The 72,089-nt window shown below is 42.0% G+C and overlaps 2 protein-coding genes across 4 annotated transcripts; both read right to left on the reverse strand.

Annotated features, from left to right (window-relative positions):
• Window positions 1–1,129: 1,129 nt before the first annotated feature.
• Window positions 1,130–59,321, reverse strand: LOC120409262 (pulmonary surfactant-associated protein D-like). 3 transcript variants are annotated; one of them, XM_039547014.1, is made up of 5 exons: window positions 59,241–59,321; window positions 5,026–5,233; window positions 3,514–3,612; window positions 2,830–2,913; window positions 1,130–1,778 (listed from the first exon to the last, which is right to left on the reverse strand). In XM_039547014.1, exons 2-5 carry the CDS (start codon window positions 5,216–5,218, stop codon window positions 1,402–1,404), a joined length of 753 nt encoding a protein of 250 aa, XP_039402948.1. In that variant the 5' UTR covers window positions 5,219–5,233; window positions 59,241–59,321; the 3' UTR covers window positions 1,130–1,401. The 3 variants fall into 3 exon arrangements, with proteins under 3 accessions (XP_039402948.1, XP_039402947.1, XP_039402949.1); XM_039547013.1 differs by lacking the exon at window positions 59,241–59,321 and adding an exon at window positions 6,041–6,077 and having other exon boundaries at window positions 1,139–1,778; XM_039547015.1 differs by lacking the exons at window positions 1,130–1,778; window positions 59,241–59,321 and adding exons at window positions 1,809–2,003; window positions 6,041–6,077.
• On the reverse strand, window positions 20,385–26,568 carry LOC120409263 (pulmonary surfactant-associated protein D-like). Its single transcript, XM_039547016.1, has 5 exons — window positions 26,556–26,568; window positions 25,385–25,592; window positions 22,839–22,937; window positions 21,943–22,026; window positions 20,385–20,900 (listed from the first exon to the last, which is right to left on the reverse strand). The coding sequence occupies exons 2-5, from the start codon at window positions 25,575–25,577 to the stop codon at window positions 20,524–20,526; spliced, it is 753 nt and encodes a 250-aa protein (XP_039402950.1). The 5' UTR covers window positions 25,578–25,592; window positions 26,556–26,568; the 3' UTR covers window positions 20,385–20,523.
• Window positions 59,322–72,089: the final 12,768 nt, after the last annotated feature.

Genomic DNA, 72,089 nt, shown 5'->3' on the forward strand with positions numbered 1-72,089 from the left:
TGCTGGCAGCTCCAGCTCCTGATCCACCTCAGGTTCCGCCAGTTCCTCTGGGTACTCGGCGGCGGGCAGCCCTGGCAGCCACTGTCCTTCCTCCCGGTCAGGTTTCTCCTGGGCCAGGGCCTCCACTGGACATGATATTTTACCCTTTTTAAGGCTCAGCCTAATCTCCAAAGCCTCATAAAGGCTAGTCGGCAGAAAAAGGAAGGATTTAAGTGAGTGGCCAGCGATGCTATTCTGGGTGACAATGAAAAGAGCCATGAAGGCTATTTCTCCCGGTTCAAAGATGGAGAATCAGATGGACCTGCCTGTGCTATGGATAGAGAGATTAAGCTAGATAAGGACTCTTTGTTTAATAAAGTTGCTATTGAATAAATGAGATGATATAACTAAAATGAGGAAGGAAATATCCTCACTTCATGGAACCATAGTAGCTATGTAACCAGAGTAACATAGTTGAGTCCATGGATATCTTGACCCCTCTATAATCAGTGGTGTTATCATACCAGGGTCCCTATGAGCACTGCATCTTACCCTTGACACTGAATGATCAACATTAGGTGTTAGCCTAAGCAAAAGTTAATTAATACATGAAACAAAAAGCATTAATCCATCAAAAGTGTGTCAAACCCCCAAGCACTGTGTTATCTTGTATTACTGGCCTTTGTCCCCTCTTCCATTGCCCTTATCTCCCCATCCAATTTTGTCTTCTCTGTCTTGTCTCTATTTAGATTGTAAAATCTTTGAGGCAGGGATTTTTTCTGCCTGTAAAGTGCCATGGTATTTGTGAGTGCTGAATAATGGGACTTAAATCCACAACGTGCCCAAACTCCAGTGGGCTATCAAGGGACACATGACCAAAAGCTTCTAGAATCCCTCCCCCCACCATTTTAGTAACCTGAAAACAAGCCTGTAAACAAGCAGACTGTTGACTTGTAAACAGCTTTAAACAGAGATTAATGGAAATCCATACACTTCACTTTAAGACAAGTATATACTCATAAAACTAAGGCATTCTCTGCTGGAACTACGTGGAGAAGAATGGTCATCTTTTCGCCTTTTACATAAGAGACAACCCTGATCTGTGTTCTCGGTCAGTTCTTCATGATCATCACTTTTGTTCAAGTCTGAAATTGTGTACGTATCGATTTCTCACAGCACTTAAGTATCTCCTGTTTTAACCACCTATGAACACAGTTCAAGGTTGCATGATGGCTTTATTGCAATTCAATTTATCATAATAGAAATTTCAGCAAGATTCAGCATATCTATATCTTTACATCACTGATGCAGCACAGTATTCAAAATGTGAGGCTATTGTAAATCAACAAGGTTATATAAATATTAAAGCTGTAAGCCAACTTGCACTAACTGATTTTAATGTAAACCACAAGGACAGGGAGATTAAAATTCACAGATTATTAACTGTTTATAATTGCAGGGTTTGTCATTCCATCTGCCATCTGGATACATTTCTACACAGTCTTCAATTCCACCAAGATTATTTGGTTCTCCTGCAGCCCAGTTTGAGTATTCTATTGCTTCACCACTTAGATACTTAAATGAACCTTCTGTTTGTATATTGTTTATTCCAATATATGCTGCTTTGTTATGACGAACTACTATTTGTTGTATGGCGCTGTTCTCTGCAGAATTCCTTGGAGAAGCAATCAGGCCACCAGCTTGGGAACATGTGGCTTTTGAGGTCTCAAAGTCACCTTCAGAGCCATTGGCTTGAAATGTTTTTTCACTGGCACTACTGACATTTAAGAAAATCCAAGCTAGAAAAAACACAGAAGTACAGTACATCTAAGTTACATTTTTTTCCCATGCAATATTCTTCAGATTAGAGTAACAAGTTCTTGGAGCCTGGAGCAAGAGGCAGTTATTTTTGTCGATTCATTCTGTCATTCCAGCTGCACACCGACCCAGAAGTTTGAAAGGGGAAGAATATTTTACTGGTGCAGAGAAAACTATGGACAGAGGCAAAAAGTCTCAGGAAGACCCTAAAACAACCAGGAAAAATCTTAGGTTGAGGTTTATACTTTATTATTATTATTTTAGTTAGCTATGAAGGCATAGCTGAGGAAGTTTTTATTGTCCTAGAGAGCAGAGTTGGAATTGTACACAATACCAGAGTTTAATACTATTTTGGCAGCCTAAAATATCGCCATGTCACTATTGTAAGGTGCAGTGTTTGGGAACATTACTGCAGTATTTTTTTTATGAGGCCAGGCCCATTGTCCTTGATATGAGAATTTCTGTTATCATTCCATTATATCAATTAGCATTTGGAGCTCTCTTTACAGGTAAGACTCAAGGGTCTATTCCTGTTCCAGAGGAAGTAAATGGGAAATCAAGGGGCAGAATGAGGCCACATGTGCTGTTGATGTCAGAGAGTGGTCATCTCCCACTATTCTTTTTGGTCACAGGACAAATCAAATAACATTTCAGACACAAAGTAGACCCTACGCAAGCCACAGTATTTCATCTTAAGTATATTTTGGATGGGATTTTTTTAGCACTTGATCCCACAACTGTTCTTGGGTGGACTTTCCTATTTACATCAAAGTGGAGACCTGCCGAGGCTAACAATACATGTGACAAGGTTAGACCAGTACTGCCCATATTGTAGAATTGAGTTACTTTACTAAAACATCCAACAAGCACATAGAAGTTTGAAGTATGAGCGAATAGCAGAAAGCCCAGATCCGACACCACATATGAATCCTTTTTAACTCTGAAGAAGTAGGGATCTAGATCTGCATCCAAATTACTCCATTTGGGCGCATCTCTCAGTGACTGGAGTGAACAGCACTTTATTTGTCTTACCTTTTTGGATGTTGCTGACAGTAGCTTTCAGGGTCTTCAGTTGTTCTTGCAAATCACTTATTTCAGTTTTTAAAAGCTCACATTCTGAAGGAGAAAATAATAGCATTGTTCTTATTGTGTCACATTAAAATATGCAAGGTTTTCTAAAAGCTTAAAAAAGCCAGAGAAGTCACCTCCAGAACTAGTAATGAATCACAAGTGTAACACCAAAGATACTGTTTTTGATTTCTTGGTTGCTCAAGAAGATACAACAAGTTTAAAACTGAGGTTCTGAGGCCACAAGTCCACTGAAAATGAAACTACTTGTTGAGTGAAATTCTCAGTAGCACCTGCAGCAATGTTAGCTTTTCAATTTCATTAAAAATTAGAAGCACATCCTTCATCCCATGAACCCAGGGATCAGGTACCCATCACTGTGGTGTTTCTCTCCTATAGGATTGTTTGAGTTCATCAGACCAACTTCTGGTAACCCTGCAGGCTCACTCACTTCTCTCCCTTGAAAACCAGACTGCCTGGTTTCCCCAGTGCCCACCTCTGAATATTTCTCCCTCGCTCAGAAAGAAGCAGCAAAGCCCTACTGGAACATTTATGAAATGAAAACCATTCAAACATCCATAAAGGCCTTTCTGTCTGCCCTGTTGGGCTTCTTCTTTATCACCCCCTCAAAAGGGGGGTACTGCTTACCTCTGCCTCCACAGTCTCCCTTTGGTCCTTCTGCACCTCTATCTCCTTTTGGTCCAGGGGATCCATCCTTTCCTGGAAGACCTGGTAACCCTCTTAATCCTTGCAATGCAATGTGTTTATTCAGGGAAAAGGAAGAGACAAAAATAAAAGCAAGTAAACAGTAGAATTTGTAGGTGTTATAAGAGTTTGTGATGTCATAATTAAAGATGGACAAAGATTAGATCATCAAAAAGAACAATGAATTTTTGAGGAACAATGAACTTTGATCCAGATCCAAGCTTTATAGCTTGGTTCTATTGCTACAATTTAAATATCAAATTCAAATATCTGAAAAGTGTTCATAAGTTTGGTGGTTTCACTTCTACATGGAAATATTGGTATGTGAGTATAGCTGGAATTCCTAAAATATTTCTCAGCATGTACAGATTTAAAGCCATATTTTCCACAGACCTTGGAACCAGATTTTGAAGTGCCCAGAATGCACTACTGGGACCAGATTTTGAAGTGCCCAGCATCCAGAATTGGGTTAAGATCTTCAAAAGCTTAAACACTCTCATTGTGACACTTGCAACTGAATATTTAAAATAACTCCGCACTCAGTGCACTGTTTTGAAAATATGGTGCTTAAATGGGAGCTATGCTCTTTTGAAAATTTAGTGACTCTAGTCTATAATCCCTTGTGCCTCTATTGCCCATTTCTAAAATGGAGATACTACTCCCGTCTTTCTTTCTTTCTTTCTCATCTATTTAGTTTGTAAGTTTTTCAGGGCAGAATTTTTCTCTTAGCATGTTTTATATAGACTGCCTAACAAGATGGTTTTCAGATATCTGTTAGGGACTAAGTGATATTGTAATACAAATAAATACTAAGTACAGTGTGATGAGAATAACTTCTTATAGTAACTTCTAGAGAGTAGGCTGAATGCCCCTTCATCCTTTGCCTCTATCTGCAGCAGTGAGACCTATTCAATTTTTCCAGGGTCTGTCTCTTCAGTGCCAATTCAACTTAGTTTGAGGCTTGACAATACCCGAATGTATATCACCCTGATGTTGGCCATCTGCTGACACTGCCAAGAGTGCTATTAGTCTTATTTATTATGTATGTGTGTTTGTGTGTATCTTAACCACCAAGAAATGCACTGTAACAAGCAAGTTATTTCACATAGATCACAGGACAGGCATTGGCTGGTAACAAGTTTCAGACACTGCCAGTGTGGATCAGATTCAAAACTGGTGGCCTGGAAGTGAAAGGGTCTAGAGCACATAATCTCAGAAGCATCTGGTTCCAAATTGTAACATAGCTTTTATTTTACTTTGAACAATACTGTTAGTTTCATCCTAGTGTTTTAGTAATTCACAATAAATTAAGAATCTCTGGATTGTTCATGCTTGACAAAACTTTTTGCTCAGGTTCCATCTAGCTACATGATTTGAATTATGCATTCTTTTTATTAGCTTTTAAAAAAATACCAATCTGACCAACAGGTGAACAGTAAATCAATATTTCTATACCTTGATCTCCCTTTTCACCTTTAGGGCCATCTTTTCCATCTCTTCCTGGTAGTCCGTTTTGAGCAGGTCCGCACACAACTAGTGTACATGCATTCTGATCCCATTTTTGGACACGCTGAGCAGGATTTGAGTTGGAAGTCGTCACCAGAGTTAACGCCAAGACAAAAGTGTTGAATATTGGAAGGAGCAGCATTGTTTGATTCCTAGCCTGTGGAAAAAAATCATTAAAAGAATTACCCATAAGGAATTTTGAGTACAAGTAAACTCTTTATGTTGCAATATTACACATTGGCTCTATAAATGTATGCTAAATGTCTACTTTCTAAGACATTTGTATTAGTTTGTTATATTTTTAGTCAGAGCTTCAGTGGGCATGAAAAAAACTTTTAAATTATTCTTTATTCAAATCTTAATGAAGTACCCTTAATTTTGGAATTTGTCCTGCTCCAAAAACCCCACAACTTGAAACAAAAAAAGCAGCAAATTTCAATTAAGTCCCATCAGGTTGGGACATAATCCTTAAAGTTTTAGTAGATCACTGCTTTTAAAAAAGTGAATTATGTTTGGACCTGCACAAGTGCACTGAGGATAGAGTGGAAGTGAGTACCAGGGCTGGACCACAATTGCAATACTTGCACTTGGGAATATAGCTGTATGCTTTCATTTCAAAGCTAATGTATGGCGTAGACTCCCCAACTTATCTGGTAATGATTTCTAAAATTGCATATACTTCCTAAATGAATAGCATAAAGAAATAGACAAGATGTATTTTATTATACTCTGAATAAAATAGGAACATAAAACCATGACTGTTATTTTCTAAATTAAAACACAAACTATAATATACTGTAACCTTAAACCTTGAATGATGTGGAAAACCATCATACACATGTTTAGTAGACATAAATAAAAGATTTTAAGGAAATTTCTATCATAAACTTCTTACAAACTATGCACAACTTTATAATTAAAGAACAGACTTAAACGAGAGCAACAATACCATCCAACCACTTACTTTGCAATTCCTGATTTTCTAGAAAAAGCATTCACAGGAATAATTTACTATGAGTTTGACCCTGTATTTATATGCTACAGATTAAGTAACATGAGCTCTGGTTTCTAAGATATGCCCATTTACAGTAAAATACTCATTTAAAAATAGTTTAAATTTACAGTAAACAGCTTTAGTGATATCTTGAAACCATGATAAGAAAGATAAAGCACAAAGAACTAATTTTTTCCTGTTGGCAAAACACTAAGGAGGAACTGAATCGACTGCAACTCAGACTTCCCCAGAACATCTCTTAAAGCAATGCATGTTTTATATGCAGCTGACAATTTAACCATATGTAAATTGTACATTAATAATTAATAATCCTGGATTTCACTGACCTTGTCAATAAATTAAGATACAAATTTACCTAAAATAGAGATGTTTCTGAATTTTTTTTCTATACAATGGGCTCAAAGAGATTTGTTTGTACTACCTAAACAAGAGCTCTGTGTATCTCAAAAGCTCATCTCTTTTATCAACAGAAGTTGGTGTCACTGTGCCTCCGTGGGTCACAACCGAGAATACCAAATTCAGGACAAACTGCTGAGAAATAGGGCAGACAGCCCCCAAAACTGGTAGTTATTCTCCCATAAAATATATCAAACCAGCAATAAAAGTTAACTTCTGTTTCATCACACTGGCTAATAAAAAGTCAGAAAAGCAGTTTCCTGAGGCATTCCAGTCCTGGATTCAACATCCAGATGCTAGACTTAAAGATAAGTGGTTCTTTAAAATCAGTTTAATTAAACAAAGGTATCTTCTGCTCCCAAAGGACCAGCAACACACCCAGGTCAATATACAATTCAGATCTTACTGAAAAATCACACTGTTGCCAATCCTTCAGTATCTAAAATCTAAAGGTTTGTTGAAAGAAAGAAAGAAAGAAAGAAAGAAAAGTTAAAATTGATTAAAGGAATCAAATACATACAATAATTGCAAAGTTCTTGGTTCAGGCTTATAGCAGTGATGGAATAAACTGCTGACTTAAGTCAAGTCTCTGGTTGCTTCCAAATCATTGGAAGGTCCTTAGTCCAATAGTTACAATGCTCCCATTAGTATAAGTCCATAGTTCAGAGGTTTGAGCAGGACAGAGCAAAATGGAGATGTTTCCAGCACCTTTTATAGCTTCTGCCATGTGGAGGGAAGCCCATTGTTTCAAACAAAGCCCTCAACACAGTAGTGGAAGACTACAGGTAAAAGATGGAGTTCGGAGTCACATGAGCAAGTCACATGTCCATGCATGACTTCTCTTAGTCATAGCATGAAATTCCATTAAGAGTAGATAGGTGTCTTCCATTGTGAGTTAAGTGTTCTCTAATGGTTCATTCTATTTGAATAATTCCTTTACAACGTGCTGGCTAAACACCTTGTTGGTACTACTCAGAAGCAAACACCTTAGAAATACAGGCATATAGTTAATTTCATGTACAAAAATGATAGATGCATACAAATAGCATAATCATATTCAGCAAATCATATCCTTTCTATAGATATCTTATCTGCCACATTTTGTACAAAGAATGAGGAGTCCTTGTAGCACCTTAGAGACTAACAAATTTATTTGGGCATAAGCTTTTGTGGGATATAAACCACTTCATCAGATGTATGGAGTGGAAAATACAGTAAGAGGAATATATATTATAGCACATTAAAAGATGGGAGTTGCCTTACCAAGTGGGGGGGTCAGTGCTAACGAGGCCAATTCAGTCAAAATGGATGTGGCCCATTCATGACAAGAAGGTATAAATATCAACAGAGGGAAAATTATTTTTTGTAGTGACGCAGCCACTCCCAGTCTTTATTCAGGCCTAATTTCATAGTGTCAAGTTTTGTGCAAGATTTGTTGCAATTATATAACAGTGTTAGCAACAATGATCTACCTGGTTATAGTTTAATCAGTTAACATCACACCCCCAATGCAAAATCAATGCAGGAAGGGGTGTCCCAGACAATGCTGAATGCATCACAGGAACTTCCCATTCGTGGTTCTGTATTACTACAGCTTCTAACCCAATGTTAGAAGTGTCAGCGTATAACAGAAATGGTTTATCAAAATCATGTTTGTCTAAAACAGGCTTTTTCTTTGTATGGTTCGTTATGAAAGTAATAATATTATTCAATCCCTTTAAAAACCCAAGGTAAAACTTGCTCAAACCAATAGTGGATTGGATCTGCTCTTGTAGAGTAATTCTTGTATGTCTTGTGATCTTGCCCAGAGCTAATGAAAATACCTAATTTATTCATACAAGCTCTGGGAAATGTTTGGAACCCAATTAACATCAAGTTAATGTAGATATTAATGTTCTCCATAGTGTAGGAATCTTAGCATTTAGACATGAAAACAATATGGTATAGTGCCTCAGTTTTCCTTTTTATGCAGCGCATTAGGTGTGTAATGTCTTTTCTCCTGTGTACAGTTTCAAGACTGGTTACAGGCACTAACTTTGAAATATCAGTATTACATGGCCTTAGACATAAAGTGTGTTGTCATGTAATGAAACAGTATAACCATAAAGGCTTTTAGGACACAGTGAGGTCTTATGTATCACTCCCAATATGGTCAAGGTTTTTTTCAAAAGATCTTGCACATTGTACATGTTTACAGTTTTTTACCCACGAAAGCTTATGCTCAAATAAATTTGTTAGTCTTTAAGGTGCCCCAGACTCCTTGTTGTTTTTGTGGATACAGACTAACACAGCTACCCCCGATACATAAGCAATGCATTAGTTATAAGAGCTAACTCCAGCAATAATATTAATATCAAATCTATCACAAGTGTACATTCACAAGCATTTTTGTCATGTCACACCTTTGGCACAATACCCTTGGGCTTTTGGCATTCTAGGGTTAACCTGTGGCTTCCATTTGTAAGATTAATTTTTCCCTTACTCCCTGTCAGTACCATCAAAATCTGAGCTCTTTTGTGTAACAGAATTAATTGGCTGGCTAGGTGTGTCCTCTTTGCTAACAGTTATGGGCAAGTCTTCCTCCCCCGTCAGTCAGGTAATTTGCATCAACAGAGACACTGTACCAGGGGTCTCAAACACGTGGCCTGCGGGGCTATTTCCTGCAGCTCGCCAAGCGCCCCGTGCCCGCCCACCGGCCTACCTCCAGGCCAGGCGTGGGCAAACTACAGCCACAGGATTGCCCTCATCGAGCCCTGCACCACTCCCTGTGGCTGGGGGGTGGGGAGAAGCAGAGGGCTCAGTCTGTGTGTTGCCCTGTCAGGCACCCTCCCCCCGCAGCTCCCATTGGCCGGGAACAGGGAACCACGGCCAATGGGAGCTTCCGGGGAGGTACCTGGAGGCACGGCAAGCAGCGTGTGGAGCCCTGCGTCCCTCTCCCCCAGGGGCCATAGGGACATGGTTCCAGCTACTTCCTGGAGCGGGACCAGGGCCAGGGGCGGCAGCCTGCCCTGGCCCCAGTGCATGCCACTGTCACCCCGAAGCCCTCCTGCACCCCGCCCCCAACTCCCTGCCCTGAGCCCCCTGCCTGCACCTGAACCCCCTGCTGCACCCCAACCCCCTGCCCTGAGCCCCCTGCCGCATCCCACACCCCTCTTGCACCCCAATCCCCTGCCCTGAGCCCCCTGCTGCATCCCACACCCCTTCTGCACCCTGAGACCTCTTGCACCTCACCTCCCTGCCCTGAGCCTCCACCACACCCCTCATGCACCCTCTGGGGGCAGGGAGGGGTGGAGTTGGGGTGGGGACTTCAGGGAAGGGGTGGGAAGAGGCGGGGCCTCATGGAAGGGGTGGAGTGGGGGCAGGGCCAGGGGCAGTAAGGCGGTGTGTCAGTGATGCAGCCCTCGGGCCAATGAACTAGCCCTCATGGTCATTTGAGTTTGAGATCCCTGCACTAGAGTTTACAAATTTTCAGATTCTTAACTGTTACCAATTGCAAGGCTGGACTTTGTCTTAAAAAGATACCATCCATTTTCACTAGCATGTTAGACTCAAGGTTCTTTTGTCCTTCCATTACCAACCTCTGCTTCCACATGGAATTGGATGTTAAGTCCACTAAGAGACTACAAGACATATCCAAAGTGTCTAGAGATGAGAGTTTGCCTGTCATCCCCTGTATTCTTGAGAGATCAACTGCACAGCTGTCCTGCTCTGTAGATTCATCTACCCAGTCTTAACCTCTGAACCTGAGACACAGACTGTTCACTTAAAGAATCAACATGGAAACATTCCTGTCCCAACAACAGTGTCTTCCCAACAAGCTGGCCAAACACAGTCAGTTGATCATCATAGGGCCATTCAAATTCCCTAACAATCTTCATTCCACCTTGTAAAAACCTTCTTTAAGTTATCCACACTGGGGGCTAGTCTACACTGGCAATGCTAAAGCGCTGCAACAGCAGCACTTTAACATGGCTTGTGTGGTCACGGCAGACGACAGCAGCTCTAAAAAACCCATCTCAACAAGGGATGTGGCTCCCAGTGCTGGGGCACTGTCTACACTGGAACTTTACAAAACTGAAACTTGCTGCGCTCAGCGGGGTGGTTTTTTCATGCCTGGTCTCTGGGACTTTGTTATGACACTAACTGGATGCAACCTATTTACAATATCTTTCTCTCTAGCAGACACAAACTTAGGAACATTTCCTTCCTGGGCTTTAGTTAAATCCAGAACCAACTCTGGGACAACTGATAAATTCTCAAGTAGCATAAGCTGAGAAGCACTTTCTGTATGCACACCAAGAGGTACGAACTGCTTGGATAAGCATCCCAATGTGTGTATGCTTGTCTGAATCACACTCATCTTCAGACTCCTTAGAGATTTCCCCATTACTATCTACTGCATTAAGAGTCTTCAGTGACACAGACCTAGACTTTTCCCCAGTATCTCTTGTAGAAGTTTCTTTGTACTGTCCAGCAGAGCAAGGAGAACAATGGTGAGGTTTGGCTTTTTGTAAATTTCACACACAAGTTCCCCACACAAACCAAAATTATCATTTTTTAATTATTTGGCTGATTTACAGCCCTGCTTGTCAAAAATTGTCAGAGCTGAACCATTTATAAATACATTATGTTATCACCCAGTAGTCATAGACTGTATTATACATCTACAATGCCTTTCAACCAAACATCTTCTAGGTGTTTTACAAGCAATAAAGAATTAATCCTCAAGTAATCTCTGAGAATTTTCTGTTTTATCAAAGGCTCAAGTCAAGATTTTCAACTAAAGTAACCTGCTAAACCAGTAGGCTGATAAATCAGTGACATGATTTTCAGAAGTACTGGGAATCCAAGATTTTCAAAACTGATGTGTGATTTTGGGTGCCCAACTTGAGACAACTTAAAGTGGCCTGATTTTCAGGGAGTGGGATGCTCAGCACTTGCTGAAAAACAAGGCCCTTTAAGGTGTTTCAGGTAGGGTACCCAAAAGACAAAATACAGTTTCTGCATGTAAAAATACACCCAGTATAATAAATAAAATAATAATAATAATAATAGCCACAAGCTACAGTAACACAGACAAACAGAACATTTTTGTTCTTGTTCTGCCAACAATGGTTTGTTTTTTTTCTTCATGGTATTTGGTTATTGCCTGTTATCATCATCATCATGAAGCTAATGTTTATATAGTGTTAGGCACTTTACAGAACAAGTAAGAGACAGTCACTGACTCAAGGAATATGCAGTCTAAGGGCCAGATCCTGAGCTAGATTTTTGGAAGGGATCCATGCCAGTGTAAAGGTTTGCCAGTGCATTTGAAATTGCAGGATTGGACTCTAATTTTAGACATTATATAACGAGTAAGAGCTACAAACAGCAAGGGGCAGAAACGAGGGAAGGTGAGAGTTACAATGACATGATTACACGGTTCCTGCATTTCATTGTGCGTACATCTATGTGATCCTTTCTCCAAAATAAATTCAAAGTTAAATGGATTATTTGTCATCAAACAACTGTTTTGCAGCTAAAATTTCCCATTATTTAACTATGAATTGTGGACTGTTTCCTTTTCCCACGGACGTCAAGTGTTAATAATTCTGGCCTCTTGATTTTAACTTGAAATTAACAGAGCATCTGCATTAGGTCCATGAGACCCTATTTTGAGCTTCACAGGCGGGTCCTTTGTTGATCATATTACAGCAGCTCCTGGGATTGGCCACTCATCATATTTCTGTTCTTTGTCCTGGACGCAGAGGAAGCTCGAAAAGCCACAATTCTCCTTCTCCTGCAATCCTGTCCTGGAGCTACTATACGTTATCACAGCATGGACCACATTCCAATGGAGAGATTGCATGCGGGACACTTCCCCTCTGGTTGGTGTTTGAACCCACTCTCTCCTCCTACTGAGCTTGACATAACATTCCTGTGGCAAACAAAGAAATTGTTCACACAGAAAATTAATATTAAGAAAGTTCTTTTAGCATCTTTTAACATGATTGAGGTGAAGGAGGAGAGCCAATAATATGTAACGAGTCATCTTTTCTCAGACCACCAGCAAGCACCCACAGCCCATCTTCAAGAGATGGGCTTGAAAAGCACTGACCAGCTCTACATTTCTGTCTCTTGCTGCATCCAAAGCTACAGTGTTTTTTCCGTGAAGAATTTGCCTCTAAACTCTGACATCTGTACAATTCATCGTAAATTATTAGCAAAGATTCTGTATATTCTAAGCTTCAACATGACATTTCAAACTACGTAGCAACGATGGCATGAGTCAAGGACTAAGTAGCAGTTTAACGCTATCTTACATGGCTTTTTGGAGGGCAAGAGCTTAGTCAGGCTCTTCATATTAATTTACTAATAATATTTTGTACTTAATGGAGCTTCTTATCCAAAGCTAGTTACATTATTTACAAAGGAGGGAAAGTATTGTCCCAATTTTACAGAGAGAAATTTAGACAAAGCGAGGTTAATTTATTTGTTCACAAACTTGTTCATTTTTATTTTGTATTATGTATATTTTATTTTATAATACAAACAAAACTCTTGCTTTCTTTTCATTAGATTTGAAATTTTTAAGAAAACCAAGCTGTTGAGGAAGTGCCCTTCTAGCAATCCCAAACAACAGAAAGGAAGCACTAATTAAACAGTATACTATATGAAAACCAATACTTACAAGTTCCCTTAAGACAATTTTAGAGTAATCTGTCTCTGTCTCTTACTGAAAGTTCTCTACTAGAAATAGAGGGTCCTTTCTGGGATCTCCTTCTCAGATATAGAAAACTGTTGTAAGTGAATTTCCATTTATCATGGGACATCTCCATCGGAGACATCACTTCAAATAATATCCAAGGCCATCTATAAAGTTGGAAAACAACAGCACTTCCCTCTTTTCCCACAACACATCAGGTAACTGAAATCAATGGCATGCCTATCTCTGCAATGGAGCTATTGAGACCAATAAAATAATACTCTTAAGGACTTTCTAACTTTAGATTAATGGGTCCATATCTGAGGACAGTATCAAGTGCTTATATGAGATCTCAGTAGAGATGCATGCATTTATACAGGTATTTCATTTTAAATTCTGATGAAATTGGCCTACCACACAATATTTTATGACTATGAGAGACTATCTGAATACAATAATTGGATATGCTAAAATGGCCTATTGTGGAAAAAAAGAGGATTTATTGAAATGATTATTGGAAAATTGCCATTTTATCAGGACTCCAAGAGTAAAGTATAAAATAGTTAATAACCTGGTTATTTCTTCCAGGTTATTCCCCCATCAACAAGGGATGTAACAAGACTGTCGCAGGCTTTGACAACGGCCTATCATGATTCATATCTCCCCAGTTAGCACCCATATTTCTAGCTTTGGGTTTGGAAGTCATCATGGGATGCCTTACATTCCCTATCCATTGCATATTGTTGCACTGTTTCTTAATACTTTGGTCATTGTTAACATTGTAAGCTGCACCTAACTGAAACTAAATAGGCCTAAATTGCTTTGGTTAGCAAGTGAACCCTCCATTATTCCTTCTGCTAGAGAGGTCCAGTAAGGCTGTAGAGACAAACAAAGGGGAAAATACCCTTAGGCTTGAAGAGGTCGGGTTATGTTTAGAAAGGAGGAGATGGGCCTAGCAAGGGAAAGGGAGGAGATAGCATGACAGAGTCGCCTTATAGAGGAAACTGGAAAGGCCTGAGAAATAACTTTAAAATGATCAATTAATTAAAAGGTGGGAAGGTGTTTGCAAAACTTAGTATGAACAAGATAGTTTTGAAGAATTGTATTTTTAATTTAATTGGAAACATGATTTTAAATTTATTTGAACTTGGTTATTTTGAGTTGGAATGCCAAACACAACCAATGCTTAAACTCCTTTGATTTTTGGTTGTCACCTTGATAACTAGCTAAGTTGAGGAGTTAAGTACACCACTGACAGCCCAGCCAGCGCGTGGCTGAAAATAATGTCTAAAACAACATGGAAAACCAAGTTTTTGGTTCTGCACTTCCCTCGATCCCCACTCCAGAGGCAGTGAGACATTCGATCAATGAGAGGCTGAAAAGAATCTCAAGTGCCAGGTTGCCAAAAGAAAACCGGGCAACTCTCTCAGTGTGCACTTATAACTGCAGAACACTGATGAGGCCTCCCTCATCAGTAAACCAATCAATAAACCATCTCATGGAGGAAAAGGCAAAAACAGCCTGCGATGTGCTGGGCGTTTGCCAAACACAGCAAAAGAAGGAGATGGAGGTCAGCTGGCGGGATGGAAGCATGGTCATTCTAGGAAAAGATGACGGCACAAGGACAGCTGGAGGAGTTGGATTCATCATAGACAAGGAATGGGCTTCAAAAATCATCTTGTGCCATTTGAAGTCATTGTGTATTGGGGTGCTTTACCTCTGATTGAACCAATACAGCACTCTCAAAATCATCCAGATCTATGGTCCCACAACTGCATGCAAAGATGATGATGTGGAAGGATTCTATCAGGAGCTGGAGGAAACCCTCACTCAGAGTTCCACATATACGATTGCGATAGGAGACTTTAATGCCAAGGTTGGAAGATGGAGAGAGTGCAAAAAGTTCATAGGAAGGTACGGTATCGGAGAATGAAACGTGCGAGGAGAACGACTAGCTATCTTGGCAGAGACGAGGAGAATGTTCATTGGTAACACCTGGTTCCAAAAGAAGGCCAACAGGAGATGGACTTAGATCACACTGAATATGAAGACAAAGAATGAAATATATTAATTTCTGATCGATAGACGATGCATTGTGAAGGATATTTCAGTATTGCCATCATTTAACATTGGTAGTGATCATCGCCTACTGAGATCCAGACTCACATTCACTGTGAAGGTAGAGAAAAAGGCACTGTGTATGGTGAACAGAAGGCACCAACCGGTAGCTTTTGATGAGACAATCCTGAAGGAAAACATTTCCAGGGAAGAATGGAGCCTCCTGGATGACTGTGGCAAGGATTATGAGAACTTCAGCAAGAGACTGAAATGGTGCGTGAAATCAGCTGAGCGTGAAAGACCAAAAAGAGATAGCGGAAGAATCTCAGAGAATACAAAGACCTTATTGGAGAATAGGAGGAAAATTAAAAGAAATGGAAGCGACAGGCTTGAGTATTCTCTTCTCTGCAAGCTCACACAAATGAAGCTGAAGGAAGACTTCAAGAAATTTTGAACCAAAAAGCTCCTAAAGGCTGCTAAAGATCATAAAAATCTCAAAAAATGCAAACGAGAATTGGCATTGTATAAGTCATCATTATCGGTTTTGAAGAACAAGGATGGAGAATCAGTAACCGGTCAAACAGAGATGGAGGCAATCTGCAGGAATTTCTATACCCAGCTGTTTGCATCCCATATAGATGTCCCAATGCCATCACTTCAACAAACCGATGAACACATACTCCCGGTTCTCATCAGCGAAATCCGTCATGCAGTCCATCAAATGAAAGAGGGGAAGGCTCCAGGCAAGGATGGTCTGACAGCAGAAGTGCTTAAGGTGGGCGGTCAGGAACTCTGGAAATCTCTCACCCAAAGGTTCAGCAGTTACCTGGAAATCCAGAAGATACCATCCAGGTGGAAAGAGTCCAATACCATCTTGCTGCATAAGAAAGGCGATGGAGAAAATCTAAAGAACTATCGCTTGATCTGCCTGCTTTCGCATGTCTATAAATTGTTCACTAAAATAATAACAAATCGACTATTGTGAAACCTGGATGAACAGCAACCTAGAGAGCAGGCTGGTTTTTGAAGAAATGACAGCACAATAGACCACATCTTCACTCTAAACCAACTACTAGAACGTTCAAGGGAATACAAGTTCCAATTGTGCATTGCCTTCATGGACTACAAGAAGGTGTTTGATAGCATGGAGACCAATGCCATTCTTGAAGCTCTTTCAGAACAGGGAATCAGTGCAAAATATATCACATTATTAAAGGAAGCAAACTCTGGCTGCAGCACAGATATATCGCTATTCTATACTCCCCTCCGAATACCCATCGAGAAAGGTATGAAACAAGGAGATACAGTTTCACCAAAATTATTCACAGCCTGCTTTGAATTGGTCTTTTGATGAGCAGTTCTGAAAGGTGGGATTAATATCCATGGCAAGTGGCTAAACCATCTCAGGTTTGCAGATGATATAGTGCTGATAGCCAAAAATACAGTCCAGCTTGTGAGAATGCTTAAAGAACTGAACTCAAAAAGTAGTCATGTCGGACTAAAAATGAACCAGTTGAAAACAAAATATGAGATCAGATGTTCTGCCAAGAACCCAAATAACTCTTGGAGGAAAGCAGATCCAAGAGGCTGACAAATACATTTATTTGGGCCAGGAAGTCAACATGTGCCACAATCAGAAAGGCGAACTGTCATGCAGAAAAAAAGCTGGATGGTGCACATTCAATGACATCAGGGACATCCTCCAAGGAAAGATCAGCAAAACAACATATACAAATCTTTTTAACTCGACCGTGCTTCCAGCGATGCTATATGGCAGTGAAACATGGTCGCTGATGAGGATTGAAGAACATCAACTGTCTGTCACACAGAGGGCGACGGAACAATCATTTCAGGGCATTTTGCTCCATGATCACACCCCCAATGAAATAGTTAGGCAGCAGTCTGGAGTCCATATGTTGTTGTTGAAAGCAGGCTCAGAAAAATGCGATGGGCAGGACATGTGGCCCGACTCAGTGTCAACAGATGGACTGCAGCTATATCTGACTGGTATCTGCGAGAACTGAAACAGCCATGAGGTCAGCCTCCAAAGAGGTGGGATGATTTTCTAACAAGGAGATATGGACAAACATGGAGAAGGATGGCCAGAGCGAGAGAAGATGTGTTGTGATTGGCTCAGTCTTAACTGATGAAGGACTGACAGTCTACGCAGTCTACCTTGATAACTGGAATGACTGAAATCAAACTAAAACACACTGCAAAACTCTTCAGCACAAGTGTTTTAATTCCATTTTAAAGAGAGCCCTGAATTAGGGAGTCTTTCTACAAATGAATGAGACCTGGCAAGTTTGGTTGACAAAGCACCAATGGTAGTTTTGAATAAAAGTAAACAAAAATCTCTCTGTTGGAACTCCATCTGCCTACAAAGAAAATGCTGGTGGCATTGCAGAAGATGGAATTGAATATAGAAATTAAATAGATAAGGTTAACAAAAAAAATCTTACGTGTGAAAAAAGTTATCTCCATAAATTACCAAATTAAAAACTAAAATTTAATTTCCTTTTTTTCCCATTTTGCACTTCACTTATTTAGACAATGAAAATAGGCTGGTCATTTTCACTTTGTTTAGGGCTGGAGTCTTCCATACCTGCCCCCTCTGTGTAATACCTTTTTCCACAAGTAAGTAAGGGTGGCAGGATCTGTCTTTTTCTTTTCAGTTTCCATTTCGAATTCTCCTGCATTTTGGATTACCTAGGAAACTGACTTGCTGCCGACAACCATTTTTAGCAGTGGGTTCCCTGAACTGGTGCTAAAAACAGTTTTAGTGACAGTGTAGATGGGAGAAAGCTATTTTGGCAAGGTTAAAATGATCTTGAATCGGACTTCAGAGTTAGTTTTTACTGGGAAGCCATCCTACAATGTTATCTAAATTTGCAAAGATTCAATTCGCTCTTAGATTTCTGAGTAATGTGGGAATATTAGAGTGAAAAGGTGGGTGAGGAAATATTTTTTATTGCATCAACTTCTGTTGGTGAGAGAGCCAAGCTGTCTCTCTAATATCCCAGAACTGACACAGCTACAACTATGCTGCATATAATAATGTGGGGTAGCAGTCACTTGTCTCCAAGTAGATATTAGATGCTCTCTCTATAATCCAGTCCTAAAGTCAAGTTAAATTTCTTGGCTCCAGAACTTTGCAGAAAAAAAAAATGTACTCACTGATATTATCAACAAGGAAAACAACATTCGATTTCTCTTTCTCATATTATGGTCGATATCATGTTATCATGATTATTTTGCGTTCATTTATTAATGTTTCTAAATGGTATTAGTTTTGAAAAACACAGCAAACAGACTCGTGATGGACATTCAGATCAATGAGCTTAGTCTCTGTGATTTTTCTGGCTCATCCCATTGCCTTTTGTTACCTTTTTGAGTCTGTCAACAACAGTGGGATAGGGCACATACTGCTTCTTTGATTTAAGGCTGGCTAAATTAATTGACTTAACTGTGTGCGAGCATGACTGTATTGCTAGGGTAAGTAATTTTTAGGGTGTGTAGAGCTTATGTTTTTGTGCTTGGTTTTTAAATGGAAAATGCCTCGTATTTTTTATTACTAGTGTGCATGACTTGGTTTCCGTGTTCAGTTTTGTATTGATTCTTGATGGAATGCATAGGTAAATCAAAAGGGACTGTTAAAGAACCAGCAGGAAAGGCAAGAAACATACCTTCAAAGGAATTAAGGTAACAATGCCTGGGCCATCAACTGGGGGCAGAAGCGATCTATGTGGCATGAGCCAGGCTATGATGTTTTACCCTTTTTAAGACTCAGCCTAATGTCCAAATCTTTATAATGGCTAGTCGGAAGAAAAAAGAAGGAGTTAAATGAGTGGCCAGCAATGCTATTCAGCATGGCAATGAAAAGAGCCATGCAGGCTGTTTCTCCCAACTCAGAGATGGGGAATCAGATGGACCTGCCTGAGCTATGGATAGAGAGGTTAAGCTAGGTAAGGAAATGTGCATCTAGGACTGTTTTTTGTTTAATAAAGTTACTATTGAATAAATGAGATGACATAACTTAAATGAGGATGCAAAGATCCTCACTTCATGGGCCTATAGTAGCGACATATCCACAGTTACATAGTTGAGTCCATTAAGATCTTGAAACAAGTTCATCACATCTCAGAGCAGGACAAACACGTAGATGAGGTGCTTTACCAAACACCAGCAAAGTAAGGCTTCAAGGAATCTTTGAAAGCTGCTTTAGACAGGATAGATTTCCCTCTGGAAATTCTGGGTAAGTGGCCTGGAGTCTCTTTATTTCGAGCACTATTCATGTTAGAGCAACCAAGCATATTTCTAGAAATTCTTTCTGACCCCTCTATAATCAATATTTTCATACCAGGGTCCCTATGAACTGTGCAGCTTTCCCTTGACACTAAGCAAAAGTGAATTAATACATAAAACAAGAAGCATTAATCCACCAAAAGTGTGTCAAACCACCAAGCAGTGTGTTATCTTGCATTATTGGCCTTTGTCCCCTCTCCCATTTCCCTTATCTCCTTCTCCAATTTTGTCTTCTCTGTCTTGTCTCTATTTAGACTGTAGAATCTTTGGGGCAGAGATTTTGTCTGTCTGTAAAGTGCCGTGGCAGTTGTGAGTGCTGAATAATGGCGCTTAAAATCCACAATGTGCCCAAACTCCAGTAGGCTATCAAGGGACATGACCCACACGCTTCTAGAATTCCCCCCATTTTAATAACCTGAGAACAAAGGCTGTAAACAAGCACATTGTAGATCTGTAAATGGCTTTAAACAGAAATTAAAGGAATTCCAGCATTTTCATTCTTACACTTCACTTTAAGACAAGTATATACTCATAAAGCTAAGGCATTCTCTGCTGGAACTGTGTGAAGCAGAATGGTCATCTTTTCGCCTTTTACATAAGTGACAACCCTGATCTGTATTCTCGGTCAGTTCCTCATGATAGTCACTTTTGTTCAAGTCTGAAACTGTGTGGATATTGATTTCTCACAGCACTTGTAGTATCTCCTGTTTTAACCAGCTTAGGTCACAGTTCAAAGTTGCATGATGATTTTATTGCAATTTAATTTATCATAATAGAAATTTCAGCAAGATTCAGCATATCTATACCTTTACATCACTGATGCAGCACAGTATGCAAAATGTGAGGCTAATGTAAATCAACAAGGGAGGGATAGCTCAGTGGTTTGAGCATTGGCCTGCTAAACCCAGGGGTTTTTTTTATAATTTTTAAAGCTGCAAGCCAACTTGCACAACTGATTTTAATAAAAACTACAAGGTTAGGGAGATTAAAATTCACAGATTATTATCCGTTTTTCATTACAGGATTTGTCATTCCATCTGCCATCTCCATATACTTCTACACAGTCTTCAATTCCACCAACATTATTTGGTTCTCCTGCAGCCCAGTTTGAGTATCCTATTGCTTCACCACTTAGATACTTAAATGAACCTTCTGTTTGTATATCGTTTATTCCAATATATGCTGCTTTGTTATGACGAACTACTATTTGTTGTATGGCGCTGTTCTCTGCAGAATTCCTTGGAGAAGCAATCAGGCCACCAGCTTGGGAACATGTGGCTTTTGAGGTCTCAAAGTCACCTTCAGCGCCATTGGTTACAAATGTTTTTTCACCGGCACTATTGCCATTTATGAAAATCCAAGCTAGAAAAAACACAGAAGTACAGTACATCAAGTTAAATTTTTTCCCACACACTAGTCTTTAGATTAGAGTAACAAGTTCTTGGACCCTGGAGCAAGAGGCAGTTATTTTTGTCGATTCATTCTGTCATTCCAGCTGCACACCGACCAAGAAGTTTGAAAGGGGAAGAATATTTTACTGGTGTAGAGAAAACCATGGACAGAGGCAAAAGGTCTCAGGAAGACCCTAAAACAACCAGGAAAAATCTTAGGTTGAGGTTTATACTTTATTATTGTTATTTTAGATAGCAATGAGGGCAGAGCTGAGGAAGTTTTTATTGTCCTAGAGAGCAGAGTTGGAATTGTACACAATACCAGAGTTTAATACTATTTTGGTAGCCTAAAATATCGCCATGTCACTATTGTAAAGTGCAGTGTTTGGGAACATTACTGCAGTATTTTTTTATGAGGCCAGGCCCATTGTCCTTGATATGAGAATTTCTGTCATCATTCCATTATATCAATTAGCATTTGCAGCTCTCTTTACAGGTAAGACACAAGGGCCTGTTCCTGTTCCAGAGGAAGTAAATGGGAAATCAAGGGGCAGAATGAGGCCACACGTGGTGTAGATGTCAGAGAGTGGTGGTATCTCATTATTCTTTTTGGTCATAGGACAAATCAAATAACATTTCAGACACAAAGTGACCCTACCTAAGCCACATTATTTCATCCTAAGTATATTTTGTATGGAATTTTTTTAGCACTTGATCCCACAGCTGTTCTTGGATGGACTTTCCTATTTACATCAAAGTGGAGACCTGCCGAGGCTAACAATACATGTGAGAGAGTTAGACCTATACTTCCTATATTGTAGAATTGAGTTACTTTACAAAAACATCCAACAAGTACATAGAAGTTTGGAGTATGAGCAACTAGCAAAAAGCCCAGATCAGACACCAGATATGAATCCTTTTTAACTCTAAAGAAGTAGGGGTCTAGATCTGCATCCAAATGAGTCCGTTTGGACCCATCTATCACTGACTGGAATGAACAGCACTTGTCTTACCTTTTTGGATTTTGCTGACAGTAGCTTTCAGGGTCTTCAGTTGTTCTTGAAAATTACTTATTTCAGTTTTTAAAAGCTCACATTCTGAAGAATAAAATAATAGTATTGTTCTTATTGTGTTACATTAAAATATGGAAGGTTTTCTAAAAGCTTAAAAAAGCCAGAGAAGTCACCTCCAGAACTAGTAATGAATCACAAGTGTAACACCAGAGATACTGTTTTTGATTTCTTGGTTCCTCAAGAAGATACAAGTTTAAAACTGAGGTGTTGAGGCCACGAGTCCACTGAAAATAAAAGGGAAACTACTCGTTGAGTGCAGTAATACTAGCTTTTCAATTCAATTGTAAAAGCTAAAAATTAGAAGCAGAAGACAATAGTTAGAAAAATAAAACTTTGGAAATTAGAATAAAGTTAATTAGCAAAGTTCTGAGGAGAGTTGTGAAGAATATGTGCATTCACTAGAAGCCCACTTGACCTTTGCAGTAGGTAGAACTATCATGATGTTTGCCAATCTCAGCCTATGCCGGCAAATTTCATGAACAAGAACTGAGATCATTTGTACAGCTGCTCCTGGTGAACCCTTGTAGGACTTCTTCCCTGTCTTCCAGCAGCACATCCTTCATCCCACAAACCCAGGGATCAGGTACCCATCCCTGTGGTGTCTGTCTCCTTTAGAATGCTGCTCTTAGACGTTTGAGTTCATCAGATTAACCCTTCAAGCCTCACTCACTTCTTTCCATTGCAAACAAGACTGTTTGGTTTCCCCAGTGCCCACCTCTGTGTATTTCTTCCCCACTCAGACAGAAGCAGCAAAGCCCAACTGGAACATAATAGCTTCTGTGTATGCACTGTTAGGCTTCTTCTTTACCCTCCCTCAAAAGGGGTGCACTGCTTACCTGTGCCTCCACAGTCTCCTTTTGGTCCTTCTGCACCTCTGTCTCCTTTTGGTCCAGGGGATCCATCGTTTCCTGGAAGACCTGGTAACCCTCTTAATCCTTGCAATGCAATGTGTTTATTCAGGGAAAAGGAAGATACAAAAATAAAGCAAGTAAACAATTGACTTTGTAGGCAGTGGTGAGCTGCAGCCGGTTTGCACCGGTTCGTGAGAACCGGTTGTTAAATTTAGAAGCCCGTTTAGAACCGGTTGTTCCTGGAGGGACAACTAGTTCCAAAAGGCTTTTAAATTTAACAAAAGCTCTAGCAGCTCCCTACCCTTTCCCCAGCCCCAGCTCACCTCACTCTGCCTCTGCCTCCTCTTCTGAAGCTCCTCCGGCTTCTCCTCCCCCTTCCCAGCTTCCCGCGAATCAGCTGTTCGCGCGGGAAGCCTGGGAGGGCTGAGAAAAAAGCAGAGGCTTCCTGCAGGTGAGCTTGAGCTAGGGCCGGGGCTGGGGGCGCCATCGGGAGGAGGGCTCCAGTCGCCGCCTGCCGAGGTCGCGGCCGGACCCTGGGGCGGGTCAGCGTGGCTCCTGCCCCCCGGGTCCAGCTGCAACCTCGCCGGGCAGCGTGGCGCGGCTCCTGCTGGGCCCCCGGGTCCTGCTGCGAACTCAGCCTGGTGGCGCAGCTCCTGCCCGGCCCCCGGGTCCGGCCCAGACATCGGCCGGGTGGCTCCGGTCCCAGCTCCAGCCCAGCTGGGCCCCCACCTCCAGGCAGCACGGTAAGGGAGCAGGTAGGGCGTGTTGGATAAAGGGCAGGGGAGTTGGGGGGGTGGATTAGTGTCAGAGCAGTCGAAGGGCAGGGAACAGGGGGATTGAATGGGGGCAAGGGTCCCGGGGGGCAGTCAGGAAGGAGCAGGGGTTGGATGGGGCAGTGGGGGGCAGTTAGGGGTAGGGATTCCAGGGACAGTCAGGGGACAGAGAGAAGGGGTGGTTGGATGGGGTAGGGGTCCCAGGGTGCCATGAGGAATGAGAGAAGGGATTGGATGGGGTGGCAAGGGGCAGTCAGGGGACAGGGAAGGGGGGTAGATAGGGCACGGGTCCCAGCAGGGGAGCTGTCAAGGAACATGGGGGGGTTGGATGGGGCAGGAGTCCCCGGGGGGGGCATGACCCCCTCATGGGGTGAGGAGGAGGGAACCGGTTGTTAGTATTTTGGCAGCTCATCACTGTTTGTAGGTGTTATAAGAGTTTGTGATTGCTGTCATAACTACAGATAAAAAAAAAGACCATAATGAATTCTGGGAAAAGTTCAGATCCTGATCCAGGTCCAAACTTTATAGCTTGACTCTACCACTATTATTAGAATATCAAATTCAAACATCTGAAATGTCTTCAGAAGTTTGGTTTGGATTCACTTCTTAATGGAAATATTAGTATGTGAGCGCAGCTGGAATTCTTAAAATGTTTCCGAGCATGTACAGATAAAGCCATACTTTCAACAGACCTTGAAACCAGATTTTCAGATGCTCAGAATCCACAGTTGGGACCAGATTTTCAAAAGAATATAAACTCTCTCATTGTGACCCTTGCAACTGGATATTCAAAATAACTCAGCACTCAGTGCAGTGTTTTGAAAATATGGTGCTTAAATGGGAGCTATACTCTTTTGAAAACCTAGCTCATAATCCCTTATGCCTCCATTGCCCATCTGCAAAATGGGCATACTACTCCCATCTTTCTTTCTGTCTCGTCTATTGAGTTTGTAAGTTCTTCAGGGCAGAGTTTTTCTCTTACCATGTTTTATGTAAATTGCTCAACAAGATGATTTTCAGATCTCTGTTAGGGATTCTAAGTGATATTGTAATACAAATAAATACTAAGTACAGTGTGATTAGAGAATAACTTCTTATAGTAATTTCTAGAGAGCAGGCTGAATGTCTCTTCATCCTTTGCCTCTATCTGCAGCAGTGAGAACTGAACAACTCTTCCAGGACCTGTTTCTTCAGTGCCAATTCAATTTATTTTGAGGCTTAACAATACCAGAATGTATATCACCCTGGTGTTGGCCATCTGCTGACACTGCCAAGAGTGCTATTAGTCTTGTTTATTATATGTGTGTGTGTGTGTGTGTGTGTGTGTGTGTGTGTGTGTGTGTGTGTGTGTGTGTGTGTGTGTGTGTGTGTGTGTTAACCACCAAGAAATGCACTGTAACAAGCAAGTTATTTCACATAGATCACAGGACAGGCATTGGCTGGTAACAAGTTTCAGACACTGCCAATCTGGATCAGATTCAAAACTGGTGGCCTGGAAGTAAAAGGCTCTAGAGATTATTATCTATCTCAGAAGCATCGATTTTAATTTCTAACCTAGCTTTTATTTGAATGTTAGTTTCATCCTAGTGTTTTAGTAATTAGCAGTATATTAAGGATCTCCAGATTTTTCATGCTTGACAAATGTTTTTGCTCAAGTTCCATGTAGCTACATTATTTGAATTATGCTTTCTTTTTTTATCAGTTTTTTTTAAACACCAATCTGACCAACAGGTGAACAGTAAGTAAATATTTCTATACCTGGATCTCCCTTTTCCCCTTTAGGGCCATCTTTTCCATCGATTCCTGGTAGTCCGTTCTGAGCAGGTCCACACACAACAAGTGTACATGCATTCTGATCCCATTTTTGGACAACCTGAGTAGGATTTGAGTTGGAAGTTGTCACCAGAATTAACACCAAGACAAAAGTGTTGAATATTGGAAGCAGCGGCATTGTTTGAGTCCTAACCTGTGAAAAATTATTAAAAGAATTATCCTAAAGCAGTTACGGGCAAACTGCAGTCTGTGCCACTTCCCACAGCTCCCATTGGCTGGAAATGGTGAACCACAGCCACTAGGAACTGTGGGCAGCCATGCAAATGTAAACAAACGGTCTGGAGGCCCACCGGCGGATTACCCTGATAGGCCGCAGGATGCCCACCACTGCCCTAAAGACATTTTGAGTGAAAATAAGCTCTTAATGTTGCAATATTACACATTGGCTATATAAAGGAATGCTACATGTCTATTTCCTAAAATATTTGTAGTAGTTATTTTTTTTTAAATCAGAGCTTTGGTGCTCCTGAAAACACTTCTTAACTATTCTTTTCTCAGATCTTAATGAAGTACCCCTAATTATTGGAATTTGTCCTGCTCTAAAAACCCCACAACTTCTAGCAAAAAAAGCAGCAAATTTCAGTTAAGTCCCATCAGGTTGCCTGCAAACATAATCCTTAAAGTTTTAGTAAAAACTGCTTTTAAGAAAGTGAATTTTTTTCTGCCCTGCACAAGTGCACTGGGGATGGTATAGAAGTGAATACCAGGACTTGCACTTGGTAATACAGCTGTATGCTGTTAAGTCAAAGATAATGTAGGGAATAGACTCCCCAACTTACCTGTAAAATTGCATATACTTCCTAAATGAATAGCATAAAAAATTAGAAAAGACATATTTTGTTATACTCTGAACAAAGTAGGAACATTAAATCATGACTGATTTTTTTTCAAATTAAAATACATAAACTATAACACAATGTAACCTTAAACCTTGTTTGATGAAGAAATAAACAGAGTTCTACCTTTTAATACACATAAATCAAAGATTTTAAGGAAATTTCTATTGTATGTTTACCATCTATGCACAATTTTATAACTAAAGAACAGAACTAAAAGAAAGAGCAAAGATACCATCCAGTCACTTACTCTGCAGTACCTGGTGTGCTAGAAAAAACATTCACAGGAATAATTTACTGAATTTTACTGTCTATTTATATACTACAGAGTAAGTAACATGAACTCTTGTTTCTCAGCTGTGTTTATTTACAGTAAATAGGAGTTATAGTTTATTGCTTTATTGGTCTTGAAACATGATCATAAGGATAGATACCCAGAATGAATATTTTCCCATCGGCAAAACATGAACGAGGAACTGAACCAGAACATTTGTGAAACTTGAAAACAATGTATGTATTGTATACTGCTGACAATTTAAGCTTATGTAAATATTAATATCTGATAACCCTGGATTTCACTGACTTGTCAGTAAGTCAACATAAAACTTCACCTAGAATGGAGATGGTTCTGAATAATTTCTTCTATATAATGTGCTGAAAAAAATGTGTTTGCGCTACCTAAAAAAGAGCTTTGTGTATCTCGAAAGTTCATCAAAGTTGGTTCTATAGAAGATATTACTTCACCCACCTTTTCTCTCTCATATCCTGGGACCAACAAAGCTAACAATTTTCAGTACTTGGCCTTTATAGTAGGTATTTTCTTGTAATTTCTTTTTGCATCAAGCACACACGTACCTAGCAAAGAATTTCAACACTCTGTTTTTATCAGTCCATGTCTTCCTTATTTATCACACCATGTTGTCCTTATAAATGGTAAATTTTTAGAATTGAGAGGGGTAACTAATGGTGTTCCCCAAGGATCAGTCCTAGGACCAATCCTATTCAACTTATTCATAAATGATCTGGAGAAAGGGATAAACAGTGAGATGGCAAAGTTTGCCAATGATACTAAACTGCTCAAGATAGTTAAGACCAAAGCAGAGTGTGAAGAACTTCAAAAAGATCTCACAAAATGAAGTGATTGGGCAACAAAATGGCAAATGAAATTTAATGTGAATAAATGTAAAGTAATGCACATGGGAAAAAATAACCCCAACTATACATACAATATGATGAGGGCTAATTTAGCTACAACTAATCAGGAAAAAGATCTTGGAATCATTGTGGATAGTTCTCTGAAGACATCCATGCAGTGTGCAGTGGCAGTCAAAAGAGCAAACAGGATGTTAGGAATCATTTAAAAAGAGATAGAGAATATCTTATTTTCTTTATATAAATCCCTGGTATGCCCACATCTTGAATACTGCGTACAGATGTGGTCTCCTCATTTCAAAAAAGATATACTGGCATTAGAAAAGGTTCAGAGAAGGCAGCTAAAATGATTAGGGATATGAGGAAAGATTAAAGAGGCTAGGATTTTTCAGCTTGGAAAAGAGGAGACTAAGGGGGGATATGATAGAGGTATATAAAATCATGAGTGATGTGGAGAAAGTAGATAAGGAAAAGTTATTTACCTATTCCCATAATGTAAGAACTAGGGGCCACCAAATGAAATTAATGGGCAGCAGATTTAAAACAAATAAAAGGAAGTTCTTCTTCACACAGCACACAGTCAACCTATGGAACTCCTTGCCTCAGGAGGTTGTGAAGGCTAGAACTATAACAGGGTTTAAAAAAGAACTAGATAAATTCATGGTTAAGTCCATTAATGGCTAATAGCCAGGATGGGTAAGGAATAGTGTCCCTAGCCTCTGTTTGTCAGAGGGTGGAGATGGATGGCAGGAGAGAGATCACTTGATCATTACCTGTTAGGTTCACTCCCTCTGGGGCACCTGGCATTGGCCACTGTCCGTAGACAGGATACTGGGCTGGATGAACCTTTGGTCTGACCCAGTATGGCCATTCTTATGTTCTTATTCCTGTGGATGTGCAAAGACTAAAAAGAGATCATCATCAGAAAGCCTCTCTGATGGGACCGACAACACAGTCAGAAGTTCCATTCTGGAGACCCAGAGGTTTAGACTGCTTGGGTAATCATCTTAACCCTTGCATGTCTCTCCAAACCAAACCTAAACTCTGACCCCTTAGGCCATGTCTATATGAGGAAAAAAGGGGCTTTAACATTTCTTAGCTAACACGTAAAAATCTTAATGAAAATAAGGCTATCATAGCTACAATACATTAACTGGTTGAAATGATGCCAGGTCACCCCACTAGGGCTTATTAAATTACACTTTTTTTCCTGGTGAGGATGAGGTAAGGTTTGTCTATACTACCTAATACATTATCAACAGACAGTAAAACAGAGTGGGAAAAAGAGTCATGCAGACTACATCATCAGTTTTTCCATGAGTCCTAGTTCCATTGCAAGAGACCAAAAGAATCTTACTCACTCCAAAGGCCCATCTACCATGAGAAATGATTGAAGTGCTAGTGTGCTGAAGTGGGATTTGTCCAGTTCCTTTTATGATAAAGTGTTCTTGAAACTTGATAGAATGGTTTCTGAAATAATGCTGAAGAAAACATGTTTATTTTTTCAGCCTGGTTCATGTGGACTCATTGCTGACAACAATTGTCAGCATGTGGTCAATTTCCTAGTGTAGGCAGGCCTAAAGATCAGGGCCAGAGTTCTAAGAAATAAGAGCTCCATGCCATTCTTTCTGTTATTTTTATCCATGTGCTGTTCCAGCTGAAGATAAGGATAATTACAGACCTCCAGATTATTTTAAAACATAAATAAATAAAAGTAATATGCAAGAGGATGATTTATAAGGCTGAATGAGAATAGAAAAGTTTTCAAGAACTTAATTTCCATATAAAGGAAATGCAGTGTTGTATCACAAAGACCACCACTGTACCTGGGATGTGACAATCAGGAAGTGAAGCGCTTGAGAAAATAATGAAATGAAAGTACAACTAATAAATCCATTGTCATTGTTTAAACGGAGAGAGTTACAAATTAGAGAAAGGTAAATTAGACTTTAATTCATAATTCAGTTTATTTAATCTAAGATATTATTAACAGAGGGAATGGGCCAGATCCTCACCTGTGGGAAATCAATGGAGTTATGCAAGTATATGACAGGTGAAGATCTGGCCCATGAGATTAATCAGCTATATCCTAAAGAAAAAAAATCATGCCAACTTCCCTCCCACAAGCACTTTTCTCTGTGGACAGATACCAGTTCAAGCAAGTTTTCTGTTTACTTTACTTTTTGTTTAAACTCTCCATTAGCTCTCTGCTCAGTTAGGCAAAACTGCCAAGTCTCACAGATCTGAGGGAGACTTCTCATATGGGATTAATTGTATGAAAGCTCTCCTCTTGTGAAGAAGGACTTCACAGTATGTTTCAATGAGCCAGTCATGGTCTGAATTCTTTTAAAATGTCCACTATTCCAGTGTAACTGAACGGATCACCACCCAAGTGCCCCCTCCTGGCCTGAGGTCACTCTACAGGAGTCTGCCTCACTTTCCCCTTCAAGGGACTTCTTAAATTAGCCCTGCACACACAGTCCAAACGCCATTCAAACATTCCCTTTCTGGGGTCCAATTTATTTAGTCCTGACATACATGCGCCCTTCAGGCCTCAACCCCAGTTCAGTGTCTTTCTCCTCTGAGGTAGGGAGTCCCCAGCCCTCCTTCCTGGAGTTTTGTCCCAATTCAATGGCTCTCTCTCTTTCTTCAACTAGGAGTTTGGCCGGCCAGGCCTCAACTCTTGTTCAATGTCCCTCTTCTCTTAGGTAGGAAGTCCCCAGCCCTCCTCCCTAAAGCTGGGTCACAGTTCAATATTTCCCTGCAAGAGACAGTCTTGCTCCCTACAGCAGTTTCCTCACACCAGCTACAGCTTCTCAGGCTTCTGCTTTCTGAGCCTTCTTTCTCCCATCTCTGCAGCTTCCTGCTCTCTTCTAATGGAATAGCTTGATTCTTGCTCAGGTGTGTCTGTTTAGTAACTAGGGTTGGCTGGCCCTGGCCCACAATGGGCTACATCACCCTGCTACACCCAGTCTCAAAATACTTTAAGACCCTCTGTACACTGGGAAATCGATCTGTTGCTGATGACTTTTGTCAGCAATGGTTTTCCCTCAACCGGTGCTAAAAACATCATTTCCAGCAGTGTTACAAAACCATTCTTGAACGGGACTTCAGGTCAGTTTCTACCCACTTACAATGTTACCTAAATTTGCAGAGATTAAATTATTTCTTTGATTTCTTGATTAATATAGGGACAGTCTAGTTGATATGGGCCCCCCATCCGTAATGCAGACATCCATCTCCTGGCATTTATTAGATGCCTTTGTCTACAATCCACGCCTAAAGTCAAGTTAAAACTCTTGACTGCAGATCTTTAGGAAAAACATTTCACACAGTGATATCATTGTGGCAGACTGGTGATAACCTGTAATAAGATGAACAAACCTTATGGAATTAAGATAACTTTACTGAATTAAGTTGAACCTTACTGAATTAGGGTTAACATCTGTGGGGTTCATTGTATTAAACATGTAACTGTGTATATGTTATTGTGGCATTTTATGTATCTCCTCAACTGGGGGTGGGGGAAGGCTAATACACTTCATCCATTATCAACCCTTTAATACCAATCTTCTGGGAAGAAATGGCTATACTATGTAAGGGGACTGTTGCCCCTTTACTAACATTCAGTGGGGGTGTTTTGGTTGGCTAGCTCCCAGCACTAAAAGGGGAAGGGTCAATGGGAAATCAGGAGCCTGAGAGTCCCCAGGAACAATCGGGAGAGGCCAATGCTCCAGATAAGCCTGATTGACAGGGTGGGCAGGCTAATCAGGGAGTCAGGAGGCCAGGGTGGGTCCCGGTCCTCCACATGAGCTGGAATTGCCTGAGTCAGACGGAGTGGGGCCAAGCTAAGGAGAGAGCGGGGACCCAAGCTAAGCTACTGGGACAAGAGCTGTAGCAACCAGAGTCAGAGGGGCCCAAGCCGAGCTGCTGGAAGCAGAGCTGCAGCAACCAGAGCCAGAGGGGCCAGACAAGCAGCCCAGGAAGCAGGTCAGAGCTGGGAGCAGAGTCACAGAAGCAGCCTGCAGAGCAGACCTGCCCTGGGAGCAGAGCTGTAGCAATCAGAGCCATAGAGGCCAGAGAAGCAGCCCAGGGAGCTGAAGGCAGAGCAGCAGCAGCAGCCATGCTGAGGCAGAGTGGAGCTGGAGCTGGGGCTGGAGCAGTCCGGAGCTGGGTGCGGTGAGCAGCTGGGGAGAGCGAGGGGGACCCTGGGCAGAGGGCCCAGCACAGGGAAGCGCCTCAGCCAAGAGGCTCTGCAGGCCGGACTTGGAGGGGGATCGTAACCCTCACAGGGTGGGGGTGATGCTGGGGAGAAGGGTCCTGCCACCCAGAGCCTGAGAGTGTGTGGCCACCGCCAGAGAAAGTGTCCGACCCGCAGCGTCCCTGCAGCACAGCCAGGGCCTGAGAAGACGGCCTGGGACCTACAAGGAATAGACTGAACTGCCCTGCTGTTCCAGAGACACTGTTTGTGATGTTCCCTGCCATAGAGCAGCGTGATGTGTTTTCCTTTAACCTTTCCCATTTTTCCTTATTCTTTTTTTAAATTAATTGTTAATTAAATAACTTGTATTTGCTTTAAATTGTATGAAATGATCAGTGGGTCAGGGAGGTGCCCAGTGCAGAGAGACACCCTAGCCCCTGTATTGGGCGACCACAGCAGGGTTGGGGGTTGAGCCCCCCAGGAATCCTGGGCCCAGCCTTGTTGGGGTTATGAGGACTCTGCCAGACAGGAGTGTGGAAGGGGAGTCATTGAGGACAGGGAGGCCTCTGGGTAAAGAAAGTGGGAGCGAGGACTCAGATCCTTTCGCTAGCCCACTTCACTGGGGTAGTGCAGAAGCCAGGAAAGTTCCCCACAATAGCGAGACCATTCCCCCACTTACACTAGTTCAAACTCAATTTTCCAGGGGCCAAAAGACAAAGGATTTTTGGATAAATACCCTGGGGTTTAGTTCCTCCTTCATGATTCTGCAAATGGACAGGAGCCTAGTTCACAGAGAGCCCCAATCCTTAGGGGAGGATTGGAAGACTCATAACAGTAGGTACATGTTCTAAGATGAAGCTCTGATGAACTTGTAACTACAAGGAAGCCCGTAGGATGGGGTGTGGAAAGACTGCTCTCCCCGGCCAGCCCAGGCGCTTCAAGCAGGCGCGCGGCAGGCGGGGGCGGCGGCTTTGAGCGGCTCCGGTTCGGCCCGCCTGCAGCAGGCCCGGCGCCCCCGAACACGACCGGCGACCCGCCGGGCATGACGCGCGCGGCGGGTCCGCCTTCCGCCGCGGAGCCGCCCCCCGGCGTGGCTGGCCCAGGCGGGTCTCGGTCCGCGGGCCCGGCCTGCTGCCGGCTGATGCCGGCAGGGGCAGGAGCCCAACCGAAGGAAGACCGGGACGGACCGGACCGCGGCGCGGCGCAGCGCGCCGCTGCTGGGGCAGCCTACTTTCTAGAGCCGCCCCTGACTGCTCTTGCCTGAGCCCATGTGAGAGTTGGGATGAATTCTGGAAAGCTCATCAGCATGTGTGTACGTTCTTTCATTGTATTTAATATATTTCAGCTGTAAACCTCTCCTGGCATTAGGTGCTTATGCCGTTTTAGCAAGAAACTGGTGGCGGCAGACTTCCTAGCTTTCAGCCCAGTGGTTAGGGTACTCACCTGGGAAGTGGGAAAAGGAATTAAAACTAGGAACTGCCACCTTTCAGGAGAGCGCTCTAACCAGTGAGCTATGGGATATTCCGATGTGGTCCTCTCACAATCTCTCCTGTTGAAGCTGTTCCACTGTGGCTAAAGAATTTTAAAAGTCACTGGAGCAGGAGGACTGGACCCTGGATCTCCCACTCCAAACTGAAAGCTCTATCCACCAGGCTATAGTGTCATTCATGCTTTCTCTTTCTGACCCAGTGACTCTTTATCCACAGTGGAACAGCCTTAACAGGAGAAAGCCCCTGCCCCATCAGAATATCATCTGGCTCAGTGGCTAAAACACTCACTGGAAGGTGGCAGATGCCATTTCAAATCCCTTTTCCTTTTCCAGTGGAGGGGAGACATGAACTGGTGATCTCCGACAGCACAAGAGAATACACTAACTACTGGGCTAAAAGTTCTGAGCATGGGCCTACCAAATTCGCGGAGCATTTTAGTAAATTTCACGATCCTAGCATTTAAAAAATCTTGAATTTCACGGTTTCAAATATTTAAATCTTACATTTCACAGCATTGTAACAAAGCATGAATATGTATTTAAAATGGAAAAAAATATAAACATGTAAAGCCCTTAAGTTAACAAAAGTGGTGGAAAAAAGAGTTCTGGTTTCAAATGTCATTAATTGAATGGGAGTATGGAGCATCCTGAAACTGTGTCTTTCTTCATTTCCTGTCTCTCCCCTGAGAACACCTGTCCGTGTTTAGACGCAGTTCTTTCTGCATCCATGGAGTTCACTGGAATTGTCAGATAGTGCCAAGCTAGCCTTGCGAGGCGAGGGGTTCTGCCTTCCACTGAAGATCAAGTTCACCGTCAGCATATGCATTTGTGCAAGGTCAAAAATATGCACAATTTTTAGGAACCCTGCTCCAGGTTGTTGAAACTTTTGAGCCATTTTTTCTGTGTCGCTTGACTCTTCCCTGTAGCAGTAATATTGTTTAAGCTTCTTTGCTATGCAAGAAAACACCCGCTGAGCACTGGCATTTAACTCAGCATTGTCAGAATGATTTTCGTTTGACTGTCAGTCCAGAACAGTACAGCCATTACTTTTTTGTATGCTTGGTGGATTGTGACATGTCGAGATTCAAGCCAAGTGATTAAGTCCATCCGTCCTGGCAACGAACTGAACTTCTTCATTCAGCTGAGCATCATTTAGAAGGGTTGAAAGGTCTGTTAAAATCTGCATTTTCGGTGTCAGTGTGAGCTCTTCTGAGACAAACTCAGAGTAGCACTTCCGGTGAGCTGCATAGTATTGTACAGCCCGAAACCAGGAATTCCAATGAGTAATGACTCTGGGAGAAGTGCAAGTTTTTGTTCCCCTATTTCAGACTTTTCAGTCACATTTGCAATGTTCTGCCTGTATCAAAGTTTGAGGCCAGGGCAGTGTTTAAAGATCATTTTAATGCAGCTGACCAGTTTATCAACTTTACCAAGCTTGCATCTCCACAGCTCACTGACAAGAGAAATTATATATGCATTACATCTAATATGGACAGCACTTGGCATTAGACCTTGGAGAACAGATTTGAAAGATTTTGTCACGGAAGTTGCATTGTTACTTATGAAAGCAGATACTTTATCAAAGTCTGCACCATATTTTGAAACGGTTTTAATTATCACTCAAGAAATTATAGTGTAGTTAACAGCATCCAAGTAAATGCAGTCTGTGAACACTGTTGTTAGCTTTCCTGTCTATACATCTCCAGTCTTGTTAGAAATAAAATCAAACAGAACATGCAGTACATAGTTGTCTTGCTCATCAGTGAACTCATCAGAAATAATTGCAAGAGACTCACATGAGTTGAAGACTTCATCATCTCAAAATGTGTAGCAAAAACTTCTGGAAGTAAGGGCGGCTCCAGGCACCAGCGCACCAAGCGCGTGCCTGGAGTGGCAAGCCGTGGGGGGCAGACTGCCGGTCCCTGTGAGGGCGGCAGTCAGGCTGCCTTCGGTGGCGCGCCTGCGGGATGTCCACCGGTCCTGCGCCTTCAGCATACCCGCCGCCAAAACTGCGGGACCAGTGGACCTCCCACAGGCATGCCGCCGAATCCACATTACCAGCGGACCTCCCACAGGCGCACCGCTGAAAGCCGCCTGACTGCTGTGCTTGAGGCAGCAAAATACATAGAGCCACCCCTGTTTGGAAGGTTGCCTTGTCATAGCTTATTTGTACTTGGGAAACAATTGACATTTTGTACATTCCATTGAATGAATTCAGGCAGCTTTGGATGATCAAGCGTCATATTAGCACTTGCAAATGTATCCACATGTTCTATTGTAGCTAGATGATGGGTCTTAGAGCTCTCTGTCATCTTCTTAAAAAGAGATGAAATAGTTTCTCAGCAATGCTCTATCCTCTGCCCTTTTTCTTTTTCTGTGGCATTCCAAGTCTAAGTGGTGCTGAACTGCTGCTCACTGTGGGTGATCCAACAAGACTCTCCAGCTTGTACAAAACAGTTTGCCACCATTGGCATGTAGAATTTGGCTTCCAAATTCTTTCACATGACCCGCTGCAATTATGATTGTAGAGGTTTTTGATTTACTTTGGACACTCATTTTAAAATAATTCCACTTGTCTTATGGTAGGCTACCAATTGAGATCACTACAATACAAAACTGCCCTGAATGCTCATTTCTACCAACCAGTGAGTTGAGCCGTGAGTGTTATTTGCTGCTGTAAAGTATTAATCAATAAACCCTGTCAAGTTCATGGCCTTTCTTTTTAATATTGAAACAAGCTAATAATCACATCTGGGACCTGTAATGGTACAGATAACTGCACTGGATTTTACTATAGGGTAAAAGTACACAAAACATCAGATTTCACAGTCCGTGACACATTTTTCATGGCTGTGAATTGGGTCGTGCCCTAGTTATGAGGGACATCCTCCTCTCCCCAACCCCTTTCTAGATAAGCTTGCCTACAGTGGGCCGATCCTGTTGGAGAGGTCTGAGCACACCTACTGGATTGGGCTCCACAGGGGAGTGGGCAGAGGGATGCCTGTGTTTCCGTGGTTCATACACCACACTGAGGTAGAGGTGTCCAGATGCCTGGCATGGAGCTGCATTGTGTGTGCTCAGAGGCAGAAACATAGATGGTAGGGAACTTCTATTGCAAAAAATTAGGTGCCAAGTGAGTTTAGATGCCTATAGGGTTTGGAGGCAGCTGAGAAGGGGTTTTGTGAATCTCACTACATCCTGATTCTGAGATTTAGGTGCCTAAAGCCTTTTGTACTAACCCTTAGTATTTAAATTTATTTAGAGATTTTAAAATGGTGTACATGGCACATCATAAACTGACACAAAAGTACTAAATCTAGGCCTTCATATGTACAAGACAATAGTACATGCCCACAACTGTTCAAATGGGCAACTAAAGACCTCAGCAAAGAGGTAGGTTTTGCACCTGAATCCCTGGTGGGATTCAAGAAGTAGCAAGTCCTGGAAAAGTTAGATGTCCACTGAGTGTACCTGTCCCTGCTCTAGGAGAGTTCAGTCCATACAGCTACAACACACTGAGTCCCAGACCATATACAACTTCATAGATCATAAGCAATATGTTGAACTATACCTGGAAATGAGCAGACGTCTAATGCAGAGTTTTGAGGTCATTTCCTCATTTCCCTTTGGAAAAATACAGTTTTTAATTTCACATTTTCATAGCTGTATCTATTTACAATAAGTACTTAGGTAATGCTATCACTTTCTTACTTCCTTTAATTTAGGCCTACTTAATGCATCACAAAATTCAGATCTAGATCTGGATTTCAAATAACAAATAGTTTGAAATAGTGTTGGGTTCTGGTTCAGACCTTTATACAGCTAGGAGCCATATGCACCATTCAGTTATAGATTCCACTTCAGATTTCAAAGTTCAGAGTCAACAAAATTTAGGACTGAATTCTAAAGAACCCCAAAGTTCAGGCATGTTTGGAGCAAGTCCATCATTGCACAATAATTTCATACACAAATTCAACTCCTGGCACATGGTACTCTTCGGCAGTCAGCAAAAACACAACCATATATTGTGCAAACACAATTAGATAAATACCAGAGCTCTGCATATCATTTAAGATAATGTCCTGTTATGTGCAATAACAGATATGCATTTGTTGGGATATGTCGGGGTATGCTGAAATGGTCTTAGGGAGCAGAAGCATGGGCAGGCACTGCTTCTGCGCTTCAGGGATAAAGTGCTACCCTTCTCCCTTCCCTTCTGCTTGTTAAGGATTGATAAGCGTTGCAGTTGTTGCATAAGGAATGTGGCTGTCTGAAGGATCTCCTTTGTGCAAAGAGGTGTTATCTCCCCACTCCCTTACTTTCCCAACTACATAAATGAGCTCGGGGTCATGGCCCATTCCTCCCTTCCCTGCATACTGCTGATTAAGGGAATTCGTGGCTGCCATTACTGCAAAGAAATGTATCTTCAAGGTAAAAATGTCTGTGGAATATGCTTAATGGTGTAAACAGTAAACAGGGGTGGGGATAATTATATTCAGTATATAGCTATTAATATCCATTGTATGGGCATTCATATTACTCAATAAGGGTTTTGGGGGTGTTGTAGTAAATGTAGGTATTTACATACTAACTTAGGCCTGGCCTACACTAGGACTTTAATTCGAATTTAGCAGCGTTAATTCGAATTAACCGTGCACCCGTCCACACCAGGAAGCCATTTAATTTGACATAGAGGGCTCTTTAGTTCGAATTCTGTACTCCTCCCCGACGAGGGGAGTCGCGCTAAATTCGACATGGCTATGTCGAATTAGGCTAGGTGTGGATGCAAATCAAACTTAGTAGCTCTGGGAGCTATCCCACAGTGCACCACTCTGTTGACGCTCTGGACAGCAGTCCGAGCTTGGATGTTCTGACCAGCCACACAGGACCGCAGCCAGGAGGACAGAGCCCCCCCGCAGTGTATCTGCAACTGCCCTCCCCCGCCACAAAGTCCCATACACAAAGTCACCCAAAGTAACCAGAAGGAGTGGCGCCAAGGGCCGTGAAAACTGTCACTGCACCCCAGCAGAGTGCTCAAGTACCCAAAAGCTCTCATACCCTAATTTTTGAGAATTCCTTCCCTTCCTGACTCACCCAAGCCCCAATCCCAGTTTCATCCCCTGACTGTCTGGTTAATTATTAAAAATACTTTGCTGTTAATTACTGTTTCCGTCATGCTTTTTTACACAATGCTGTGTTTGAAGGGGTGGGTAGGTGAGGGGGTAGGGTATTGCATAGGACAGTCACCTTTAGCAGGGTACAGAGACGGGGGCAGGATCAGCAGCAGGTCACACACACAGTGCAGTCAGTAGGCACCCTGGTTGGTATGGGAGGTGGTTTGCAGGTTCTGTGTGAGTGGGGGGGTACGTGACTTTGTAGCGGGGGAGGGGGGTTACAGATCTCATGCAACGGTCCCTGTCCTGGGACCACAGAGCCACGCAGCAGAGGAATCTGTATCCATCCTCCCCCGCCACAAGGCCACATAGCCCCCGCACACAGAGTCCCAAAAAGGAGGGATGGCAGGCTCCGTTGAAACAACCAGTCCGGCACTGCAGAGCGCTCTGGGAGCAGGAGCCTGTCATTCCTCGAGTTTAGAGGCGGTCTTTACATCACCGCACACCCTACCCAGCACAGTCTGCATCCCAGTTTCAACCCTTTAATGCAAAGTCATCAATAAAGAAACCTTTGTAAAGTTACAGTGGAAGATGTATTTTATTTTTAAACATGTGTTGGAAGTGGGGGAAGCGGGGTGGACGGGGTATGTAACTGCAGATGCTAGTCAACAGTAACTTGGTAAAGAAACAGGGGCAGGTTCAGCTTCTCTGTAAAGAAACTGAACAGTCACAGGTCACGCTGCTCGCTGCTCGCTGGTACTTGAAGAGTTCCTTGTCGCTGTGCAAGGCGCCTGCATAGGGCTTCACGAGGCAGGGCATTAGCGGGTAGGCTGGGTCCCCGAGGATCACTATAGGCATCTGTAAAAGCAACAAAGAATCCTGTGGCACCTGCACATCCCCAAGAGTTATTTTGTGGTCCGGGAAGAAACTACCTTCCTGCAGGCGTCTAAACAGAGCAGAGTTCCTGAAAACACGCGCGTCATGAACTTTGCCTGGCCACCCGACGTTGATGTTGGTAAAATGTCCCCCAGGGTCCACCAGTGCTTGCAACACCATTGAAAAGTAGCCCTATTTCTCAGCAGCTGACTGTGGAAGAGGTGGACGATAAGGTGCGAGGAGTTGACAACGGCTATAACTGCAGCGGGCTCCGTGCTCGCAGTGCTGTGGCGCCCGCGCTGTCACTGAGCAGAAAAGTGCACGAACAGATTGCCCGCAGGCGCTTTCAGGGAGGGAGGGAGGGAGGGCGTGATTGACGGTTCAATGATGACAGTTACCCAAAACCACCCTCGACACATTTTTCCCCCAGCAGGCATTGGGGGCTCTACCCAGCATTCCAATGGGCAGCGGGGACTGCGGGAACTGTGGGATAGCTTCCCACAGTGCACCGCTTCCAAATTCGACGCTGGCCCCGTTACTGTGGACTCACACAGTCGAATTAGTGTATTTAGTGTGGATACACAAATTCGACTTCATAAGGTCGATTCCACAAATTCGACTTAAGTTGATTCGAAATAGTCTTGTAGTGTAGACATACCCTTAGATAAAAATGCGTTATAACTAATTCAGGGCTTACTCGACAATTGGGCCGAGGGGAACAAGTACTGCAATTAAGAAGCCCGTCTACTCAATCTGCCTCTGGGTCCTCTTGCTCATTCTCTAACAGCGTTCCCTAGAAAAACTTTAACAAGCTAAACTTTATTTTAGTGGGAATTTAATGACAGACCATATATTTGAAGAGCTGTCACTTAAGATATGGTTAAATTGTGTCATTTAAGTTGTGAAAAAAACACAACATGCAAAGCTGTTCATTCACCTCAATGAGTTTGGTCTCTAACTTCTGGCTTAGCACATTGCCTTTCAGAGTCTTTTGTAGCAACAAAGGGTGGGGTTCATTGTGTTCCTTTGAAATATATTCAGTTAATATACCTCACTGTATGCAAACATTACTAAACAACTGAGTGGTTAGTCAGTTTGCACTGTAAGTCTAGCTATTTGTCAGGACTTAAGTATAGGTTTGGGGGGGTTATTTTATTTTGTTTTGTTTTTATTTTAAGAGATACTGAACACAGTTTTATCACTTAGGCAATAGGTCCAAAGGGAATTCAGTAGTCTTGTTAAACAGTGTTTTGGCTGACCAGTGCTTACAGACTTTGTTCTGTACAAAGTATCCTAAAACACTGCACAAAATACCGGAAGTGCAGTGACTGTGCAGGAAACTGTGACAGCTTTTGTGTACTGAGCAAGAATGTTCTTGTGTAGCCTGTCTGAGCATGACTGACTGAAGAGGAAATGTCAGCCAGGACACTAGGACTGAGAGTTCTACAGCACACAGGAAGGGCACACCAAATTGCCTCTGCCCCTCAGAAAGTGCAGCATTCCAACCACTGCCTGTCAGTCCCATCTGACCCCCGTCTAGTCTAGTCTCTCAGTGCTGCTTAGACACAGGGCCAATCCTGTCCCCACAAGTCACTTGAGATTTGCCTTTGGACCAGTATCTGGCTCCAATTATGGTATAATTAGATATATGTTATGAATCTGAATTTCTGTTCCATGGGAAATTCCAACATTGTACAAAAAAGGTGTTCTGTTTCAGAACAAAATGCAGAATATTCTAAATTTCCCACAGCAGGGGGAAAAATAATTTGTAAAATGTTTTGGAAATCATTGAAACCTTTCATTAGAAAAAATCTGAAATGAAATTGAGCGTTGGAGCCCGAGCTCCAGAGCAGAGAAACTCTGGGGGCCACAGCTGAGCTGGGAGCCTTGGAGCATGGAAGTGTGATAGCCTCCATGTTTTCAGCATGTCAGCAGGGGAGCCTGGAAGCCATGAGAGCCCCTTCTCAAGCATTTTCTGATGAAAACCTGTTTCGTCACAATGTTCCCACCAGCTCTACTCAACTCTTGAATTCTTTTGCCTTCTAATGATGTTGAGTTGGACTAGGAAGTTGCTGGGATCCTCATTACATTTGTTTTTTCCTAAGTGTTTTTCCATAAGCAAAACAATACACTTTTAAAAATCTCTTGCAGAGGTACAACCAGCAGTCCAGTTCATAAGGCACAGTATATGCAGGATATAATTTCTGCCTCATTGTAAGAAAATGCCTCCAATGTATTTTGAAGAAGAAACCAAAAGCTACAGCCAACAATTACACAACTATTTCATGTAAAACAAAGGAGTAGTTTCCATTCCAAGCATATTGAAAGATTTAATCAAGGAAGGTTGCCAAGAACATGAAAACTTTCCCAGAACTGACAGTAACCAAAGGCTAAATCTATGCAAAAAGCAAAGCAAACTGTATAAAGGAAGGAATTCTGCTCCTGAGAGAGTTGAAAATCTCATTTTAAATGCTTAAAGATAACATTCTTTTGGTATGAAAATGGAATTGGAAAATACCCACTTTGCTGGGAGTAACACTATTACTACATATCAGAAAGAAAGTACAATATAAAGCAATTAAATTTCCCTGGCAAGGTTTGTCTGTCAGGAGTTGTTTTTGCAGATACAGAGGCACCCAAAACAATGTTTTCACACTATAGACCTCTCAGTCAGAAGAGAAAGCGAGTTTATGAATGTTTAAAAAAATAAAAATCAAGGCATATAAATGGATCTTTCTTTGAGTCATCATAAGACTAGGTTTTGACAGAGATTCATTATCCTGGCATATGATAAGATATTCCCCTTATAAACAAATGTTCACACTCAAAATCTAGGGCCCAGTTCTCCTCCTAGTGAAACGAAGTTTTGTCATTGATTTAAATGAAAGGTGATAACTTAGCCACATTATAAAGTGTGAACACTTGTGATAAATTTTATTTGTCATACACCTGTGACTATCTCACCTGTAGTCTACCAAACTCTAATAGTTGTCCATCTCTAATAGGACAATTAGTGAGGTAAGAAAGAGATCTTGGAGTCATCGTGGATAGTTCTCTGAAAACATCTGCTCAATGCACAGTAAAATCAAGAATGTTGTGCAGAAAGTGAATAGGGAATTGTTATTTACCTCTTCACGTAACATAAGAACCAGGGGCCATCCAATGAAATTAATAGGCAGCAGGTTTAAAACAAATATAAGGAAGTATTTCTTCACATGACATACAGCCAACCTGTGGGACTTATTGCCAGGGGATATTGTGAAGGCCAGAAGCATAACTGGGTTCAAAAAAGAATTAGGTAAGTTCATGGAGGATAGGTCCATCATCTTAACTGGGCAGGGATGCAACACCATGCTCTGGGTGTACCTAAACCTCTGACTGCCAGCGGCTGGGACTGGATGACAAGGGATGGCTCACTAGATAATTGCCCTGTTTGGTTCATTCCCTCTGAAGCATCTGTACCAGCCACTGTTGGAAGATGGGATACTGGGCTGCACAGACCACTCGTCTGACCCAGTATAGCCATTCTTATGGCTATTTCTATAGATTCCAAGCCCCTATCTTTAAACAGCTTAATTGCATCTGTCTCCAAACAATAAGCCACAAAAAACCCTTACTAGATAAAAATCCCCCACACACCACAAAGCAAACAAACAACAAAACACAGAAAAGCCAATCCCTGCCATGGCAGATGAACAATCTAAAGAAATGTAGAGTTAAATTGAGAACTCAGCCTTAACTCTGACCATTTTTCCTTATCTCTTAGAAAAGTGGTTTCCCTTGATATTGTTAGAGTGTCAATCATCTCCCAAAAGGACAAAGTGTGCACAGAGATATACTTTTCTCCACCCTCCAGTTAACAAGGGATGTACTGTTTTCCCCTACTTCTCCCCCCACACCTTACATGGTTGCTTTTTTAATGTAAACAGCAGTAATTCAGAATGAAGATAGCTGAACATCTAACATGAATGCTTCTGAAGCACAATAAATATTTTAGAAGGAACTCACTGAGGTAACTTTAGCTTTTTTAAACAAAAAGATCAGGGATAATTTGCGCAGGAAACTGTCTTTTATTAACTCCGCCCCCAAAGAAAATCCATTGAATACCCTCATCCCAGTCAGCCAATAGATCTAAACTGGAGACGAACAATGAACACAGCCAGTGGCGCCTGACCCTTCCCTTTCTCCCTCACTGCTGAACAAATTATTACAAGACCACAAAGATGCTGTCAAAGACAACAAGAGCCATGGAGGCTGATTAGGAGAATGTTCTTTGTTCCCCCTGGGAGATCTATAAGTAATCACTGCCAAACTAATTCATTGATGTTGGCTACCAAAGCAATAACAAAGCCAACCGCTTCTGTGCTAGGTATGTGTGACATACAGGCCTATATGTGGTTCATTGCTGTGTCAGCAACTCTTTTCAGGCCTGACAGACTCACTGTACTTCACACTCTAGTGTTATATTTCTTTAAAAGGTGACATAATATATTGTTTAAAATCTAACAAACTACTGGTCATTAAAGTCACTGTGAAATGTTTGTAACAACTCTGTAGTTGAAATTACAGATACTCTCTGATATTATGTCCTGGAGACTGCAAACAGACAGGTTTCTTGTATGTAAAAGGGAAAGAAAATATGGTGGCAGTTGCCTTGTCAAGAAAAGAGGGCTCTGACCTGCTGCCTCCAGGTCACCCAATGGCACTCTCTCCTGAAGCACAAGGGGAGAGTACCTTGTTTAGGAAGTGCAATTCAGACAAGTGGTGGGTTGTGTCACCATCTGCACTGTAACCCTGGGGCCTCACAGTACCATGCTGTTGTAGCTCCCAACCTGGACTGCTCCCATCCATTCTACCAGCATGCAGGTCACACCCTGAGTGTCCAGCAGCTCTGACCGTAACAGACTGTCTAAAGCTCCACAGCCCTCCCCTGGCTTCCACCAGCCTTGGTTACAACCAGCAAGAGGATCCTAACATACTTTCAGTCCCAAATTTGCCCCAAACCGTGTGACTGTGGTGCCTGGCTGGACCACACTGAGAATGCCAACTCAGGGCAGACTGCAAACATTGGGACAGACAATTCCCAAGATTGGTGATTTATTCTATAATTAGATTCAGCAAACCACACTGGTTAACCAGAAGTCAAACACAGTTCCCTCAGGCAATCCAGTCTTTGGCTCCCGCCCAGACAGCCACGTCTACTATAGTGAGGGGTTATTGAAAACCTTATTCACCACACTTGAAGTTCTACCAATGTGAGAAGACTCGACATATTGCCCACCAGGTCAATGAATATTTCAGATCTCACCCAAATACATATTTGCAGCCAATCTTTAGTAACTAAATCTAAGATTTATTAAGAAAAAAAGAGAAGCATATATGGTTAAGAGTTCAATATACATACAAATCTGTGTAAAGTCCTTAGGCCACTTTCATAGCAGAGACGGTGAGGCTACTGATTTGTAAAAGTCTTTCTGGAATCAATTTAAAAGGTTATAGTCCAATAGAATTTGTTCACATTCTTCCATGAGAACTTCTGGGTAAATCCAGAGTAAACCTGGAGACCTCAGTCTTGTGGCTTAGACCTTCCCTGTCAAAGTTTAAGCAAACCTGAGATTAAAAAGGATCAGGCTTGAAGTTTCTTTTATAGGTGAAGCAAACGGAGTGCTGACAGATAATTCCACCACATGGGCTTTGATGAAAGTGAGCTGGATAGTTTGATCTCTATTTAATGGATCCTTTCTCAGACAAAACATTAAGCAATAGCCATTCAAACTAGTAAAACAGTTCATTATATCAAATAATTTAGCTGAAGACAATGTAAGTAATATTATTTCCTGCAGTATCTTACATCTTTGATCTTTGAGTGAATAGAATACAGTAATGAAGAATTAAAAGACAGGAACAGGATTTTAGAATCTATAAGCTAATTAGATCACATTATTAAACTTCAAACAAGATATGAGTAAACACAGACAAAATACACTTAGCATCTACTGCTTAATTCTCTAACACTACAGGCAAACATGTTAAAGATTCAAGTCTAGTTAAGATGGCTTTGATAACTATGTACAAGGAATGGCCCTGTTTACCATTTCAGAGCCTCCCGTTAAGTTGTTATGGGTCACTCACCAGTTTACCAGTCTGTCAGTGTCACAGTTGGGGTCACCTTGCAAGTAATAACCCAGACTGGTGGAAAAGGGTTGCCAGGCCTCCCGGCTTGTGACCAGAACACCCAGTCGAAAAGGGACCCTGGCGGCTCCGGTTGGTACCACCGACCGGGCTGCTAAAAGTCTAGTCGGCAGCACAGCAGGGGGCTCAGGGCTAAAGCAGGCTCCCTGCCTGCCCTAGCTCTGTGAAGCTCCCGGAAGTGGGCACCAGTCCTTGCAGCCCTAGGCGCATGAGAGGCTAAGGAAGCTCTACATGCTGCTCCCGCCTTGAGTGCCGGCTCCGCAGCTCCCACTGGCCAGGAACCACGACCAATGGTGGCTGTGGGGGTGATGCCTGCGGGCATGAAGACTGTGTGTGTTGCCTCCCTGGCTGCCAATTTGTCTAGGAGCTGCAAGGACCTGGTAGCCATGGTAAGTGTCACCGGGACCCTGCACCCCATCCCACACCCCAACCCACTCTGCCCCAGCCTGGAGTCCCCTCCTGCACGCCAAACCCCTCATCCCTGGCCCCACCCCAGAGCCTGCACCCCCAGATGAAGTCCTCAGCCCCTTCCCCAGCCCAGAGCTCTCTCCCACACCCTGGACCCCTCATTTCTGGCCTCACCCTGCAACCCTGGCCCAGAGCCCATACCCACCCCTCAGTACTACAACCTCCTGCCCCAACCTGGTGAGAGTGAGGATGGGAGAGAGTGAGGGAGGGGAGATGGAGTGAGCAGGGGCAGGGCCTCAGAGAAGGGGTAGGGCAGAGGTGTTCGGTTTTGTGCCATTAGAAAGTTGGTAACCCTATAGTGGAAGCCAGGGTGGAACTGTTGTGCTGTAGGCAGGCTGCTGGAGTCAGAATTGCTGATACAGCGCTGCACAGTGCAGACATGTGGTGTGACTTGCATGCTTGTCCACTGCTGTCCAGGTTGTGAGCCACAGCAGCAGGACATTTGAGGCACCAAGGGTACAGGACAGGCGGTGAGAAAACCCTCACGGGTCTGGATTGCATCCCAGAACATGAGAGTATGTACTGCTTTATTTGGGCCACTGCCTGTTCCATCTGCTGCATTCCCTGTAGCTAATCGTATGGATTTCTCCTCTAAGCACCAACTACCCAGTCAGAGTCAAAACACACACACCATCAATCACTCCTCCCTCCCCTGCATGCTTTGTTCAAAATGAGGAAGTGGAATCTCCTTTAAACTACACAATTGCTGCTGCTGCTGAATTCTAGTACAATATAATACTTGGGTCATCCTCAGACATATATATTTGAAGTATAGTGCCTAACTTTATTTCCTGTTTTTTAAAGCCCTGGCCATGTTGGATAAATAATGTGTGAGGTTATCTACTCAGGTGGTGATGCCTACAGATATTTTGATGGTTACTTGACTATCTCAGTGCAGGTCTAGCCTCAGGTTCCACACCCGGGACAGAATGTACCTTGCTTAGTATTTCCATGGCTTTTTATCTTATGTGGCCTTTTATTATACAGAAGAGAGTTAAAGCAGAGTAAAACTCATCCTTTGATCTAAATAGGTCATGCTTTTCCACTGCTGCAAGTTAGGAAAGTCCTAGTGATACCTAGCAGACCATTAGCTATAAAAAGTAGGCATCAGGATTCCATTTCAAGCCAAAACAGAAGAGATTGAATGAGATGCTTATCCCCCAGGTGAAATATTTTAGTACAAACTACTAGAAGCAGTGTAAGCTGCTGTTCACACATCTGATGAATACAACTTCCATCTGTGCCTCATTGAATTCTGGCAACATGCAGTATTGTTTAGCCTATTATTGCTCACTCTGCAGGGAAACTTTGTTATAGCAGGAGATGGAGGCAGTTCTCTCATATATAGAAGAACAAATCTGTGTCTGTGATGAAGTAAGTCAGAACTCCACATTCCAGGGGTGTGCTGATGCACTGAGCTGGTAATAAGCAGGACCTTGTGACACCTCTAGTTTGGGGTATTGAGAACCAGATTCAACACAGTGGTATTCTAGTTTCAGGTCACTGATTTCAGAGATGCACTGGAGTAAAACTGGTGTAATACAGTGATGAATCAGCTCCTTTCTGCATGATTGCAGCTTAAACTCTCTTCTTGTGCTGACAGCATTAGAGATGAGTTTAGTTTGGGATTGTGGCAGAGCTCTGACCTTGCTCCTGTGGGTCCTGCGCTTTTAGGCGGTTTATGCTAGCCTTAGTGGCTCACTGTGACCCTCCACGTAGCCCTTCTCTCTCTAGGGCCAGGGTTACAGTCTACTGAGCCCTTTTCATCATAGGCCTGCAAGGAGGTTGGTGAGAGAACTCCCACAGTGTCTGTTCAGCCTCCTGTCCTGACAGAGACCTGACATCCCCTTCCAGGAGATGTTCCTGTAGTGGTGGGTTGGGGGGAACCCGGGCCCGCCCTCTACTCTGGGTTCCAACCAGTTGTTGGCAGCCAACCTTTCACTGCCAGAGTTGCTACATTTCCCTGGGCCACTTCCCTACAGCTCTCCTGCTTCTCCCTTCTTCACCCTTACCTTAGGGCTCCTTTAATGATGGTTTTAGGGTGTCTTCAGTAACCAGCCCTTCAGCTACACTTCCTCTCCTCTGACTCCCCTGCCTGACTGGAGTGAGCCCTTTTTATAGTATCAGCAGGGCCTTAATTAGAGTCAGGTGGTCACATTAACTGAATGGCCTCACCTGACTCTTTACAGGTTAATTTGAGTCAGGTGTTCTCATTAGCCTGGAGCAGCCCCAGCCCTGGTCAGTCAGGGAACAGAAAACTGTTAATCCAGTGGCCAGTATATCTGCCTTCTGCTATTCTTCTGTACCCAACTAGCCTGGGTCTATCACAGGATCCTAAGTTAAATATGTTCCTAGAGCTATGTAGTATGAAACAGATTATAGATCTGATACGGAGATAATGAATAATCAATCAGTAGCTGGAAGTCTGCCTTTTGAAAATACTAGCTTTACACTGTTTGCTTTCTTAGTTCAAGGGGAATATGCTATTAAATTTGATTTAATTATTTTATGAACCACTCAAACTACCAGAAGAAAACCAAGATTTCCCATTATTTAGTCAGACCCTTTTATTATGCGAGTAATCTTCAAAGCAGTATGGGGTGCATTCGCATAGTTACACAAGGTGTAATAGGCATATAGTACATAGAGTTCGACCACGTACTAGTGGCACAACTAAAAGTTGCTTCCTTGTTCATTCATTCTTTTTAATGAGATCTCCCAGCTGCTTGAATACATAGGTATATGTGTTTCAACTTTAAAGTAGCTAAACATGATTAAGATTCAATTCTCATTCCTCATCATGACCTTTGAGAAATGCTAGATATACTCAAGAATAATTTATTTAAATTTATGGGATACATAAGGAGTCACTAAAGTTGTGAATGTATTTGATGAATGCATTTTATTAACAAATGAAAGATGTAAAACAAATTGAGCTTTTCTAGGTTCTCATTTCCTCCATCATTTTTAGCCACCTTTTAAAGCTACTAGAATGTAGGGCTGAGCTAATAACTGAATATTTGGTTTGGCTGCAAATCTGAAAGAAACTGAAAAATAAAATGTTTCAGGTCAACCAAACATTAAAATGTTTTTAAATTTTCAGTAAAGTGAAATGTCAAAAAACCTTTCATTTTAATTTTAAGGTTTATAAAAAAATATTTTAAATAAAATTGAATGAAATTCAGAAACAAAACATCTTTCTGAAATGAAAGATCAAAATGTTTCATTTAGAAGATGCCAGAATGAACTGATTTGACATTTGAGGGTTTTTTTCCAACTGAAACAATCAGCAAAAATTGAACCAAATCTATATTTTTCCACAAAAAAGGAGCTCAAAAATTTGCACAACTCTATCAGAAAGTGTTTCTTTTCCTAAATATCTAAAATAAAAATAGTGCATTAGATTTGTCGTGCATCTGCATATTGTCTATGTCCTGCGAGAAAAATAATACATAATGAACATAAAAAAAATTAACAAAAGCATAATTTGGATAAAGAAATGATTGTGTATTAAATCAACTGGATGTATGATATTTTCTCCTTTGATTATTTTGGGGCTGATTCCCTATGTATCTAGAGGTTATGAAAGAAACATTTAAAATCAATTAGGTCTCTCTCTATAGCTACTTGTCTGAATTAAGTCAATGCCCAATTGTTGATGATGATTTTACAGTACTATTTGTATTTGCCCACTTCTCTTTTCAGAAACAAATAAAATGGCGAAGAGATCATGTCTAAAATCTATCTATGTAGATTTCTGCATTACATATATGCAAGTTTGTAGATATACTGCCTTAGGGCTCATTTGTGGCTTTGCCACAACCCTTGCAGAAGCAGCTGTGTTGACCCAGGACTAGACCCAGAGGGGACTAGATTGTGACTCTCAATCTGGTTCCCAGTTCTCCCCTGGGACAGGGGGAAGTAATCCGCAGCCACCCTCTGCCTGACAGAAACTGAAAACCTCCTGGTGCCAGCTCAAGTAAACCAACTGGCACACTGAGGCCATGGGGGAGGCCAAGTTTCCACCCAGTCCCTATCCAACTATGCAGGAGGGGAAATAGTTGCTTCACCAAGGCCACTCCCCGCCATTTCCCAGCACTGCTATGCACCAGCAAAGGGCATTAAGAGGGCACCTTAAACCTCCTTACATCCCTGCATGGGCGTAGAGGACAAGTTAGCATCTCACCTTTAAAAACTGGTGTAAAAGGAGGTTCTTGGCCATCATGCAGTAAGGCAAAGCATTTTAATATTCTTTGCATTATCTGCTGTGATATTTTAATTGATATGATCCCTTTTTGAAAATCATCAGAGATTTTCTTAAAATATCTGTAGTCAAATGGGTAGTTGGTAGGCAGGGAGGGGAACTTGATCTCTACCACACACCATTAACTATGTATCCTCAATATAAACAAATATCCATCTGCCTATGGATAGGCAGGGTAGGTAACATCAACTGTTTTATTATCAGCACCTTTCTCATGTTTTGTCATACTGCTTTGAGGTGTTTTGACTCAACTGCCAGAGTTCTGGTTTATGTCAGGTCCTTTTGTATGATATCTTTCAGCATGAAAAATCACAGTAATTGACATAGCAAGTTAACCTTTGGATATGAAAAATCATGCAACAGCATGAGAAGTACTGAAAATGTGTTTGAAGTGATTTGAAGTGATGGGATAACACCTTTAGGGTGAAATTCACCTCTGTGTAGAGGCCTAACACCAGACCTACATACCACTTGTATCTCACATTCCTCTGTCCAGGAATGTCACCACAAGATACTTTGCAAATACAAACCACTCCACAGTTTTACCAACCTCAAACATTCAAAATCCATGAGTCAGGACCCCACCCCGCAAAAAAATGAGGTTGGCTCAAAAATCATTAGGTTTTTTTTGTTTTTTGTTTTTAATAAAAAGGTTGGGTTCTTTGTATTCTTTGTCTCCTGGTTTTTGCAACTCCATGGTACACTCATATAATCGCCTCTCTCCAAGAGCTGGGCTTTAAGCCAAACAGCAAATATCATGAAAAACGTGATAAAATTGTGAGTGTTGGCAATACTGCATTCACTAGCCCAGGGTTTACATTGTCTCTCTAAAACAGAGAAGATAAAGAAAAAAAATAAAATAAAAACAGCCCCCTTCCCACAAATACTTTTTCTTTCTTTCTCTCTATGCCTATTTGGTACAGCAAAGAAAAGATAAGATCATGAGGTCTCAAACATGCAACAGCTGTTTATCATACCCTTAAGGAGAAATTCTGAAAACCAAAATGATTAAAGCCAGAATCTGACAACAATTAAACTATTGTAAATCTGGAGTAACACTGAAGTAACAGAGCCAAATATATACTTTAAAACATTGGTTTTGATTTATTTCTTAATTTAATCCATTATATTTAGAGGTAAAAAGACATTAAAGTTCAGGCTTGAAACGGTCTTCAGAATTTTGGGGCTACAGCAGAGTAAACATACTAACTTTAATGGAGATTTAGACTGCTGTGACAAAGCAGAATCTGGCTCAAATTTGAGGAGGTTGATGGGGAAGGGGAAGAGGTAAAGTCACATCAACAGCATTGTAGACAGTAGAGTGACATTATACCTCTTAGCACACATTCTATTACATCCTTCCCAAGCCAGAGGTGGAACACAGCTTGAAAACTAGTTTTCCATTCCTCTCTGTCATTTGTTGCTGTTTCCATCTGCTCTCTCAGATCAACTGTTCTGCCCATCTTGCCAAGGGCTCTTATTAAGATTTCTCTTGGGCACCCTCTTTTCCTCAAGCCAGTTGGTTTCCACTTGACAGCTTCATGTGGCAGTCTGTGTGTTGGCAGCCAGAGTACGTGCCCCAAATATGTCCAGTGCTTCCGTACAATTCTGGTGGAGACTAGCTGCTAGTTGGTGATTTCTTGGATCTCTTTGTGAGTGAAGAAGTCTTTCCATCCAATGCCCAGAATCTTTCATAGGCGTTTATTTTCAAAGGCATCTAGTTTTCTGTCGAAGGGTTTGGTAGATCTCCAACTCTCACACCCGTATGTTAATGCAGATTTCATTTCATTTCAGCTGAAAATTCTCAGTTTTGTTGTGGGGCTGTATAACTGATTTCCAGATGTTGTTGAGTTTAATTAATGCTATGGATGCCTTTCCTATCCTTGATGTCACTTCCTTCTCAAGGTCTCTATTGTATTGGTCTATATTGTATTGGGTGCTTCCCAAGTAGATGAACTGTTGTACTTTCTTGATGTTTTCGCCTTCTAATGTGATGTTACTGCTTAATGGCTGGGTTTCAAGAATGGTTGTTTTGGCATAACAGATCTTGACCCATGCTTGGCCTGCTCTTTTTGCCAGGTTGTCTGTCTTTGTAGCTTTTTGGGTTTTGGGGTGTTGCTCAGTAGTGCAACATCAGCAACAAAGTGTAGATCTTCTAGGCATTTGCCATCTACCCATGCTATACCAGTGTTTTTGTTGCTAACAGACTTCTTCATATCCAGTTTATGGCAATGTGAAACAGCAGCAGAGAGAGAATGGAGCTGTGTTTCATGCCAGTGTCCACGTTGAACCACTTTGTGGTCTGGTTTTGAAGTGCTCTGTAAAGGTTACTCCTGGGGCAATACTGCACCACTGTCCATGTGCAGGATTCATGTCCCCTGCAGATTTCTTTGCTTCCCTGCAGAAAATTATGGGGAAGCAAAGGGAAGCCACAAGAGCAGTCCCACAATCTTTCCCAGCAGTGCAGGCATGTTGTTTTGGGCACCCAGAGCAGCCAGTGGAGAGAGAAATCACTACGGGGGTTGGGGACTTCCCAGCCGGTGGCTCCCACCCTGCACCAGGTTCAGCTGCTAGTCCCAGCTGGGACTCTTCCCCTTCAAGGAGAGGCCAGGGCTGGGTTAGACCCATCCCCAGAAACCTCCCTCAGCTGCAGGAAGCTCTGCCCCCCACTTGCTGCCCCCATCGCTCCTCAGCCACAGGGGGAGAGGTCACTGTACCAGGAGCTGCTCCTGCATACATCTGGACCCTCCCCAGACCCTGCTCCCCCACCCCCACAGACCCAGACCCCTTTGCTGACTCCTCTTCTGCACCTAGACCACCCCCATTACACTAAAACCCCACCCTGACAAGTTGCACCTGGACCACCCTGATGAGCCCCCCACACCCAGACCCCCACCCCACTGAGCACCAAACAGCTGCACCCAGATGTTCACCCCATCAAGCCCCACTCCCACAGAACCTGGACCCACCCACTGATCCCCAACCACCTTCATGTGGACCCCCTGCAGAGTCTTATTCCTCCTGCCCCAACAAGCCACTGTGCATCCAGATCCACCCTGCACCCAGACCACCCACTGAGCCACCCGCACCCAGATTGCCTCACACAGAACCCTCTCACACCACACCTGGATCCCTCCGCACTAAGCCCCTCTGCACTTGGATCCTGTCAGGCTTAGCCTGCCTGCCCTCATCTGGATTGGGGGCCTGGGCTGGGAGTGCATGTGGGACTCTGTCCCTCTCACTTTTGGTGCACCTGGCATGGAGGGGCAGGGCCCCATGGTGTTTCTGGATCAGGCCCCTCCCGTGCACTGCATCAGGGTTGAGTGTAGATGCACTGCCGAGTCTGTGTCCCTGGGGGAGAGCGGGCTGCTGGGTGATCTCCAACCTCCGTGCAGCCAGTGGCCTGGTGCTCCCCACTGCCACGTTGGAGTCTCCACTTTTATTTATTGACAAATTAAATCTGCAGAATTTTGCCAAATGTTTAACTTTTTGGTGCAGAACACCCTCTGGAGTAAAAGGTGAACCTCTCTGTACATGATCTTAATAATGTTGACAGCTTAAGCTTGGATTCCGTAGGACAGAAGAATATGCCACAATATATGTCTGTGCAGGCTGACAAAAGACTTTTTCTTAGCACGCAGCACTTATTCAGTTAAACAAAAAGAGTGTTAAGAAGTCTGTTACATTAAGTAGCTTTGATGGAAAACATATGGAAGGATCTTCTCTTACTGAATTATATATATAATCCTATCAAAGAACTGTCGGAAACTTCATTCTAGAGAGAAGACACTTTCCCTGATGTATCTTTTTAAATGTCCTTGATTTTTCATCAATAATTCTCTTTGTATTTTCTCAAAGGACAACTATGGAATAAAAATACTTTAAAAATAATGGTTGAGTTTTCCTTTAAAATATTTTCCCCATTCTAAACCATTTCACTTTCTTGCTTCTAGAGACTATCACTTCTTCCACAGACTATATTTTTATGCATAATTCCTAGTTTCTGTTGCAGTTTGTATAAGCTATGTGTGGGCACTAACAAACACACACACAGGGCAGGCGCCTTGAAAAATACCACAATATGGTAATTGTTTATTTTTAACAGCAAATACTGTCCACATTCTATGTATATACATGATAACCTGTAGGGCCAGGTTCTGATACCCTTACTCTCCTTGAATACTACCTTAGGGCTTGTCTACATTACCTGCTGGATCGACAGGGAGCAATTGATCCAGCGGGGGTTGATTTATTGTGTCTAGTCTAGACACGATAAATCAACTGCCGAGTGCTCTCCTGTCAACTCTGCTACTCCACCGGAGCGAGAAGCGGAAGCGGAGTCGATGGGAGAGCGTCAGCTATCGACTTACCAGAGTGAAGACACCACGGTAAGTAGATCTAAGTAGGTCGACTTCAGCTACATTATTCATGTAGCTGAAGTTGCATAACTTAGATCGATTCCCCTCCCAGTGTAGACCAGGCCTTACTGTACTAAGTCAACTTTGTGGAGTCTGTTTCTACTAAACCAGAGTAAGTGTATTAAGACCTGGCTGTATTTTTGTGGTATTCTCTTTACATGAAACTTCATTTTCTAAAATTTTCCTTCTTGTTGCTGCCACCTCCCCCCCCAAAACACACATGCATATCCCATCATTGAGAATGGACATCAGAAAGGGATCAGGAAATTGGCACTAACTGAATGGGGCATAGGCCTATTATGCCATATCCAAGAATTTGCCTGGCTTGGCAGCCAAATTTATTGCCTTGTATTTTGGAGCTAAGGACATTTAAAGGACCAGCTTGGTCCAGGCTATTGAGGAAAGAGAGAAAATTAAAGCTGGGAAGCAAAAGATCAGCAATTATATATTTTTGTGTACTAATGCACTAGTGGTGCCTAGATACAGGAGGTTGGAACATACGGTGCCTGCGTGATTTGTTAAGGGTAAGAGCATAGGCAACCTTTATGTGTACTTAAAATTACTACTACTACTAATTTCAGGCTGGAAGGATCAGAACAGTATCTAGATGGTTATGGGAGGACGCGCACGAGGGGGTGGTGTTGGGGGTTCGATAACAAATAGAAGGCCCAGATTATATCCTGTCTTCAGGACTCTGCTCTCACTTAGCCCTGTGAGAACTGAGAGTGTTACAGGACAGAGAGAGGCCATGTCCTGTTTCTTCAATTTACATATGATAAGACTCAATACCAAAGACAGATATTCTGACACTGGGTTCAAAGTACGGCATGCATGTCCTTTTGATTTGGTTTCAGTCAATACTAGAGAAATTTAAACCTGTGCCAATGTAATCTGAAAAACAGAACAAAATTAAACCTCTTTCTCTGCAAAGGCTAAAGGAGAAACCAAATCCCTCCTTTTGCTTGGTATATTTCTGACTTACCTTCATTCTCTCTGCTCTCTCCACATTTTTTTTTCTTGTCCTGAAATTCCTCTTTCTTGTCTTTCTTTCTCTAGGCCTTCCTCATGCTGCCTGCTCCTTAGACTTTTCTTTCATGCATTCTTCATTCTGATCATGCTTTTTATGTTTTATATTTGTAACTTTTTTGCTACTTCCCCAAATCCCCCTTCTTTCTCCAGGTTTCATATAATTTAGGTATTTTAAAATCAATTTTTCTCTCTTGTTTTCTCTTTATGATGAAACAAACATACAGTTCAGGATGCATATTCAATTATGAATGAATATTTAGAAAATTCATAAATAAGTGTACTGGGCAAAAGTGCCTAACTGACATAGGAGCCTAAATCCAATTTTAAAAAAGTAAATTAGGAGCCTAAATGCCATTGGAAATTTATGGGACTTAGGTGCATTTTACATTTTTAGCCTGTATCATTTTTACTCACTTGCCTTCCTTCTTGCTACATATATATATAGTGTCTTACTGTAGTTAGTGATAAAAGAACCAAGACAGGGCCAAATTCCTATGTCTGGGGTAACGCCACAGAGGTTGGGACTGGATTACCAGACACAAATACATAAGAGGTAGCGCAGGTTCCACAGGCATTCGTATTTTTAAGTACAGGCACCACCCCCAGAATCCAAAAAAAAAACAAGTCAAAATTTACTGGCCTCTAAAGCCTTCCAGGAGGGCAGATAGGAAGCCTAGGAAAAAGCTGCCTTTCTCTGGTTCTATATTTTATATGTCCTTTTTCTGTGTCTTCTTCCTTCTGCAGTCCTGGCCTCTGCCCACTTCAGAGTTAGGATCAGGCTAGAATTGGGAGTGGGTAGGGAAGGACTTGCTTCCCACAAAAACCTCATTTAGCACAACTTATGTCCACTAATGACAATGTGCAAGCTTCACTTTCCCCACAACACTCTGTGCTCATTCCCCCCCACAGTAATCACCTCTTTCTTCTCTCATGTTGTCCTTATATTTCCTATTTCTGCTCTTCATTTGCTCTATTCACTTCTTCTCTTTGTGTCTTCGGAGTTGTGCAGTTTTAATGTGGGTTGCTAAGAACCTGCTCAGTTCCACCTGCGCAGCTCTCTTTCAATGATCTGTATATATATCAGAATTTAATACTATGAGATCCTTTGTTGTCATTATTTATATGGCAGTAGTGTCCATAGAACCTAATCAGGATGGGCTCCCTATAGTGCTAGGGGTTGTACGGAGAGACATGGCTTTCCATCTAATGGATGAAAGCCACTAGAGCAATCTAACTCTGCTTTTCTTTTCTTGCACCTCCCTTCTGTTGTTGCTTTCTCCTTACTTTATTTTCCTTTGCCACTGGAAACATTGAGTGAATGAGCTTTTCTTGTGATATTTCATTTAGCATACAGTAAGAACAATTGAAAGTTTTGCCAACAGATGTCTCTATAGCTTTGTGCCAGTGTATCTGGAGCTTATCCATTATCAGCTGACCTACAGGGTTTTCTGCAAGGATCCTAATTTTAAAGTGGACAGCTTCCCTGCCTCTAAAGAGATTATCTCTGGTAAGACACAGAAGGGGGTGGAGGAACCAAGCAGTGGCTAAAACTAAGGCTCAGCATTGTCATGAACATAGGAGTGATGCAAATAGATCAATGCTACCAAAACACCTTGCAAACAACATCCATAATATTAGGACTGTTCAGTGGTAAAACATCATGTGGACGAGGACAGCATGCTGCACAGACTAATGATCTGCAAAGCTGCAACTGCGGCATCCCCTTGTGGACGTGACTGGGCATTAATTAAGCTGTTCATGGTGTTTGCTCAGTACTGTCAATGGCATTTAAGGAAACCCACTGTTTTGATTTTCTTTATACTTTCTGCTGTTAATGTTGATCACGACCAATGAAGAGTTGGCCAGGAAGGGGGTGGAAATAAACATGCTCATAATTAATGCAACCCTTGCATTAGGAATATTGAAAACAAATGTTAAGAAACCTCTTTCATATTTTGAATATGTGCACAAATATTACTATTCTTACTATTAGATTTAGGGGGAGATGTGTGTACATCAGCCACTGGGGGGAGCTTTAGACTAAATAGTTTCTTAGACTTGAAGAGTGAATTGTTTATCCATTTCTGTCATCTGGCTGAATCAGAATCTAACCTTTATTGATAAGTTTATTGTAATTTCTTTGTTGTTCGTGCAGAGTTTTCTAAGGACTGGCTGCAATATTAACCCTATCTCTCTCAGTTAAGCACATTGCCAAGAGTAATCATTTATTGGAGTTGAAACAGCCACCTCATTTGTTTTTGAAGGACATAAGTGAGAGAGCGGGGAGAAGTGGGGGAAGAACAGGATGTTATTTCTGTATTCAAGCAGAGATGCTGCTTTAAGAATCAAATTCTGAGGAGCTGGTTAGCTCAGGTGTAAGTAATGGAATAAGCCAACATGTTCACTCCAGCCTAAGCTAGTAGTGATTGAAAGCCATTATCATCTGACAGCTGTTTTATAGCCTACGTGCAATGAGTTGGTGGTCTCTGTCTGCTTCCCAATGAGCAGGTGTACACTCATGCTACAAGAAAGCACCACCCACGTAAGCAGTCTTGGTAAACGGGCCAGTTAGTGAGTGACAGACTGAACTCACCGTGGCTGTACTTAACACTGATTTTTCATACCCCAAACCCACTGAGAGTCCAGTTTCACTGGTATGGCCTCCAAAAACACCTGACCACTGGCTATGCTTCCATTAATGGGGTTATCCCCACCAATATCACATGTCTGGGAAAACCTGGTGAACCGCCTTTGGCCCTTCTGCATCCATATTAAGGCTTATGACAGGGGACAGAGCCAAGGATGCTCTCTCTTCCCATTGTATATCTGTTCTGTGGATAAAGAACATGTCAGTCTCCAGTGCTGCTATTCTGACACCTTTCCCCAGCCCTAGTACATTTCAATTAGGTCCCTCTCAGAACATCAGAGTCTCCCCAAAGGACTATACTGCTCTCTAAATCATTAATCCAAACATAGCACACAATCAGCTGTCACCCTTGCCCCATTCCACATGAGCCTGTTGCTCTTACATATTGTAAATTGACATCAGAAATACAGTCATGAAACTATGGTTACAGAAAACGTTACCTATGGCAACAAACTAAATCCCAGACATTTCAAGGTTTGTGCACTAGTTTTTTCCTCTTGCATCTTATTTTGATTGTCACATTTAGGCTATGATAAATTGGCAGATATTAATCTAAATCAACCTCTTCTTTAAAGACTACCCCCAAGACATCCAGCAGTACTGTAGTAGACTCCCCTGAATGTCACCTGACTGAAAGGTATGCAAAACTATATTATGCCTCGTCATATATGATTTGAAACCATGTCAGAGCTGTCCAATAAGGACTGAGCTAAGAACAACCAACTCCTTTTATTTTACCCCGACTCTTCCTCCCTTGTGTATTGGTACTAATAATACCACCACCTTATCTATCATCTACACTTGCAGCCTTGGGGTCAGTGAATGTTCTCCCCTGCTCAATACACATCTAGGCTACTTCGAAATCCTGCCATTTCACTATAAGATATCAACCATTACTCTGCCTTCAGCTAAAACAATTGTCCATGCCTTGTTCATCTCCCTTCCTGACAACTATAACCACTTTCTTTGCTTTCGATTTTCTTTCCCTCCAGTCTATCCAGAGCACAGACACCAACACCATCTCCAGCTGCTATGAGCTGGTCACTCCCCACTCACCCTGACCCACCAAATCAAGTGGAAGACTCTTGTCCTCACCTTCAGGGCAGACAGTTATCAGGAATAGCTGTGATGAAGTCTTCATTCAAAGGGAAAGGTTGCAGCTTCCTGGCAAGTCATCATAACACTCTCAGCCCCTGTGCACACTATAAATACCAATATGTTTATATAACCAGTTTGACATGCTCAACTGACCATGTTGCAACAAAGTTTGAGTCATGTCCATACTGCAGTTTGCCCCCTGAAACTTGGTTGTGTGTCCATAGCACAGTGATTAGCCATGTTTGCATCAATGCTTTCTGGGAAAATCAGAGCAGCTATTCTACCGTTCCTCATCTGGGAACAGAGCACATATACAGACACTGGTACAACCAGCATATGAGGCAATGCATTCCCAGGATGTCCTATTGCACAAAAAGCTGGGAAAGAGAAGGATCAGCTTAAATAGTTACACATGGACTAATACGGTCCCGTCCATATTGTAAAAACAGTGTGTGAAGAGGCACAGAAAGCAGTAACATGCTAGCCTATGCCTCTGACCATGAAAAACTGTAACTTCCACAGTTACTAACCAAATATTAACCACGTTGTGTATGTACACAAACCATGTTCAAAGCCAATAATGATACTAGCAGATGAAGAGTTGTAATGTGACTAGAGTCTTAGCCACTTCCTACTGCTACCTGTATATCCAAAAGGAGATGAGGATCCAACAAGATCTTAGGTTGCAAACTGAGAAACAACGAACAGGCTAACTCCTTCATTTGCCACCTATTAGGGTCATTTCTACTAGTCTACCACCATCTTATCTGGCTTGAATCACTCCAGCCTGCCTGCATGCAAGACCCAGTCCTAGCAAGGCACTGGATAAGCTGATCAAATTCCACAAGCTGCGTCACATGAAGAAGAGACAGTCATATGCCATCTGGATTCTAGGACCACCACAACGCATGCTACATTCATCTCCCCAGAGAGTCTTGCATACATGTTGAACAGAAGATGTGATGTGACAGAAAAAAACTCTGCAATAGCTCATGAGAAATCCCTAGAACCAGAGGTGTAATCACCTAATACTAGCCTCAGATTCTAGTCAGAAAAGAGTGATCACACTTTGCTTCTGAAACTGCATCCAGATGAAGCACCCACTCTGACATTCCCCAAGAACGGACCTTATAAAACTATTGGTGGTCAATAATATTAATTGCAAATATAGCCCTTTTTGCAATATTAATTGCAAATATAGCCCTTTTCACTATAGCCCAGTGGGCTAGTTTGCCTTTGTTATATTCACTGCTTTGCATTATATTCAGGAGTAATACAAGAAACCTACAGGCCTGTATCCTGTGAGACATTAGCTTCAACACGTTAATGTAAGGCTTAAGGCTTATGAGCTTTGAACAGGTAAACTTTGCACAGATAAACGGCCCAACGGAAAACTCCAAGTATTTGAGGAGCTGAAAGTTTAAGAGGAAGTTCTGACCACAGGTACATAATTCAACCACAGAAGTGTTCTGGCAACGAACTGACATACATAACAGTTACATATGAGATACATCTAAGGCTAGCCTGCTTGCTTGCCTATATATCTTTTCTTATAGGTTTGATTATTTGTTTTATTATAACAGGTTTATAGTTAGAGAATATTTTGGCTGTAACACAAGGGACCTGCAGGCCACATCTTGTATGGTGAGCTAAGGCAACGTTAGCATACATATGTCTGGGATCTTTCACCTAGATAGATGGTGATGTGCTAAAGCATAAGGTCCATGTATGGATGCGACCTTTAAGATAGAGGATGTGAACCATGGCCACTGGGAGCTGCGGGTGGCCATGCCTGCGGACGGTCAATGTAAACGCTGTCTCACGGCTCGCCAGACGATTACCATGACAGGACGCATGTGCCCACCACTGGCATAGAGGCTTTCCTAAGTTCATACCCTTTTAAACTTAACAGGTACACAACAATTTGGAAAGAACTGAAATAATCAGTTAAGACAGAAATAACAAATGTGATACCTAACAACAAAAGGGCCTTGGTAACAAATGGACATTTATGATAATAAGATGAGATAATTGATATACTAACCTACAGGAAACAGACACTCCAACATTAGTCAGATGAGGAAATACAAATGAAGAAAAGGGGAAAAATCCCCTACTGAATATGCATCAAACATAGTGGCATCAAGGTAACATATAAAAGTGGCATCCCAGTCTAGGGTCAGTAGTAGAGATTGAGATGTAGTCCTTGAGAGGTGCCAGAATGATGGCCACTGGTGATGATGGGGAAGGTGATGGTGATGAGGAAGATGGTGGCTAACACTTCAGGTTGTACAAGAGATGGTGTGAGTATATGGGTGTGCAGATATACATTCTGTAGTATCTATGTTACTAAATTGGGGTGTTGTGACTGTGCTAAATGTATTAATAAACTATATTTGCAAATATTAAAGAATTCCTATAGTGTGAGTGTTGTAACTGTACACATCGGGGTTCCCAGCTATATAATAATAATACTGGGCCTGATCTTGGGACAAGAACCTGTCAACCCTCAAAGTGATAATTATATTGATTACTTAAGAATCCCCAGTTAATACATACTCTAAAGATAATGCAACATCACAAACTGATCTTGATTACTACCAACATATTAGCTATTTGTAATTGTTCACTTAATAATTTCTTCTACAAATTTCAGTCTATGGACTGTTCAATAACAGTTCACTTTGGCTATATGTGGCATGTGATTAGACACATGAGTCGCATGGTATTGTTTCTGCTCCTTGATTAGGTGGCAAACATTTTAGAGAGAATAATGAATGAAATGTCAAAACATCAGACAATGAACACCACACGTCAAGTGTGAAGTTTTGGATGATTACTCATTTGTGCTATAATTTGTGAAGCTTTTTGGATTTGGATATATTCACAAATACCTGGCAGATGTCCAAATGCTTGTTGGGTCACAATATTGGAAAAGTGACCTCAACTCACTACTCTTTTTGCAAAAATATTCATGCATCACTTTCTGTATTACTCAAGCAGCTCTGTCTCATGAAACTGTTCCTGCAGGGAGAAATCTAGGAATTCATACAAGTTACTGAGAAAGACAGACAGGTTACTACAGAGTACTTAGGATAAGTTCAGGCCTTCAAAATAACTAAAATATGTAGCTACCAGCTGCACAGTCACATCCCAAAACCCATATTCCTCTCCCCATTTGCCAGAAATCTGTCACATACAAATAAATAAATAAGTGAGAAGCCACCATTTCCCAGTTCTTTGGCTGTTGCACTTTTGTGCTGGTTTCAATAAGTCAGTACACTGCCTTGGCTCCCAAGCAGCCAAATGAGAGTTCCCAGGTTGAGCAGCTGCAGTATAATTATCCTGCTGGATGCAAGCCCGACAGACCAATGGTAGTGAAAGCTTTTCTCCAGAGTTCCAACTCTGCCGTTTTTATCTACCCTGCTAGAGATAAAAAAGTTCCTTGTAAACCACAAACCCATGCAAACTTCCCCTGCTGCTGGTTTGGTTATAAGCTGAACATGGGCCTGGTGTTGAGCTAACTTTGGCCGAGGCAGGATTGTGTGGAAGCCACATGAAATTTGCAGTTTTGGACAGCCAGGGTGAAATTGGGTTAAAACCAGCTCTCTGATTGAACTTTACTGTTGCTCAACATGAAATTATTGGTAGAGGGAAATTGTTGGAAAACAAACAAACCTCAGAAAGAGGTAGGAGAGGAAAAAAACTACAGCAAAAAGAAAGAAAGGGGGGAGGGAAAGGGGAACAGACAGAGGAAATCCACAAGAGTCATGCCCTATTGAGGACTGTCGCAAAGAGGAATCAGAGTCTTCTAGTCCATTAGCTATGGCCAGGGCTGGCTCCAGGTTTTCTGCCGTCCCAAGAGGTGGGGGGGGGGGGGAAGCTGATTGGCGGCACTTCGGCAGCAGCTCAATTGTGATGCTCTATTCTTTGGTGGCAGTTCAGCGGCGGGTCCTTCACTCCCTCTCTGAGGGACCCCCTGTCAAATTCCCGCCGAAGACCCGGATGTGCCACCCCGATACCGGATGGAGTGCCACCCCTTTCTATTGGCCGCCCCAAGAACCTGCTTCCTTAGCTGGTGCCTGGAGCCGGCCATGGCTATGGCACTTGCTGTAAAAAGGTCCCTCTGCCTTGCCCTGCGGGAGAGGGTGGACTCCAAGACTGGCTCTGCTCTAGTCATTCTTGAGGGACAGTGAGGGTATATCACAATTGGGGCACAATGAGCACATGAAGGTATTTGGGCACAGTAACACCTGTGGCACTTTTTTGCTCCATCCCTGTAATTGTCCTGTTCCAGAGAGAACTGACGCCATCTGCCTAGAGTGGTGACAAAAGAATCCAAAGAAAGCATGCAAGCCAGCAAAAGAAGTGCAGCTTGGAAGCAAGCTAGTGATCAATCTACCTAGCAAGAGGTAAACAGCAGAGGGAAATTCCATTGGTCCAGACCAAATGAGCAGGAACAGATACTGCACGCAATAGCAGGTATCTTCATACAATACAAAGGCTTTATTTTCTTCCCCAAGCTCAGCCCTACAAATTAATTAATGTACAGGGTCCCTGAAAGATATTACACTTACTGTTTCCATTTGCTTATCAGCAGTTCATTTTCAGATCAGCCATTGGCCCTCCCCCCACTAGTAAGCATTTTATTTTTCCTTATGTCACACACCAAGTGTGTGAAGTCTCACTCACTCTCAGCTGCTGTCATCTTTTCTTGGCTTCTCAAGCCAGGTGACTAGGATTCTTGCATCCTGTCAAAGCTAAGTTAAACATCTCTGTTGAGCGCCACACACATTTTGTGGTGATGGACAGACTGATATGGCTTTAGGGCTGACCCAAGACAGTAGTTTCTGTTTGAGAGAGGAATCAAATCAAAACCAGACTGAGGCTGGATCTACCCCCTTGCAAGTTAATTGTTCACAGTCGCACTGATGACGAGCCAATCTTTTTTGGATGAATTACACTGGACTAACTGTCTGGGTCAGTTGTTCTCTAATATCTTTCAGTAATTGCAACTTTTCACCTAATCATTTTTCAACCAGCTTCAGCTAGACTAGCTGTCTGTGTCACTCATGGTTTCAGCTCCTTGAAGTAATTATGACCATTAGGCCTTTAATATCATACCTGAGTGCCAACCCGGGAAGATGACAAACTACAGAGAGAGGGAGTGGAGTGTGGAATTATCCATACATAGCTTTGCAGGATCTCCCCTATTGTTCATGCTTGTCTCACTAGGAAGAATTATACAGATACAGAGCATTCCAAACAACCTAATTAATCACATTGTACAAGTATTTATTTGCATTTAAGATATGTATAAAATACATCTGTTCAATTTTGTACAGTTCTGGCCATTATTCTTGCTCTTACTGACTTTAGCATTTTCTTCCATCCCTTTCAGCTTTTCCTGTTTGTGGCATTTTGTTTTCAAAAGGAAACTCCCAGCACATTTTTATAATTTAAAAACGGTTTGAGAGAAATTGTAAGTTTCAAATAAAGTCGGTTTTCTTTCCATAATATGTGTACACTTATTAGTATAGGGTTTTGATGACTTCTGGATTGATCAGTAAATATTACTTCCCTTTCACACATGCTTGCTGGGTACAAATCTGATCTCACTTAGATGGATGTCAGTCTGAAGTAATGCCACTGACTTCAGTGGTGTTATTCCACATTTATAGAAAAGTAACTGAGTTCAGAATCTGGTCCATAGGTTTGCTTGACAAATTTATAAAACAGTTTAATTTATAGCACTTTGTTTTAACTTGCTCTGAACTTTCCAAGAAATTATCTTTTGGAGCTGAAATTGCTTATATGTAAGCACTGCCAAAGGATGTTTGTTTTTTTTAGGAGAGAAAAACATTTTTGAGTTATATACAAATAAAAAAAAATACTGCCAAGCTTCATTTCCATACATATTAACTCAAAAATGGCTTTGACACTTGAAAATCAGCATATAAATAGTATTCATTTAGGTTAATAATTGTGATAAAGTTTTTTTTAAAATAGAAATGAGGGGAAATTAAAGTTCTAAGCACAGTTGATAAAAATGTTTCCAATTCTGACAAAAAAAATTAAATTGAATTTTTAAAATGTCAACAGAAAAAAGTTGATAAAATGTTCACATTTAATATTTCCCCATTTCTGATAAAGACATATGGAAACATAAGCGTACTGTTGCATTCTTATTTTCAGATGTCCGAAAAAACACAAATAGAGGGGCCCAATTCTGCAAATATTTCACTTGTGAGATTTCTCATTGACTTCATTGGGACCAAGCCTAAGTTATATTATGCCTCTATAATGAGCGACATGTATGAATATTAACATGCCAATACTGGTGTTGGCTGTTTTCTAAAACCCATGCAATTGTTATTTCAGTAGTAGCCACGGACTGTAGAAAGCATTAGCAATTCATGAGCACTGATACAAACTTTAAATATACATGAAGTAATATTAGAATCTATTGAACTAAAGGAAACTCATATGTTATTTAAAACCTGGTAAAATCTTCACACCATATCAGAGAGACAACATGATTAGTGCAATACATAGGTGGAGATGAAGGTGAAGGATGGGTGTTGGGTAACATTTTAATATTTTTCTTTTGGTCATAGACTATATAATCTCTATTGATTAAACAAAACCATTGTTCCAGAATGCCCTCTTCCCACAACTTTTTAATGCATCTTTGTATTCTTATGCTAACTTTACACTAAGCCCTCTGAGAGTACAGTAGACTCTCTTACTGTTCAGAATTGTTCTTAAAAGAGGAGACCCCTTTGTTTTCCTTAGCAATATTCTCTTAGATAGATGTAGCTTTGCTCTTACATGATATTTCTGAACGTGGCTGCTTCTCTCCCCCCTCTTCTATTCACTGTTAGCAGGAATTTATTAGAAAAACTAAGTCTCAGTGAGTTCAGCTTTGTGCTGATGTGGGTGGAAAGACTGACACAGTTACAGCACTGAAAAGATATAATAATGTATGATGGAAGAGTATGTGTTGATTCATTCGCCCATAACGCACAAAAATGGCCAAAGGAATTTTCCTTAAATTTTCCAATAAATGTTACCTGTGGGCTGAGAATTAAAAAACAAACCCAAAAAACCAGGAATGTTTCAGCTCTCAAGGGGATTTTATCAGAGAGTTGTGAGCATGTGAAAACAGAGGTTTATAATGAGAGTCCCAACATAACCAGAACCAGGTAACCAATATAATATCTGCTTTTAAAATATTTTTCTCAAAACATTCCTTGAAATTAGCTTTGCGGTGGTTGGCAAGTAAAGTCTAAGTGGGCAAAATTCCATTGACTTCCGTGGTGCCAGGATTTCAGCCTATATGCCTGGAATGATGGGTCTGGTTATGGTCACTGATAACAGATGCACACACTCATTGCAATATACAGAAAAAGGTACAGCCACCCTCAAAAAAATCCTGTATGGGGTCAGGGAAAATACTTAGAACAGGGAGGAGACTACAGGCCTAATTTACCAAGAAAAACAACAGGTTTTCCTAAACATCTTGTAAAAACTGAATAGCAACTAAAGAAATGAAGCATGGCACCTTGGCTGTCCATGTGGTGAGGTAAGTCCCAAATGGGAAGCATTGGACCTTAGTATTTTTTTTAACACAAATGAACAGATATTAAAAATATGTTAGGAAAAAGCCTACTCCCTTGTCTTCGTGGTTCAGCCTGTATCTGAGGTGAGAGTTTGACTCAGGACATTTTTCTACTGGGGAGTCAGCAAGTGCCTTTACATATCTGTAGTTTCAAAACAGAATCAGTGATCACATTCCCCTTCCTTCCCCTGCAATCCCGCAAAGGGCAAGTGAACCATGAGGAGAGCACTCAATCAAATGACCCGTACCACTTCTTTCCTCTGCCCACCAGCATTGCCATGCAATGGGATCTCAAGCAAACTTAGGACAGATCTGGACTCCTGTGCGCTAATAAAGATATTTGTATCAGTCACAATTCTCATGGTCATCATTCTTAAACAGGTTCAGTCATTTCAGCTTTAAGTCATGTATTTCTGGAACATCTGCTGGAACAGGATTAGCTGTCTGCAACATCGATAATTTGTGCTAGCTGTAATAATTCTGACCTTGCTGAGCTTGTAACATTGAAGGTTCACATAGGGGAAGCACTGGTAGAATGCATATATGTATTTAAGATAATGGTTAGTTGTACTATATTAGTGTTTCTTGCTTTGAACAGGGAGAAAACACATGCTTTGAGTTACTTCCCATGTCAGATCTTTATGGCTGCCATAATTCTAACCAGAGCTTTTCTGAGGTTTGAAAATGTTGGGTTATTTTTTTCTCTCATTATTTTTGCACTTGTACTTACCTCCAGGCTCTAGGTGAAAATAGAGGTGCTTCGAATATGACAAAAATAGTTGCTTGCTGATTATTTTCACAAGGAATAGAATCAAAAAGTATTTGAAATCCTGTGAGAAAGCCTCTTTTGCAGGAATTCCTGATCAACTTTGCACAATCAAGAGCTTAAGAGAATTCATAAAAGCATCCAAACTTTTGGGTGGTTATCAAAACCAAACTTGTGAACATTTTGAGATACATCTTTCACTATCACCGACTGGATATAAATTAAGAACAAAAAACAACCTAACAAGGAATGGTTAGCATGCAAAAGCAGATCCAAAGGGCAACACTACAACAATGGTACAGAATCCCATCACTTCTACAAATCAAGATCTAGGGTAACATTTTCAAAAGTGACCGAGCAACTTAGACTTTGATTTGCAATGTAACTTAGGACTCCAAGTGCCTATTTCACTTTTGAAAATAGGACTTAGGCTTCTTAGTCACTCAGACCCTTTTGAAAAATTGATTCCTAGGCAAAGAGATGTTTCTACAGGACGAGTCTTCCAGTTTCACTCTGAAGTATTGTTCAAGTTCTACATTAGAAAGCCCAGTGGTTGGTGTGATGTGAAATGTCATTGTACAACTTTGGTAGATTCTATACAGACTTTCAGTAGTGATTATGCAGACTTCACAAAAGCAGGTTTTTGTTTCACTAATGATAACAAATCACAATTTTTATAGCTCCATGACTTGTTCAATTGTATATATCTTCCTAGTTAAAATTACTCCAAATGAGGTCTAAACAGCTTTCAGGCAAGCAGAACGTGGCTACACAGAAAGCCATTAGCCAAATGAACCCTTGAGTCTTATCATACAACTTCAGCAGTGAGCATACCTGCAAGATTTAAATTCTGGCTTGAATTTATGACTGTTTTGTCCAATGAACATTAGACTGAATGGCACCAAGGGACCAACCTAAATAGTTCACAGACCAAACCAGCATATAAAGAGAAAATTCCACAAACTCAAAATCCCTCTGAAAGCTCCTGCCAGCTACCCCAGAAAGAAAGTGCTCTTTCTGTATAGCAAATGGACCTTGGCTAAATATATGTGGGTTCACTCATGAGCACATGTCCTCTTGAGTTTTACCAGAATATGAAAACATACAGTGCTGAAATCTGACCATCACCTCAGACATTCTCCCTGTCTCTCAAAGTAGTCAAGGGGAAATGTGGATGGAGGAGGAAGAGGGAAAAAGATGCTCAAGTTAAAGGCCTGGTCTACGCTACGAGTTTATTTCGAATTTATCAGCATTAAACCGAATTAATGCTGCACCCGTCCATACAACAAAGCCCTTTATTTTGATATAAAGGGCTCTTAATATCGATATCTGTACTCCTCCCCGACGAGGAGCGCTGAAATCGGTATTGCCATTTCGGATTAGGGTTAGGGTGGCCGCAATTCGACGCTATTGGCCTCTGGAAGCTATCCCACAGTGCACCATTGTGACCGCTCTGGACAGCAATCTGAACTCAGATGCACTGGCCAGGTAGACAAGAAAAGCCCCTGGAGCACTGATCAGCACTGATCCATGCAGTCCCAGAATCAAAAAAGAGCTCCAGCATGGACCGTTCGGGAGATACTGAATCTGATCTCTGTATGGGGAGATGAATCTGTTCTATCAGAACTCCGTTCCAATAGACAAAATGCCAAAACATTTGAAAAAATTTCCAAGGTTATGATGGACAGAGGCCACAACAGGGACTCAACACAGTGCTTTGTGAAACTTAAGGAGCTGAGACAAACGTACCAGAAAGCCAAAGAATCAAATGGACGCTCACGGAGGGATGGGCAACTGACGACTGTAGCTATCCCACAGTTCCCGCACTCTCTGAAAACCATTTGAATTCTTGGCTGAACTCCCAAAGCCTGAAGGGTCAAAAACATTGTCGCGGGTGGTTCAGGGTATATGTCATCACCCCCGCCCCCACCTCCCTCCCTCTGTGAAAGCAAAGGGAAAAAAAATAGTTTCTCGCCTTTTTTCAATGTCACTGTATGTCTACTGGATTCTGCTGGCAGACGCTGTGCTGCAGCACTACACAGCAGCATCCCCTTCCCTTCCCTTCCCTTGCAGATGGCAGACGATACAGTAGGACTGATAGCTGTCATCGTCGTCCCGTGAGTGCTCCTGGCTGGCCTCGGTGAGGTCGGCCGGGAGCACCTGGGCAAAAATGGGAATGACTCCAGGTCATTCTCTTCTTTAAGTTTTGTCTCCTGGAGATTCACTCCTGCCTGGAATATCGTAGCAGGTGGAGGCTGCCCTCCCCTCCTCCCTTTGATCTCTGCTTGCAGACGCAATAAAGTCAGTGTTGTTTCTTATTCATGCATTCTTTATTATTTCATCATACAAATGGGGGGATAACTGCCACGGTAGCCCAGGAGGGGTGGGGGAGGAGGGAAGCAATGGGTGGCATTGTTGCAGGGGCACCCACTAGAATGGCATGCAGCTCATCATTTCTGCGGGATGTCTGGGGATCTGACCCAGAGTGGCCGTTTGCCTCTCTGGTTCTTTAGTAGGCTTGCCTGATATTCTAGGCAGGACTGACTCTCCCTTTAGACCAAACTTAAAGAAGAGAATGACCTGGGGAGTCATTCCCATTTTTGTCCATGCGCCCCCGGCCGACCTCACCAAGGCTGGCCAAGAGCACCCATGACAGCAGCAGATGGTACAATATGACTGGTAACCATCATTGTCAACTTGCAAAGCAGCAGACGGTACAGTAGAGCTGGTAACAGTCTTTGCTAACTTGCAAAAAGCAAGGGGATGCTGCTGTGTAGCGCTGCGGTACCGCCTCTGTTAGCAACATCCAGTAGACATATGGTGACAGTGAAAAAAGGCTGAACGGGCTCCAGAGTTGCCGTGCTATGGCGTCTGCCTGGGCAATCCAGGGAAAAGGGCACAAAATGATTGTCTGCCATTGCTTTCACGGAGGGAGGATTTACTGACGATATTGACCCAGAATCAGCCGCAACACTGTTTTTGCCCCATCATGCATTGGTATCTCAACCCAGAATTCCAATTGGGGGGGGGGAGACTGCGGGAACTATGAGATAGCTACCTACAGTGCAACGGTCCGGAAATCGATGCTAACCTTGGTACATGGACGCACACTGCTGAATTAATGTGCTTAGTGTGGCCGCGTGCACTCGACTTTATACAATCTGTTTCCAAAAATCGGTTTGTGTAAAATCGGGATAATCCTGTAGTGTAGACATACCCAAAGAGGAAAACAGGTGTGGAAAGCAGTAATATGATAAAGAGGAGCATGGAGAGGTTGAGATTAAGAAAGGAAAATAGAGACAGAGAAAAATAATTTTGGAGTAGACTGACAGAGGAGATTGGTGAGGTAGAAACAAAGTTATTGTCTAGAAAATAAGAAAGGAACTTTGTTCTTTAAAGTACAGTTTAAAAGTTGAATATGTTGGTGGAGTGAAAATCTTCCCTTTCTCCAATATGTATCAGCTCCTTTATAGGAGACATTTATAAAGCGTCAATATGGGCACCTTGTGAGTGTCTCCATCATGTACAGTAATTACACAACTTCTGTCTCAATAGGACTGAAAATCTGTGTGATTAAACAGAGGATTCCCCCTGACAGGTCTACAGTTTAATGCTTCAGTGGTTCCCCATACAGATTTCTACAATTGTCTGCAACTCCTGCGGCTGAAAGGAATGCTCCGCAGGAGTTGGTAATAGGAGGAAGCAGCTCTGTTAGGGGTTGTTCCAGCTGATATTATTAACACAAACAAAAAGTTCCACACCAGTTTATAGAATCTTAAAGTATTTTTAAAATGACACAATAGACAGTGTATATGGATAGAAATGATGTTGACTGTGATGCTGTAGGGAAAAACACAGCCATCATGTGCTTAACCATAGCTCAAACACATTGCTGCAGGGAACAGAACCTGCAGTATTGAGAGAAGGGGTATTGGTTGGACATGGATTATCCCCTGCTTGGTAGGAAAATTTCCTTAAAGTTTCATTTCCGCAGATGAGCACAATGGAGTTTAGCTGATCATAACATCCTCAGGATGCACCTCTAACAATGCAGCTTTCCTCTGTCACTGAAATACAGTGCCAGCATTGGGGATAAGCCCAATGCCTGATACAGAGATGAAAACTATAATCTTCTGGACAAGAGAGGGCACTGCCAACAACGGAGTCATCCTTACTGAGACCTTATACAGTGTGTCTTACATTAGAAAAATTAAACAGAAATGATTGCTGTCGGGATCAGTTCATTTCAATGGCAGGAAGGAAGATCACAGAGATGAGATAGGTGGCTTAAGACAGAGTTTATACCTATATGGGCTGCTCTTTGCAAGTCCTGGTGAGCTTAGATGACTATAGTTAACCTCAGTCAAAACTGAAGACACAACTTAATCCAAGATGAAAAACAAACAACACTATCTGAAAGATGATCACGAGCATTAGCAAACAGGAATAATGCCAGCAC

This window comes from Mauremys reevesii, linkage group 7 (genome assembly GCF_016161935.1).
Source record: "Mauremys reevesii isolate NIE-2019 linkage group 7, ASM1616193v1, whole genome shotgun sequence".
In the NCBI taxonomy this organism is placed as follows: domain Eukaryota; kingdom Metazoa; phylum Chordata; order Testudines; family Geoemydidae; genus Mauremys; species Mauremys reevesii.

Bases quoted from the DNA above. Each gene is read 5' to 3' on its own strand.
- LOC120409262 (XM_039547014.1), bottom strand. From the start codon at position 5,218: ATGCTGCTCCTTCCAATATTCAACACTTTTGTCTTGGCGTTAACTCTG. The intron at 2,914-3,513 runs GTAAGCAGTACC...TTTCTCCTTCAG, and splicing joins GGGAGACTGTGGAGGCAGAG to AATGTGAGCTTTTAAAAACT. The intron at 1,779-2,829 runs GTAAGACAAATA...TGTTTTTTCTAG, and splicing joins TGTCAGCAACATCCAAAAAG to CTTGGATTTTCTTAAATGTC.
- LOC120409263 (XM_039547016.1), bottom strand. From the start codon at position 25,577: ATGCCGCTGCTTCCAATATTCAACACTTTTGTCTTGGTGTTAATTCTG. The intron at 22,938-25,384 runs GTATAGAAATAT...TTGCATTGCAAG, and splicing joins AGGGGAAAAGGGAGATCCAG to GATTAAGAGGGTTACCAGGT. The intron at 22,027-22,838 runs GTAAGCAGTGCA...TTTATTCTTCAG, and splicing joins AGGAGACTGTGGAGGCACAG to AATGTGAGCTTTTAAAAACT.